This window comes from Neofelis nebulosa, chromosome 16 (assembly GCF_028018385.1).
Source record: "Neofelis nebulosa isolate mNeoNeb1 chromosome 16, mNeoNeb1.pri, whole genome shotgun sequence".
NCBI classification, from domain to species: domain Eukaryota; kingdom Metazoa; phylum Chordata; class Mammalia; order Carnivora; family Felidae; genus Neofelis; species Neofelis nebulosa.
The window spans coordinates 39,710,286-39,779,764 of NC_080797.1; the positions used below are offsets into that span (position 1 = coordinate 39,710,286).

The window sequence follows — 69,479 nt, forward strand, 5'->3', positions numbered from 1 at the left end:
GGCTGAGTTGGGTCCCTGATAAGACTCTTATCTTCTGTGGGCTTCCTCTTCCTCCTCTGTCACGGGAGGGGCGGGTTTGGGTGATGGGGGCTGACCTGGGTCATCCCTGAAGCTGGGTCCAGGGCAGACAACCCCGGATGCAGCCCTCTGTCCCCGGAGGATGGAAGAGAGGGGCCGGGCTCTGGGGTCACCAAGTCTTTTCTCAGGTCTGACCAGGTGGGCTGGAGGGGTGGGAGGGGGCGCGTCTGGGAGCGTCCAATGCCCTCGTGCCATGCAAATGCAATGCAAATGCAATGCAAAATGCCATGCAAATGACCGGGCGTGCCCGCTGCCTTCCCCCCTCTTCCCCCCCCCCCCCGCGGCTTCCACGACGTGAGGGTCTTAGCGGTCTAAGACAGTGGGTCTCTGGGGAGGAGGAGGCCCGTCCGGAGGGAGGAAGGACCCCCGCCCTCCCGACCAGGACCCCACTTGGGTGGGTGGGGGGAGGGGCGAGCCGGTCCGACTAATGGGCTCATGATTCATCGCTGGGCTCTTGTCTGCACTAATTGGCTCTGCCGGCCGCCTGATTCATGGCAGGGAGCCGCAGGGAGCCGGGCTCTAGGGGACCCCGGTGTCCCTCCCCCGCCTCCCGCACAGGATGGCTGCGTGAGGCTTTTAGACCCAGGATCCGTTCCAAGGGACTGCTGCCCAGCCATCCATCACCGCTGGCAGACTGGGGCTCCAAGGTGGGGGGCGGGGGCGCCGGCACCGAGCTGCCATCTGATGTTTCCGACCCCCTCCCCACCCACCTCCCAGCCACCGAGGGGCATCGGAGGGCAGCAGGCCCTTGGCCTTGGGTCTTAGGGAGCCACGCGGGGTATTCAGGCAGGTGTGAGCGGTGAGGGGGGTGGTTGTTTCTAGAGGAGGGGAGAGAGGATGCGGTGGGAGGTGGGAAGGACTTTGGGGGCAGGAGAAAAGGCGCGGAGGCAGGTGAGGGAGGGCCGGGCTCCAAGAGCAGAGACTCGCGACACAGGAGTCTGGTGACTGCGAGCAGAGATCTGTGGCAACAGTACTGACTCCGAAGCTTCCTCTGAGGCTGCCCGGAAGAAGACTAAAGATACCTGAGGCTTTGAGACCTTCTGGATGACCTATGGCAAGTCGCTTAACCAGTCTGAGCCTCCACGTCTTAGGACCTTTAGAAGAGAATCATGCCCAGGCGTGGGCACTCATAGGAAGTAACCTCTGGCAGGGTCTTCGTCTAGGCGTCCAAGATCCCCAGGAGTAGTGTCCCTATGTGTACAAAAAGTACACATTGGTCCCTGCCCTCCCAGGTACAGGGATTGGTGGGGGCTGTGCTCCCTGAACAGGGACATCTCCCCCCACCCCCCGCCCCCACCCTACGATCTCCGCCAGAGCGTGTCACTGCACAGAGTTTTTTCAAGCTCTCCAAGGCCCCCCATGTCTACGCCGCCGCATCTGGGCTGAGGCAGTAGAAAAGGCCACACCCACCAGGCTGAGGGGGAAGCAGCTGTCAGCCCTGACTGTCAGAAAAGGGGGCGGGGGTAGTTCAGGGTCAGGGACTGGGGGCTGGCAGGAGCCTAGCCGAAGCTGAAGGAATACCTCCTGCGGGAATGAATCCATGAATGAACAACCGTCCCGCAGCCTCCGCAGAGGGAGGCCTGGCCTTGCAGCAGGAGATGAATGGAAAACGGTCCGCAGGGAGGCGCCACCAGCCTCGTGTCTCCACTCCTCCTTTTGACCCGCAGCCACATCCAGGTGTCGGCAGGGCCTGTTGGCTCTACTTCTCAGCCAAACCCCGATCGGGCTCTTCTGTCTGTCCGGGCTGTGGGCCGGACGCTGCCGCCAGCGGTGGGTCCCGTCTCCCCTCCCAGCCTCCGTGCTGGCACCTGTAATCCATTCTCCATTCAGCAGCCGGATCTTGTAAAGACATAAATCAGATCTCATCGCTCCCCTACGCAAAACTCTCTCGTGGTTTTCTCTCACATTCAGCAGAAAATTCAGCCTCCTTGCTTTACCTCACGAGGCCCTACGTGATCTGGCCCCCGGCTACTTCTCTGACCACACGCGTTCTGGCCTGCTTGCTCTGGCTCAAAACCATTCCCATTTCAGCGCCGTGGCACTGGGGTTCCTTCCGCCCAGAAGGCTTTCCCCCCACCCCCACCCCCAGTTCTGCACGTGGCTGACTCCTTCTTGGCCTTCAGATGTCAGCGGAAATGCCACCGCCTCAAAGAGGTCCTCCCTGACCATCCCATCTGTCGCAGCCCCCAGGAACTCCCTACTTACCACGACAATCCATTTGTCTTCAAACCCTTAGAACTACCTGATGAATTCTCATTTATCTGCTTGAAAATCTGTCCTCCTCGGGGTGCCGAGGTGGCACAGGTCATGATTAGTGAGTTTGAGCCCCGCATCATCGGGCTCGCAGCTGTGGGATCCTCTGTCCCCTCTTTGCCCTTCCCCCGCTTGCGGGCTCTCTGTCTCAAAAATAAATAAACATTAAAAAAAAAAAATCTGTCCTCCCCCAGAGAGTCCTGTCTCCTGAGGCTTCCCTGCTCTGGCTGCTGTGTCTCCGGGATGTCCGGGTCTCTCCCAGCATTCCAAGGGTTGAAGGAAGGACTCACAGGGCAGGCCTTGCCACCAGCTTTTCCTAATGGAATATTTTTCTTTTTCTGTGTGGAAATATTGTCTGCCCGATGTCCTCCCCCGGTAGTTGGACGGCTGCCCCTCTCCACCATCCTGCTCACGGCCACCTTCTCTCTCCCCACTCATCTCACCCCACTGCCTCCCCTTGGCAGGAAGTCTGGGGTCAGAGCTGCGGTGGGGGGGGGCGGGGGGGAGGGGCGATCGCGGGAGGGTGGGGTTGCCCCTCCCCCCCGCCCCAAGGGCTCCGTGGCTTTGTAACGGCACAGGTGGCTTGTGGGTTTGTGAAGGTAGTGAGGAGAGATATCCCAGCAGCGTCTGGGAGTCTAGCACCTTCCACCACACCACAGCCTCCCCTGCCCCCAGGGAGGAGGAACAAAAAGAGGCTATGTCTCCCGAGAGAGGATCCCCATCGCAGCCTGGGGGCTGGGGGGGGTGGCTATGCCCAGCAGGGTCACTGCTGCTGGGCCAGGAAGTCCCTCTAACCTAGTATCCATCCACTCTGCAATTTGAGCTCTGGAGTGACCCTCTACTCCTCACGTAGGATTTATTACCCTCCCCCCCACCCCCGCTGCAGAGGAAACTGGAGGTCAGGGGTCAGGAGAGAGGAGGCCAAGTTCATGTCCTCAGTGCTTAGAAGCCGGTGTCCACGGGGAAAAGCTCTGATTTACAATTAGCAGTGGGGCCAGACCGGAAAAACACAGCCCCATTTTCCAGATGGAAAAACTGAGGCCTGGAGTGTTCACTCTACCTGTCTAAAGCCAGGGCGCCAGTTTCCTCCTGCTGCCCCTCCCTCCCCCTTCCTCTGGGGACTCCACCTTCTTCAGGCTTCCACCACAGACCCCGCTGGGGACCCCGCCCTGACAAGGGGAGCCCCTGAGATTTCTGTGCTCCCTCTTCCCTTCCTCCTCCCTCTCTCCTCCTTCCTGAAGGAGTGTGGTGACTCTTAACCCCGATGATGGCCACTGCTGCCTCTGCCTAGTGCTGGCACCTAGGGAGGGCTCCTTGCCTCTGTAGCTGACTCCGTGGCACCCCGAGGCGAGTGTTGTTCCTTCTCTGAGCCTCAGTTTCTCCATTTGCGCAGTGAGTCCAGGGGTCCTTTCTAGTTCTGTGAGTTTGCCTTTTGTGAAGTCCGTGTGACTGAGGTTTGGGAGAGGGAGGTCGATGCGCTTGACGAGGGGGTGGGGAGTAGTCATAAAGGGGAGCGGGGTGGAGACTGTCCTACCGTTCTGAGACCTGTCACCGTGGCCACTCTCTGCCCTACCTTGCTGCATTTCTTCACTGAACCCCCTCCTCTCCAGGCCCTCCCTGCTAAGCGGGAGAGGAAACCAGGCAGAGGGCTTATGGAGGAAAGCGGCAGAAGGACCCTAAATCACCCCCATCTTGCTCTAGCTGCTAGCCAGTGACCTTCTCTCCCTCACCACCGTCAGCTGGAGTGGAGGAAGGAGGTGCGGCCCCATACTGGGGGCTTCCACTTATTGGGACGCCTGGTCCCTGTCCCTTTGCTTTGGGATCCATAGGCACAACCCCTGCCCTCGGGTCCTTTTGAAATGAGAGGTGTCCCCGATCTCAGACAGCTCTTGCCCAAAGTCTACGGATATCAAGACATGAAGGCTGATGTTGCCCCAACATCAGGAGGGACTTGGCACCCGCCCTGGCTCCCGGGGGGGGGGGGGGGGGCTCAGACAGGGTGAGTCAGGGGTCTGAGACCACCCTGCGAGTGAGCCACTAAGGCTGTGGAGGGTAGGATAAGCCCACTCTCGGGGGGCACCAGGAAAGGGGCAAGAAACCCAACAGGTTGAATTTCCGAAAAACGCACCAGGATCACGCGTATTTTCCCCAGCCATCCTAAGTGTGGTTTTAAATGGAAAACACAGCCCATCAGGGCAGAAGCATGTTTAGATGAAGCGAGCCCTCTCCCTCCCCCACCCGGCTGGAAGCTTTATTTCTGCTGAGGCAAACATGTGATAATATTTATTTCACAGGCCTGGGAGGCCTGACTGTCACCCCTCCCCTCCACCCAGCTGGGGGCATGAAGATTTAGGTTTCCCTGTCCGTGGTTTCTTCTTCAGGAGCTTGAGGGTGGTAGAAAGTTGTTGGGGGGGAGGGGGGGAAGGGTATCAGGGGTCAAGCTTCCTCGCTTCTCAGCCTTTTGGCTAAGATCAAGTGTAGGGGTCAAGCCTCTGCTCTGGGTGAGCCTTGTGTTTCTCCATCCATGAAATGGGGGTGATCAGCTCTCCTGTGGCAGCCAGCCTCCAGTGTGGTCCCCATGAACCTGTCCTCCTGGTTTTTGTGTTCGGAGTCCCCTCCCACATTGAATAGGGCCGAGGGGTGTAACCAATGGAATATCCTAGAAATGGCAGAGTGTGATTTCATGTAACTTCCTCCTTATTCTCTCCTAGATCACTTAGTTGGGGGCGGGGGGGGGGGGGGGCATTCGCTGCCATGTTGGGAGAACACTCAAGCAGCCCAAAGGAGAGGCCCAGGTGTCGAGCGGCTGAGGCCTCCAACCAACAGCCGGCGTCAGGTGAGTGCGCCATCTTGGAAGCAGGCCCTTCAGCGCCAGTCACGCCTTGGGATGACTGCCGCTACCAGAGGACATCTGACTGGGACCTTTCAAGAGACCTTGAGCCAGAACTACCCAGCTAAACGTCTCCCAACTTCCTGACCCGCAGAAACGATGTGAAATAATACGTGGCTGGACTTGTTTTAGGCCTCTAAGTTGTGGGGTACTTTGTGACGCAGCAATAGATAACTAACATAGCCTGACAGTCCCTTTTCTTTCTGGTTTGGGCCGCCCCAGCAGCTGCCTTCCTCATCTGTAAGCCTTGGGTGTCCCTCTCCCAGTCTTGCCACTGGGAGGCGTGGATCTCCCAGCGTTAGAACGGGCCTTCTTTTGGCTTTCGTCCCGTTAGTGTTTCCCGAACTTGCGTGAGCTTAACAATCAGCTGGGACCCTTGTTATTTTTTTTTTAATTTTTTAAACGTTTATTTATTATTGAGAGACAGAGAGAGACAGAGCGTGAGCAGGGGAGGGGCAGAGAGAGAGGGAGAGCCATCAGCACGGAGACCGACGCGGGGCTCAAACGCGCGAACCGCAAGATCGTGACCCGAGCCGAAGTCGGACCCTAATCGACTGAGCCACCCAGGCGCGCCCCTGGGACCCTTGTTAAAAACATTTTGTCCCCCTAGCGGATCTGGGTCACCCCCAGAGAGTCCTCAGGACCCAGCAACTCTGGAAAACTCTAAGCTGTGTAGAAGCTTCTTATACAGCTCCTAGCCCGTAGCAATGGTTCAATAAGTATCTTCTCAAAAGTTCTGTTTCTACTGTTCTCATGTTCTCCATCGTGAACACACGTGCCGGGGGGACACGCTACGTGTTAACCTGCTTACTTCTCACTGCTCTGAGGTGGGGAGGTCGGGGGGGGCCAGAGAGCTGGAAACCCGGCTCCTTCCCTCTCTGAAGCCGACCCTAACCACTCTCCCGGCTGAAGCCCAAAGTGTCTGGTGTCCCTCAGGAGTGCTGGCGGACCCTTCCCTTGCTGTCATACCAGGTCACCCCACTCCGGCTCCGTTCCAGCCAATACGCAGCGCGGCCACCGCCCCTGTGCCGGGTGAGCTCAGCCTGTCGGCGACTGCCCCCGCTATTTCCCACCGGTACTCCTTGCCTCCACCCCTCCTCTGCATCCCAATCAAACTCGTGGCTCCCTCCGCCAGGAAGTCTGCCTGGGCTGCCCCTGCCTTCTTGCCCACCGCCTCTCTGTTGCTGCCACGCCCACCTGGTGCCTCAGTCTGGATGCCCCACCCCACCCCTGTCTTTCACAGGGGCCAGGGACTCCTCACTGGACTCACTCAGTTCAGACGCAGTCGGCTAATCTGACCCCTAGCAGCAGATGAACTCGGGGTCAATCGCTTGACTTCTCCGAGCTTCCGGTTCCCCGTTCGTATACTGGACATCTTGCCCCCCTGCCCCCCCCCTGCTTGGGGTGAAGGTTTGATGAGATTGTGACTTTGGAGAGCACCCTGCAGATTATAAAGTGCTGTGTAAACGCGAAGGGTTGGTAAGTATGAGCTTTTTCCAACACCTCCTCTGCCCACCCCACCCTGCACACGTTATCACAGCCTTTGCTACAGTCCAGGGGTTACATTGGTCCCACCCCCACCCCCACCCCCAAATCTGTGCTTGTGTTGCTTTGTTGCCTGGAAGGTTCTGGAAGGCTCTTCCCCCTTTCTCTCTGCCCGGCTTGCTCATAGTCACCCTTCGCAGCCCAGCTCAAGTGTTTCCGCCTCCATGAAGCCCTCTGCTTCTCTCCCTGGTGGAATTAACGCCTTCCATCCACGGCATTCGTGGGTGCCTTTACTGTCCTTGTCACCATGCTTATGTCTGCTTGTATGTCTGCCTCCCCCACTGGACCATCTCATTCACCTTGGTATATATGCATGCCGCAGGCGCTCAATAAGTGCACGTTAGCTTTGCATTCCCCGCTCTCTGTTCCAGTCCTACTTAATAGCAGTTTGCTGCCCTTCCTAGCTCTCCACAGACACTTCCTCTTCCAGATGAGTCTTTAGCATTCACTCCCTGCCTCCCCCGCCCTCCAAAATCTTGATCAATTACCTGCCCTCCGCGAAAAGAACCAAAATGAGGCATGACTGTGGTCTGGCGCTGAGCCTCTCTCCTAGGGCCTGGGACAGACAAGAAAGGCATGGGGAGGGGTGCGGGTGGGTAGGAGGCTCCAGCACCCCACCCCCCACTCATGGGGAATTGGCTTTGGCTCCACTGCTGTGGGGAGGGGGGTGGGGGTGGGGTCAGGGTTTGGTTTTCTGGCATTTCATTTATGCCTTGGAAGTTGGTTTGGGCTGTCAGGGGATCTGGGGAGGGGAGCCAGGCTGGTGGCAGGGGGTGGCTCCATAAGCGGTCTCTGCCATCTCATTGGCTTCTTCCCTGCACTGAAGGCAAGATCAAACATCAAACGCAGCCGGCTGGTGCCTGGGCTAATGGAGGGAGCTGGGCAAGCATCTTCCAGATGTGTGCAGCTGTTTTCTCCCACTCCCCGTCCGGGTCTTGGATTGGAGACCCATGTCAGCTGCTCCGTGGGTCCCGGGGCCCCGGGTTTGGGGCTGAGGGGGCTGGCCTCCTCCTCTCCCACCCATGACCACAGTTTTCCACTGACGGAGTCTCTCTCACCTTCCTCCACTCCTCTCCTTCTTTCTAAGGAGTCTTTTCATGCCCTACCCACCCGGAAGTCCTTCTTGCTGTATAGCCCCCATCTTTCCTGCTCTCAGGGACTATCTTCTGGGACTGGACAAAGGTGGGGGGGGGGGAACTCTCTCAAGCAGAGAGGAAGGAAAGAGAGATGCTCCGGATGATTCGACAGGGGGAAATGTGGAGAGATAATGAAATATGTGAAGCCCAAGTTAATTTGAAAATGGGAGCACTCCACTCCCAGGCACTCAAGCAGTCAGGGAGGATATCAGCCTCTTAGCCGCCCGAGTCCCTCTTCCCAAATGCTATAAGCTTCTAATAAGGATGTAATACAATTGAATCTATTACAAACTGAATTGTTTACAGAAATTTACCCAGCTGCAGACATGGTCAGGGAAGACTGGCCCAGTGGGAAGGCAGGAGGGCTGGAGAAACAGATGAGGAGCAGGGAAAGGAACGGCGGACGATGATGGAGAGATGGGAAGGGAAGGGGTAGAGAAGAACAGAGGAGAGGGATGCAAGGAGGAGAAGGAAGGAGGGACGGTGTCTGGAGGCGGAGTGAGGCAGTCCTCATCACTCCGGGCGGCCCCGGGGCCATGTTGGTGAGAGAGAGCTGTGCGCAAGATGGGCCAATGAGCCTCAGAGGGACAGGCTGCAGTGACACCTCGCACAGGTCCAGGTAGTGGCCGGTGGGGGCGGGGGGGGGGGACACCATGGGCGGGGCTTGCGGCAGGGCAGAGTTTCCGGGATTCGTACAGAGACAGGGATGCCTGTGGTTCGACTGTGTGGAATGCTTCTGCAGGAAGGCTCATGGGACTGAGCGGGGCAGTGGGCTGGCTTTTCTGGATCTAGGACTCCCCAGGTCCCTCTGCTCTACATTCTGTTGTACCTTTCCTTGGCTGCCTGCTGCCTCAACGCTGGTAAACACCGGAGAGATAAGCACTCGCTTATTCATTCAAAACGAATGCAAGCAAGAAGCAGGTGTCGGGCGCTGCCCTAGGTACTGGGGATTCACCAGCATGGCGCCCATCGTCAGAGAGCTCACGGTTTAAGAGGCAGAGGTAGGGACAGCTGTAGACATAGCCCAGGACATTAGGACGGTAGGAAGAACCACAGAGCCCCGTATGTAATAGGTGGCCACGGAATATGAGCATACCTCCGGGAGCGGAGGGGAGAAGGGGACTCACTGTCTGTGGAAGCTGGCCATAGCACAGAGGGGCAGCATTTGGAAGATCTCAGGTGACTCTGAGCCCCTTGAAGGCAGGGGGCTGCGCCTCAGTCCCCCCCTGCCCCTTGGATTCCACCACCCAGCTCCTGGCACAGAGCAGGAGCGCAGTGACAAATTAATGGTGCGTTAGTCCGGAGCTCTTGGGTTGTAAGTGACAGAAAGTCATCGTAAACTTTTTAAGGGAAAAAAAAAAAAAAAGGGAGAGAGAATATTGTTCAACATCATGGAAATTTGCCGGAGGAGGCAAAGTCCGGCAAAGCCAGGCGCAGGTGCTACCTGTTGTCACTGAGCACCACTTGCCTCTGTCTTCTTCTTGCGTGAGCTTCTCTCAGACCATCTCAGTCAGGCTTTCGTTCTTAGTCAGGGTCTCCCCAAGGGATGGTAAGAAGGCTTATAATAGTCTAGGTCAACATCCCCAGCACCAAGAAATCACTTCTTTCCCTGTAGTCCCAGAGGAAGCCCAGGACTGGCTGTCACTGGGTGGATTCAGTGATATGCTCACCCTTGAGCCAATCGCATGACAGGGGCATTGTATACACTAATTTACCAGGTTCGGGTCATAGGACCCCTCCCAGAGTGGCCAGGGGGGTAAAAGCAGAAGGAAAGTAACCCTCTCCCTACAAGAGAGTTGGGGAGAGGAGGTTTCCCATAAGCTAAAAAGAGCAAAGTGGTGCTAGGCAACAGGTGTCCGTGACGAATGAATACATGAATGACTGGATAAATGAATTGGGCCTTGAAGGGTGAATAGGAGTTCACCAAGCAGTGAGAAGAGAGAGGGTCACCTTATATGTGTGTGTATACGCACAGAGCCTGCTTTAACATTCTCTTTTATTTTTGTTCCTGGCTGCCCATCCATGTCTGTTCCCATCTGTGTGTTTGGAACATTCTGGAAGCCCCAGAGGGCAGGCATGCTGTCCGCCACACTCCATCTGGGCACTGCCCAGGCCTGTCCGTTGAGACACTTAATCAGGGCTGTTTAGGCTCTGTGGCCACCCTCCCCTGCTCTCCTCCTCCTCCAGCAGATATGGGCTAGGCCAGGCCACCACCCAGTCCTGGACGAGCAGGTGGGAACAGTGAGGAACCAGAGACACAAGACGGGGAATGATGGGGAACCCCCTGCCCACAATCTCTCCTGTGCATCTGGGGGTTTCTCCCTGTCCCTGATGGCATCAGAAAGTCCTTAAACAGCCATCTGTGAATTGTAAACACGAGAATCTGACATGAAAGGAGGATTCTTAAAAAAAGGAAAAAACACACAATACAATTGCTCCCTTCTGGCCCTTGGGCGCGTGGCATATTGGGTCGCGTGAGTCGCAATTCTGCTTTTTCCCACTTACCCCTCTCCCTGGGCTGCCCCTTGCTTGCCAATCACGACGTTTGACAGTCGCTTGAAGTTCATAGAGGGGCGTGTCTTTGACCTCCCCGGCCCACTGCTAGCTGGTGTTTAGGCTGTCAGTACGTCTGCTCCTTCCTTCATTCATTCCTTTGTGTGTGCATTCGTTCATCGGCAGTGATTGCATACTTGTTACCCAGGCCAGGAGGACACCAGATGGATAACAGACACAATCACTGCCGTCCCCAAGGGACTCAGCGCCCAGATGGAGGGACAAGGCAATCCCCAACTCCCCCTCCGCGGCACATTGTGCTGGTGGCCGGGAGGGAAGCAGGGTGCCTGGGATCCACGCAGGGGTCACTCAGACTGGAATAAAAGGGAGGGCTTCCCAGAAGAGGTGATTTCCTGTGCTGACGAGTAGGAGAGAGGGAGATAGTTCCGGAAGGGGACGTGGTGGGGTGATGAGGCTGGAGAAATACCCAGGGGTGATGAACTGAACGTCATTGGCGTCAGGTTTTTTCTTTGGCTGAGTTCTTTCCCCTCCCCTGCTGCCCCGTCTCGGTTCATTTGTTAGCTTGACCATTCGTGCCGCTTACGTATTCCTGCCTGCCTCCCTCAGTGCCAGGCACAGGGCTTAGGCTGCAGCAACCCCTTCACCCTGGCCGGGACTCTGGGGTGTATCCCGCAAGAGGGGGAGGGAAGGACAGGGGGCCCAAGCAGAAGGAAGGGGTGAGAAGGGAGTTATTTTTTTTTTTAAGTTTATTTATTTATTTTGAGAGAGACAGAGAATGCACACGAGTGGGGGAGGGGCAGAGAGAGAGAGAGGGAGACGGAGAGTCCCAAGCAGGCTCTGCGAGAGCAGTGTGCAGCTGGACCCGGGGCTCGAACCCACGAACTGTGAGATCATGGCCTGAGCTGAAACCGAAAGTCAGATGCTCAACCGACTGAGTCATCCAGGCACCCCCAGGGTTATTTTTGAAATTGATTTCTTATTATTTTATTTAAATGTTTTTAAGTTTGTTTATTTACTTTGAGAGCGAGTGAGCGGGGGAGAGGCAGAGAGGGAGCGCAAGCGGGCCCTGCCCTGTCAGCGCGGAGCCCCATGTGGGGCTCGAACCCACCGACACAAGAACGTAACCTGAGCCGAAACCAAGAGTGAGATGCCTAACAGACCGAGCCACCCCCCGCCCCCCAGAGTTATTTTTTATTTAGGAAGAAAGGCAGCATTCTGCTCCTTGAGGGTCCAGAGCTGGGCTGAGATTGAAGGTCACATCGTAATCCCCTCCCCATAGTGCTTCGGTGACTCTGTGCTCCCAATGCCTGTCCACTAGAGGAGAGGTCTCCAGAGAAGACTGGGGTGGCGGGGGCACCTGGGTGGCTCAGTCGGTTGAGGGTCCGACTTCGGCTCAGGTCATGATCTCGCCGTCTGTGAGTTCGAGCCCTGCGTCGGGCTCTGTGCCGACCGCTCAGAGCCTGGAGCCTGCTTCGGATTCTGTGTGTGTGTGTCTCTCTCTGCCCCTCCCCCGCTCATGCTCACGCGCGCTCTGTCTCTCTCTCTCTGTCATAAATAAACATTAAAAAAATTAAAAAAAAAAAAAAAAAAAGAAGACTGGGGTGGTAGAGGGACCTCAAAAGGCAGAGGCAAGAGAGAAAAGCCGCCGGGAAATTACACGTTTCCGAAGCCTCCGGGGCTGCAGTAATGAGAACCAGAGAAGGGTCTAATGGAGATCAGATTGCCCGGGGGCTGGCTCCCAGCAGCCCCCTCCCCAGCCTGCGGAAAGGAGAGGCCCGGGGACAGGATGTAGGTGGGAAAGGGGCCACTCTCCCCACCTGGTCCCTCCCTTAATCTCCCTCCCTTAATCTCAGCTGGAGTGGAGGGGGTCGAAGCTGGAGGAGTAGGACCAGGTGGGGAGAGCGGCTGCATCCGACGGGGGAGGCCACGGCGGTGGGGAAAGAGGCCGGCCAAAGGCAACCCCCCTAGGGCCAAAGGCAACCCAGGCCACTCGGTCAACCACCTGCCCCACACGTGGAGCCCTCTGGCCGGGAAGGACCAGGGCAGGGCACTCAGAGGGAGAAGAAAGCCCGGGCTGCCCCACCCCCCGGAGGCATTCCCAGTCTGAGGGAAGAGACACAGTCCAGCAAAGCCCCCGGCCTGGGAGGCAGGCCACAGCCCTGCTCTCTGGACCCCAGTCTGGTGGCTGGGCCAAAGCTCCACTGCGGGGGGGAAGGGGGAGAGAAGACTATGCGTCCATGGGGGGGGGGGGGGCGGCGCTCACAACCAGGGGCGAGACAAGGAAGGTGACATCAGCCCTACTGCAGGAACCCTCTCTCCTCGTACCACTAGGAGTAATGACATAGCCTAATGAGGGTAGTAACAGCAGCCATCTTGAGGTGAGCACTCCTTTCCCACCAGGCCCCTGGGTGAGAGTTTCGTGCATATTAAATTTTTTTTAACGTTTATTTATTTTTGAGAGAGAGAGGGACAGAGCACGAGCAGGGGAGAGGCGGGGGAGGGAGGGGCAGAGAGAGAGGGGGAGACACAGAATCTGAAGCAGGTTCCAGGCTCTGAGCTGTCAGCACAGAGCCCGACGCGGGGCTCGAACTCACGAACCACAAGATCATGACCTGAGCCGAAGTCCGGCGCCCAACCGACGGAGCCACCCAGGTGCCCTGAGTTTCATACATATTTACTCTCGTTCAATCTTCACAACCACCTTGCGGGGAGGAAAGGGCTGACCTTAAGGCCATTTTGCGGGGAGGGAAGCCGGAGCTCAAGAGGAGCGGAATCCAGTGCTCCCAGCCCTGGCCTCCCAGGCCTCAGCACCCCCTCTCCTTCCACCTCTGTCCCTCTCTCTGTCTGTCTCTCAGTCCTGCTTTTTACTCCTTCCTCTTGTCTCTTCACTGACTTAGCGCCTCTTTCCCCTTCCCTCTCTGAGTCCCTCCTCCTCTGACTCAGTTCTGTCCCCTACCCCCCCCCCCCCGCCCTGTCCAGCGGGGCATTTGGTCCTGGAAGGTCATGAGCAGCCTGCCCCTTCCCCTACAGCAGGGAGCCAGGCTGCTGGGGGGCTGCTGGGGGACCTGGGTGGGGCACACAGACCACAAAGGTCACCGACACCCAGGGAGAAGAGGCGCAGACGATCTTGACAGGAGGCAGCTGGACACAAGGCTGGAGCGGGTCGGTGGGTCTCCGGCGAGGGTCTCTTGCAAGGTGGCGATGAAAATGCCTCTCCCCCCACCCCACCCCGCCCCCACCTTCTCCTCCCTGACACTTCCCCTAGACTTGCATTTTCTCTCTTTCTCTCTCTCTCCCCCCCCTTCCCCACCCCTCCTCCTCTATCGATCAGTCTCCCCGGCCCTAGCCAACACGGAGGCCTTGGATGGTGCTCACGGTCTTGCTTTAAATTTATTGCCCAGTAAAGGAGGCAGCAGGTTGGAAGCCTCCATCACCCGGCCCCCACCCTCTGCGTCTCCTCATCCCAACAAAAGCCAATCGAGACGCGAACGTCGTCCATCAAATGCACCAATATGGGGTTATTTATAGGCTACCCCCTTCCAAGAAAGCAGAGTGTTTTTCCTCCTCTCTTTTCTCTTTGAGCTTTCACGGCTCAGGAGCGAGGGGACGGTTGGGTTCGTTATTTGAAAAGCTGCACAATGAGATTCCCATGCCTCAGATTCTAGGGTAGGGGGGCCTAGAAGTGTCTTGATTGGAAATGAATTAATTAGAAGCGAGGCTCTTCAAGTCTCTGAGTTGGGTTATTTATAGTGTTCGGTTAATTTTGATAATTAACACCGGGGAGGAAAAGCGAGTTCCGGGCAAAGCGGGGCCCGCCAACAGAGACATGCTTCCCGCCCCGTCTGCTCCCCTCCCCACGCTGCTCCATTTGGGCTCTGTCTAAATAGGCTACTCCCTGCCGTGGAGTCCCTGGGTTTTCTAAAAGTAGAAGGAAGGAGACAAAGCCCAAAGCTGGGGGGCTGCTTGGGTGAATAGCTCTCTCTGAGAAGTGGGGGACTCAGGCTGTTGGGGATCCAGGCGTCCCGTCCACCTGGCATCAGGCCAGCACTGCCCCCCCCCCCCATCGTCTCCCGACCACGTGTCCTTCCTGGAGGAGCAGGTGCCAGGCTGAGGGTCTGGGTGGCATTCGGCAGGGTAGCCCGTGGAACTGAGAGAGCGGGGAGGGCTGTGCCCAAGAGCTGGGCAAAGGCGCCCATTCTACCAAAGCAGGCAGGGAGGGAGAAGCTGGGGGACAAGGGCGAAACAGAGACAGCCATTCTCCAGCCGCCTGGTTTGGAAGGAGAGAAAGGGTGGATTAGGAAGATTTTTGGAGAAGCAGGAGGTTTGGACTATGATCCTTCCAACTGCCACCCCCCCCACCCCCCCGCCAGGAGCAGGACGGGCATTTCAACAAGGAAGGGTGATCTATCACTAACAATGGAAATGGGACTTCTGAGTGCCCCCAACCGGTGTGGCCAGCTCCATCTGGGCCCACTTGCTCCCCCATCCCTCGCACAACCCCCACACTGATCGCTCCCTGTCACTCCCGTATACCCCCTGTTCAGAATGTCCTCCCCTCCCTGCCCTGGGAAGGTCCTTTCCTTGGGCATGGTTCATGGTGCACGGGACCTCCCTGGGGCACCTTCGCCGAGTTGGTGGTTCTCGCTGCACCTGCTCCCCTGACTTCGTCAGGTGCATCCTCAGTGGTGGCAGGGGGCTGGGGCCAAAAGACGGGGTGGGGGGGGGCGACTCTGAAGCGCCCAGCTGGGACCCTCTCACCAGAGCTGAGCAGCAGGTTGAGGGTTCTGGGCTGCCCCCAGACACCCAGGGGGTTCACCAGGAAGAGAGCGCTTTTCTTCCCCGGGATGAGGACCAAGGGCTGTCCCCTGAGTGGAGGGCAGGTGGGACCACCCAGCACAGGTACCGGAAGCGGTGGGAGGCCTTCCTCCCCGGGCCTGGCGGCTACTTCGGCAGCCTGGCCTCTTTAGCGCAGAGGCGGTCTGGAACACGAGAGGAACTTCAAGGCAACCGTCCTCTCAGAGGGGAGCTCTGCTCCAGGGCTTGCCAGGGGCTGGGGCCAGACCGGAAATGGGATCGGTGACCGAGGGCTGTGGGCTCCTGTTGTTCCCGAAGCCTGTGCCAGCTCCCCCCGCCCCCACCCGCCTTCCTCCTCCCCTGCGGATGTTCTCAGGTGTCTCTACCAAATCCCTTCCTCTGCCACTCCTTCCCTTCTCTCCAGCTCCTGATCTCTGATAGGAGGAGAGAGAGAGAGAGAGAGAGAGAGAGAGAGAGAGAGAGAGAGAGAAGGGTTGAGTTCTTCTGCTGGCTTCTCCCTGCTCTCTATCTCCCCATCTTCTTAACAAAATGCACCATGTCCTGGTCTGGCTCCCCTTCCCGAAGCCTTCCCAGCCTTCCCACCGCTGTAGGCTCCCCTCCCACGCGAGCACCCTGTTGTTCTTTTCCCTATGCTGGGCCCCTGCTGCGTTTGCCTCTGGGTTGTTTGGAAGCTACTAACCCGTCTCTCTCTCTCTCTTTTCTTTTTTTTATTAAAAAAAATTTTTTAATGTTTATTTTTGAGAGAGACAGAGACAGAATGAGAGTGGGGTAGAGGCAGAGAGAGAGGGAGACACAGAAGCAGCCGCAGGCTCCAGGCTCTGAGCTGTCGGCACAGAGCCCGACGGGGGGGCTCGAACTGACAAGCTGTGAGATCATGACCTGAGCCGAAGTCGGACGCTCAACCGACTGAGCCACCCAGGTGCCCCTAACCCATTTCTTATTTTCTATCCTGTGTTCCCTGGGTCAGACTCTACCCCTTCTTGAAGGCATGTTCCCACCCCAGACCAGGGCGGGGGGGGGGGGGTGGGGGTGGGGGAATCGTGAGGGTTTGTGGGAATGGAGTCCCTTCTGCTTCCCAGCCCATCCCCACCCTAGATATGGGGAGCTCAGCTCCCCTGCTTGTTCACCCACCTGCCTGTGTCCCTGCTCTGTTCCTGGGCCTAGGGGACTCCAGGCCCCCTCTGTCCTCTGCGGGCAGGGCCTGTGGGCGGGTGGTGGCTGTGCAGGCCAGGCCCCTGACCCCAGGCCACCGCAGGCCAACCTTCAGACATCTCTTGAGTGTTTTTCCCTCACTTTTTCAGCCCAGGGGCCTTCGGGGAGCTGCTGTTCTGTCTCCAGCTTCCTCTGAACAGAGAGCCCATTTTTAATTAAAGTGGAAAAAGAGCTGAAAATCTGTTCGCATTTAATCATCTTGACGACCTTTTTGCTTAAGAGTTTCCAGCTGAGGGGGGACGTTGGGGGGTGGGCAAAGGCTTTCCTGGAGACTGGGCCTGGGTCAGAAAGGAGGCGGGAGAGCCTCTTACACGGATGAATAATGGAACAGGAGCGGAGGTGGCTGAGGCTCTGAGTGCCGACTCAGCACTTTCCTCCGCCCCGCTGGCTCCTCCAGGAGATCCCCCCTCCTCGTCCCCCCTGCACCTCCCGCACCTGCCTCCCCTCCTCCAGGCACCGTGGGCTGGACAAGGCTGGGGCTGGACAGGAACCTGGCTTCAGACTCCCTAGAGAGGGGGAGCAGGGGTGGTCTGGGAAGGACCACTTTCCTCTCATGGCAGGTGGGGAAACAGGCCTGGAGAGGCCCTGGGAGTGGTCTCAGGTCACGGAAGTAGGGGCAAGCTGAGGGGACAACCCTCACCTCCTGCCTCCTTCAGCTGAAACTGCCGAAACGGGTTCGTAATCCCCTTCTTTGCAATGGACCCACTGAGCGACTTGGAATACATCGTGCGCTTCTCGGGGCCTCAGTTTCCCCAATTGTAGACGGCCTGGGGGGTTGGTGGTGGCTTCCACTCCTGAGATCTGAGTCCTGGCCTAGAGTGTGTAACGCTCTAGGAGCGCTCTTGTGCTCCTGCCCCAGGTGTGAATCACTGTTTGGGAGCCCCTTAGACTGGGAGATCCCTAAGGCCATGAGTTGCCCCCGCCCGCCGCACCCCTGTCCAAGCCCAGCATAGGAGTGGAAAGTGGCGTTGAAGTTCCTCTCCATGTTCCAGACCCACCTCTCCGCTCCCTTGGGCCAGCAGATTGCAGCCTAGAGACCACATGTCTCTCTCTCTCTCTCTCTCTTTAGAGCAGGGGGACTTCCAGGGTGAGGGCTCGGTCTCCCGCCTCAGCAGGAGCTGTCCCCAGGGCAGGGTGGTCTCTTCCCTTTCCTCCGAGGGAGGGGGCGCTCATGTCCAGTGGATATGATAGGACCGAGAGAGGAGGCGGGTGTAGGGAGAGCTGGCTGCCCGGGGCCCTCTGTTCTTACACGTTCAGCCTCGTCTCAGGGCCCCCCCCACCCAGCCTTGGAAGGGTGGGACAGAGAAGGGATACTCCTGCTTCAGCTCCTCCCCCTTCCTGGGCCCTCTTGGGGGTCTTCCCTTGACTGAGAGACTTGCCAGACTGTGCATTCCTCCCCTTTACCCTCCCCTGCTAGGAACCAACCCAGACAATTGCACTTGACCCTACTTCCCAGACGCGCCAGGGAGAAGATAAGCTCGAGCCTGGGATAGCTCCACCCCGCAGTGATTCCCGTGGGAATTGTGTGGAGCCCAAGGCCCTGTCACAGGTCTGGCTCTTCTCCGCAGCAGGAAGGCCCCGGAGCCTGGGTCTCCAGTGCTGACATGTCATCTCACCCCTCATCCGGTCCCCAGCCTGCAGGCCAGAAGCCAGCAGCAGCAGCAGCAGCAAATAGAATGAGAGTAATTGACATCTCACAAGCCCCCTTGACTTTCGGGGCACCCTCACTCAATACTGCTTTGACTCCTCGCAGCAGCTCTGGGAGACTGGGATCTCACACCCATTTTTACAGATGAGGAAACTGAGGCTGAGGGGAGGGGATGTGGGAGGGGACTGGGCCCAGGGCACTGGCAAATAATGGTAGACTGGTACCTGGGTCTTCTGATGCCCCATCCTCTTACCTTCTTACCCACCTGCTGGCTTTGCCCGGCTCCAGCCATGGTGTAAGCCTGCTTAATTTTTCTTTGAAATGTCTTGACTGTCTTTGGATGCAGGATAAAAAATGAGACGGATGACTGAGTCCTTCAGAACTGCGGGACAGGGGCGCCTGGGTGGCTCGGTCGGTTAAGTGTCTGACTTCGGCTCAGGTCATGATCTCGCGGTCTGTGAGTTCGAGCCCCGCGTCGGGCTCTGTGCTGACAGCTCAGAGCCTGGAGCCTGTTTCGGATTCTCTGTCTCCCTCTCTCTCTGCCCCTCCCCTGTTCACGCGCTGTCTCTCTCTGTCTCAAAAATAAATAAACGTTAAAAAAAAAATTAAAAAAAAAAACAAAAACAGAACTGCGGGACAGCGCTGCGATCCTTGAGGGCTGGCAAGGAGGAACTTTCTGGAGGATAGCCACCCACAGAGACGAGGGCAGAGGCTCGAACAAAAGGCCAGGGAGGCTTGGGCCCTGGAGTCAGCAAAAAAGACCGCCTCCCTGGGACTTGGGCTACCTGAATCTCTCCCCCGCGCCCTTACCACAAGGCCTGGAACACTCCACCAAGCACTCAGGTAGAGCATTGCCCTCTCGGGGCACCCCTTCTCCCAGTCCCAAAGTCTGGGGGAATTAAGTCCCTACTGCGGATGATGTCTGATGAATGGATCGGATCTGTGATTCCTTGATGAGAGATATGGATGCGAAACAGGGCACAGGAGAGAGGGTGGTTTCTGAAGGAAAAGACTACAGATGGGAAGGTAGAAGCCTTGACCAATTTCACTGTTATGTCAAAGGAAGAGAGAAGACCATTCTGAAGGAAGCGGAACCCAGGCAAGGGCTTGCGGTGGGGGGTGGGGGGGCGGCTGATGAATGTGGGTCAGGCAGGGCCCTTGCGGGGGGCGAGTGGAGGCCTCTGAGGCTGGGGCAGGAGGTGAGGGAGGGCGCTGTGAACTGGCCCGCTTTGACACTCCAGTTAACCCAACTGGACTCGGAAACTGGCTAATTTCTCCCACCCCCTCGCATTTACTGACGCTGCTCCAGAATCAAACTGCACTGACCCAAACCAGTCCCAGGGCCCCCACCCTCCCCCTTTGTGGGTCAGGGTCCCCCTTGCAGCCCAGAAGGAGTCAGCTCAGAGGTAATCACTGCATCACGCTTCAAAGCCACCACTGAGCCAGCTCCTAATGGGGGGCAGCGGGTTTCACTTACCTTGCCTGGCCGCCTGCCCAGGGCAGATGGGCTGCAGCTGGGGGGTGGGGGGGGGGTGGGGGGGGGGAGGCCCCGCACCTCCTCTCCCCTCCCCTCCCTCGCAGAAATTGTTGTCTTCTTGCCCATCTCCCTTCACCCCTTCTCTGGCTGGATTTTGGAACCCGGGGTGGTGGTGGTGGGGGCACAGGTAGGGGAGGCGATTCCCCCAAAGCAGGAAAAGTGAGCGCTCACTGAGAGAGCTTGAACATCATGCCTTGGAGCAAAAGACAAAGATCGTCCCCGGGCTTACCTCCATTCCTCCCACCTGGGCCCCCAAGCCCAGATTCCATGAACGGGTGTCAGGAGGGGGCCCCTGAGTGGTAGCATGGAAGGACAGAGTACAGTCTCTCTGACATGGCAGGTTCTATCCCCCCAACTCAGGGTGAGGGCTGGAGGGGCAGGGATGGAGGGAAAGAGTGACAGGGAGAAGTGTGGCTGTGGGGGCCTTGTGTATTACACTGGCCACTTACCCACTGCTTCCTGCCTGGGGTGGGGGCAGGGGTGGTTCCTTGGGCCAGTGGCTTACCCTCTTCGAGCCTCAATCTCTTATCTGTAGAATGTCAATCCCAGCACCTCCTTCAGGGGGACCCAGTGAGGATTCGAGGAGGTAATGTGTGGATCTCCCTGCCCATAGGACGTCTCCACAGATGCGAGTTCTCATGGTCTGGCTGGGGCTTCAGGCTGGTTCCCCAGGGACTGCTGGGGACGGGCACAGGGAGCTGTGAGTGGTGTCTTTCAGGGGGCCTGAGGTGAGGGGTCCCCACGGGACGGGAGGACAGGGGGTGTGTATTAGGAGCTTGCCTCCCGGTGGGGGAGGGCCGGGTGACGGAGGGGTGGCCAGGTGCATGCGGGGGGTCCACACATGTTGCCTTCTGAAGATGTCGCTTGACCCCCGATGCTACTCCCAGCTCCACGTAGGAGTGCACTGATATCCTCACCTTCTCACCTCAGGGTCACTTTCAGGTCCGGGAAGCCTCGGAGAGTGTGTGGTGGGGGTGGGGGCGCAGAAGCAGGAAGGCGGTTGGCCCAGCAGTCATGGCGATGATGGTGACGGTGGTGGCGATTGTCCCACTGTCATGGTAGTGATGGGGGTGATTGTGGGTGTGGCCGCGATGGCCGTGCTGGTTCTGGTAGTGGTGCTGGTGTCACGGGGATGGTGGTCATAGTACGGGGATGGTTTTGGCACAGGAGGCCGTGATGGTGACAGTCGCGGTGACGGTAATGGTCCCAGCGAAGGAACGTCCCGATCACAGCCACGCTATCTACAGGATGGTCGAGTCAAGGTGCCACCTCATAGAATAGTACTTCACATCAAATACCTAGAACCTGGAAGCCTCCATGAGGGCAGCTGCTATTCACCGCTGTGTCCCCAGGGCCTCCAACAAGCGTGTGGCACGTAGTAGGTGCTCAATAAATATGTGCTGAGTGAGTAAAATGAGATCAAGTCTTTCCTTGTGGTGGACACTGTATTACCTCATTTATTCTTCACCAAGCCCATTTCAGACTTTTTTAAGTGTTTATTCATTTTGAGAGAGAGAGAGAGAGAGAGAGAGAACCTGAGCAAAGCAGGAGCAGAGAGAGATGGAGAGAGAGCATCCCAAGCAGGCTCTGGGCCTTCAGCTCAGAGCCCCATGCAGGGCTCGATCTCATGAGCCACACACAAGATCATGACCTGAGGCGAAATCAAGAGTCAGATGTTTAACTGACTGAGCCACCCCAGCCCCCTCACCCACGGAGCTTTTTATTTTTTTATTTTTACTAAAAAAATTTTTTTAAAAAATGTTTATTTATTTTTGAGAGAGAGAGAGAGAGCGAGTGGGGAAGGGGCAGAGAGAGAGGGAGACACAGAATCCGAAGCGGGCTCCAGGCTCTGAGCTGTCAACACAGAGCCCAAGGTGGGGCTCGAACTCACCTACCGCGAGATCATGACCTGAGCCGAAGTCCCACGCTCAACAGACTGAACCACCCAGGTGCCCCCCACGGAGCTTTTAAAAAAATTCCCACTTGAGGGGTGCCTGGGTGGCTCAGTCGGTTAAGCATCCGGCTCTTGAGCTCAGCTCAGTTCTTGATCTCAGGGTCATGAGTTCAAGCCCCGCATTGGGTTCCGCACTGGGCATGAAGCCTACTTACAAAAAAAAAAAAAAAGAAAAAAAAAAATCCCACTTGATAGGTGAGGAAACTGAGGCCGAGAGAGATGACATAATCCACCTAAGACACCCGGGAGTGCGTGGTGGGGATGGGGTAGGGTGCGTAGACGCGTACAGCCAGGCCTACCTGACTCTCAGTTCAGTGCCCTTCCACCTACATACTTTGCGGCCCCTCCCCCCGCGGGTTCTCAGCACTACATTGTGGTCTTGCGCTCAGGCTTAATCATAGAAATGCCGCTAATAATAGTAACAATTGCTGTGTGTAATTGTTGAAGTAAGGCTTAAATGATCAAGACCATGGAAATTATTAATAAGCCAGGGCCCAGCCATGGTAGTGTGGGTCATATTAAATCGTGTTGAGACGGATAACCTTAGCAATAATAGTAACCGGGATCATAAATTAATAACAGGAGTATTTAAATTAATGCCACATTGTCGATACCCTTGGTAGTAAGCAGCTCGATGCCCCTTCCTGCATCGAGGCCCCTTCCTGCCTTCCATGAACTCGGAAAGGAGAGGCAGGGCTGTGAAAAGCTGCCAGAGGAGGAGACAGTTTGGAGGTGGTCCCTGCTGGGGAGGAGGGATTCCTCAGGGATCTCTGGAGATGGGCTGCCTGGCCTCTCCTGCCCAGCCGTGGAGGTGGTGGCTTATCCACACTCGTGCTCAAGGACCCAGGGATGCCCACCTGTTCTTTCTGAGGCTGTCCCCTGGACTTTGTTGGATACACGGGAAAGATGCTCCCAGGGCAGATGCCCCCCCCCCTCAGCCCCCCAATGAAGAAATTAGCTTCAGCTGATCTAGGGAGTCACCTACCAACTGCTGAGATACTCTCTTCCCAAGTGTACTTGATCTTCCCCCCTCTTCCTGTCATGTGGGAGGGCAGTACTATTTTTTTTTTTTTTTTCTGAGTCAAAACTGAGGTCGACACATGGCCAAGATCAGGGTGTGGGGATGGGCTTTGTAGATTTGCTCCTTACAGGCTCTCTGTTCGGTGGCCTCCTTGTCTGGGAATCAGGAATGTGTGGGGACAAGCAAGGAGTAGGCATTGAGGTGGGGTGCTTCCCCTCAAAAGACTGGTGGCACCCTCCCTGGGTTGCTGGGGGTGGGGGGGCCTGCGATTGGGACCCGCTATGGTTTGTAGGGCACGGTGAGTGTGGTCCTGGGGTTGCTTACGTAGTCTGTGGTATGTAGGTGTGAGCGTATCCAACCCCCCTTTCCTCATAAACCCTTCTACAGACCTTTCCTGAACCAGGCATTCAGATAAGAAACCGAAGTCCCCGCCGGCAGGCAGCTCATAAGCTAATGGAAACACTCGCAGTCTAGTGAGGATACACGTGTGCTTGCGTATGGGTGTGCATGTGTGTTCATGAATGTGTGAGCACCTTGCTGGAAGACTGCACCTGCGAGGGCTTGTGTGGTGACTTGCATGGAAGTGTGAGTGTGCAGGTGAGTATGTGTGTTTGCACGTTATGACCACAAGTGCAATGAGTGTGCACCGCGCACAAGTGTGTAGGTGCACATGCATGTGTAGAATGCACAGGTTTACACGAGTGCAGGAGGGTGGTGTGGACACGTGCGTAAGCACATGTATACGTGAGCTTGAGGGTGTGTGTATTCCTGTGATCTTGTGTGCACACCTGATACCCGCCCCCCCTCCAAACCCATCTTTTGCGAATTCAGAAACATCAGGATGGACTCCACCTTGAATGCCCCTGCTGCACGCTGTTGGGCTCAGACCACCTTGCTACCCCTCCCCTCCCCTTCCCCTACGCCTTTGCCCGGGGAAGGGGCAGAAGTAGGGATCGGGTGTGGACCAGGAGGTGAAGAGCCGGGCGGGCCTTCCTGCTGAGAACGGCTGAGAAGGGAGCAGAGCCCCGGGGAAAGAAGCCGAAGCTGGAGGCAGAGGAAGACGGGTTAGAGAGTGAACCCGGCGGGGTCTGCAGCCCAGAGGGAATGGGAGCCGCGGTGGGGACGCCCTGGTCCCAGAGCCCACAGCATCCGGGAGCGACACGCCTTAGCGCGGACCCGGCACTGGGTACCGGGGCGGAGTCGGGAGAGGTTCCGAGGGCCCGGGCGCGGAAAAGCGGCCGCGGGGCGCGCGGGCGCGCAGCTCCCCGCAAGCCCTCCCTTCCCCTCCTCTCCCCTCCCGGAGGCGGCGGGGCGGGCGGGCGCGGTTCCGGGGGTGGGCGGGCTGGGCGGGGAGGAGGCGGGGCCGCCGCACTGGCTTCTCCCGGCCCCTCCCGCCCGCAGCCAGAGCGAGCGGAGCCGCGGCCAGCTCTGGGGGGCGGGCGCTGGAGCGCAGCGCAGCGCAGCCCTATCCGTCCGCGGAGCGGACTCAACTGGAAGCCGAGCGCTGCCGCGGGAGGCGGGCGATGGGGGCAGGTGCCGCGGGCTGCGCCATGGACGGGCCGCGCCCGCTGCTGCTGCTGTTGCCGCTGCTCCTGGGGGTGAGTGCTAGCCGGAGGGGAGCCCGCGCTCTCTCCCCGGACGGGAACCCCAATGGGCTCAGGTTCCGCCAAGGGAAAACAGAACAGAGCGAGGGGGTCCCAGATGCTGGGGGTGGATGGCGGGCGGGGAGTTCCGATGCCAGGATCCACGGAGGAGCGTCTAGGGTTCTCAGAGCGCAGAGGCGACCCTGAGACCGAGGATAGAGATGCGCGAGACAGGGGCGCGGGGATGCGGGTCCTCGGGTACCGCGGAGGGTGTGTACGGCAGAGCCGAGAGGGGCTCTCTCGGATGCCTGGGTTCTTCTGAAGAGGACGCTTGGATGCCGGGATCTCGAGGCGACTTTCCCCCTGAGCATCTTGATCTCTGGAGGGTCGTGGGACGGAAGGAAGAGGAATGGGACGGGGATTGGAGATATGAGGGACAAGCGGGGCTGGGGCGGGGAACCGGAGACGAGGAGATAGAACAATGGGGGAGGAGGTTGGAGGGACTGGAGGCAGAGGGGACCGGGCATCGGACAATGAGGGCCAGGCAGACAATGGGGGGGAGGGGCGTGGGAGGGAGAGCTTCGGGGAGCGGGGGGTCGGTTGCAGAGAGAGAAGTGGGTTAGGGAGGGCAGAAAAAGGACGACGGCGAGGGAGATAGATGCAAGCAAATTGAAAGAGGACGGAGAAGGGAGAGCGGACCCTGAAGTGGTCAGGGCCCCGCCTTCTCGCCGAGGGACAGTGGGACCAGCAGACAGAGCGGAGGGACGGACGTTTCCCGCGCCTGTCGCGTGCTCTTTCTCGCGGCCTCGCCCAGTCTGGGAAATGAGGCTGGGGATCCGAGGCTGGGAAGGGAGCGCCCACTTCGCTGGGGCGAACCCGTTCCCTGGTTCCCCCGCGACCCGCGGGCTCCTCCGACGCGCTGATGTTCGCGGTTTGAAGCAGCGCCTAGGACCGACAGGGATGGAGCAGACACCGCGCGACCCGGTCTGGCCACAGCCAAGTCTCAGGGCGCAGAGCGCTGGGACTCGCAAAGCGGGGAAGGTCCCGGCGGCGCGCAGCCCCGGGTCGCGCTGGCCGAGGTGGCCGGCAGGGGGCGCTGAGATGCGACGGCTGTGCCACCCGCAGCTTCGGGCGCGCCTAGGGCTGCGCGCCGCGCCCGCATTCCGACCCCGTCAAGTTAAGCAACCCGAGCGCCGCGCCCGCGGTTCGCTGGGCTCCAGCGCCCAAGCGGCTCTGGATACCGCCCGTGCCCCGCCCAGCTTTCGGTGGAAGACGCCGGGCACCGAACCAGACGGAGGCGCTCAGGTGCCTCGGATCCTGCCTCCGCCTAGGACTGCGGGTCCTCTTGAGCATCTAAGTCCGTCTGGTAGTCCCAAGATACTCAGGAGATGTGACCTGTGCGGGCCCCTGAACGGCGCCGAAGAGGTGTCATCACTCTCCCTGCCATTTTCATCTCTCATCTGAGCATTGCATCCCCAACCCCCATCTTACAGGAAGGGAGACTGAGAGGCTCTGGGAGTGTAAACGACTTGGCCAAGATCTCGCAAGCAAGTTAACTCCCCAGTGCTTGCTAGGCCGTCCCTCACCTGATTCCCAGCTCGGTACTCCCCATGCCTCGGAAGGAGGCAGCGCGGCGTCCCAGCTCGTTTCTCCGCGGGGGCGGGCTTGAGGCCATCCCCAGAGTGGGCGGGCGGTGGAATGTGGGGGCGAGGGTGGGCAGAGGCCCTCTCCGGGCACTGGCCCCATCCCCGAAGCCCAGCCCCTTGGAGCTGTCAGCACCTGTGGCTTCGCCGGAGATCTGGGAGTGACCGCGGGCATGGTTGCTGACTAACGCGGCGGCTCAGAGAGGCATCTTGACTTGGGGGGTGGGACTGGGGTGGCCAGGAGTGCAGAGCTCAGAGGGGCGAGGGCGTGGGCTCCAGACCAAGGCTGGAGAGAGTCCTCCCCCCACCACCCCAGTAGAGAAGGGGTGAGGAAGGAGGGGAGCTGGGCGCGGAGCGCCTGGGAGCTCGGGAAGGTGGACCCCGCGCAGAACGCGGCCCCCAAGCGCCTGCGGCTCTGGCCTCCGCCTCGCCGCGGGACTGCTGTCTACGCGCTCGCTCTGCGCGCCGCGGCGGTCCGAGGTTCTTCCTGGGCCGCGGCGAGAGAGTGCTGAAACCAGAGCGCGTCCCGGCGGCTCGGCTGGCCGGCCGCGCCGGTAATGGAGGCACTTTGTCATTCAGACGTCTGTAACCGGAGCCGCCGGGCTGGCTAATGCGCCTAATAGGGATGCAACGAGCGCAGCAAATGAGAGGACAGGGCGGGGGAGGCGGCTCGGGGATGGAAGGGGTCCCCGCTCCCCTGTACCCGCCGGGGTCCATTCACACGCCTAGATTCTGCCCTGGGGGTGGGGATGGGGGGTGGGGAGGTGGGAATAATAAAATCGGGCGAGTGCCTGCTATGTGCCACGCACTGCCCTGGTTAATTTCTACTGTGTCATTTAATCCTTATAAGATCCCCGCAGAGTAAATCTAGTTATTCCCCTCATACAGTTGAGGGAGTTGAACCTCCCAGACTTTCAGGCATGAAACCAGGCTCCCCCAGTTCGGAAGGGGTGGAGCCCCTGTTGGAACCCGGGATGCTTGGCTTCGAGTTTATTCTGTCCTCCGTGTGCCATCACCACCCCACTCCCCGCCCCCCCCCCCCCGCCCCCGCCAGCCTTCTAGATCACGGAGGGACACGAGGTCCTTGACCATCACTAGCCCTCAATATTAGATCTATGTCCTATGTCCTTGGCGCCACAAATTTGGAACTGAGCCCCTGCCCCCCACCCATGTTCTCCCCCGCCCCGCCCCCTCCCATAGCCTCCATGCAGCATCATCCTCAGTAATTAGCTCTTGTCTCCTACCCTAAATTCAATCTCTCTCTAAAGGAGTGGCACGCATGTGGCAGTGTCTCTCCTGGGTTTGCATCGACCTCAAAAGACCCTCCACGTATTTGAAAACTCTTCAGCCCCCTGGCGGTGGTTAATGGCTCCATTCACCTAAGGACCCCTTTGCCGAGACTGTTGTGAATGGTTAGGGCTCATCCCACTGAAGCAGTCATATAGTTTCAAATTCTTTCACCTATTTAGTGTGTTTTCTAGTTTGTCCAATTTAAAAAAAAAGTTTTAAAAAGTCCGTTCATCAGAGGATGGGTCCACCTTAGTTTTTTGAAAGCCTTGAGATGGCGACAAGATTGCAAAACATTCTCAAAAAATGGGATGAAATCACTCCATTAAGTTGGAAGTGAATAAGTGTAATAGATGTACATTTCAGGCCAATGTGGCTATCATTTTGGTAAATTGATCATTTTGGAGCAAGAAGCCTGAATCCTGGTCATCCCTCCTTGCTTCCCGATATTGCCCCACTTTGGACCGAGCAAAGGTGTGACACAGGCCATGAGTCAAGCCACTTGGCAGAACGGCCTCTGTGAGCCTCAGTTTCCCCATCTGTCAGAGAGGAGATGAAGGCAGTCCCTCAAGTCTTTCCCCTTCAGCATCTTGGCTTCTGATGTCACTGTTTGGAGTGGTATTTTCTCTCCCTCAAGGGACTGTGACTTCCCCCAGGGGTCAGTGACCATGTCGCATTGGAAACTCTTAGTTCAGCGCTCAGTAAATAGTTGTTGACTAGCGAATAGTTGTTAATTAATCAGTTATCTGTAAGGAGAACAATTCCCATCCTCCTTTGGTCCCTGTGCCCTCTTCAGACTCTTCCTGGTGGGTAAGTTTATCTTCGTGCCTATCCCGCCCCCTCCTCTTAGGTAGTTTCCTCTCTCTGGGGCTGACTACAACTCTCCCCTCCTACTTGGGCTCAGCAGCTCAGCCTCAGACAAGACACTTCTCTGACGACCAACATCTATTGAACTCCTTCTACACACCGGACGGACTCGCATAAATTATTTCCTGTAATTTTCATGGCGACCCTGAGCCGTAAATATTACGAAGCCAGACTTTTAGGTGGGAAAATGGAGGGCTCAGAGAGACTGCGACTTGTTCCCAGAGTAGCACACTGTTAAGTAGCAGATCTGGGGTGTTTTGAAATAGGACACATAACACAAGCACAGGAAACGCCTGGGTACTAATTATGTGGCCTGGTGTCCAAATGCAAGACTTGGGAGAAGAGAGAGGATCGCAGGGAGGGCAGGCCTCGAGGAAGAGGGGGCTTGTACGGGATGCGCAACTGCCATCGACAGACCCCCTCAGCGGGTCCAGCTCTCTGCTGACCTCAACCAACTGGAACCCAGCCAAAAACCACAAAAGCAGCAGGAAAGACCTTGGGGGTGGGGCGGTGGGGGTGGGGTGGGGAAGAGGGATCTTGAAGTGTATAAACACCTTTTTCGCTTAATGCCTACAGCAATGTTCTGAGACAGGTATTGTCACCATCACCTTAAGATGAAGGAACTGAGGCCCAGAGACACTTCAGCCTGGCCCAGGTCACCCAGCTCTAAGTGATGAGCCAGGATTCAGAGCAATGGAGACCCCTGAGGAGGAAGGCAGTGTAGCTTGCCCCTTTTCCCCGGAGAATGGCCCCCTCCTGGTTCAGAGCCTACCTACACTCCTGGTTTTATCCCTCCCTACCCAGGCTAGTTACATGCTTTCTACAGATTCAATTAGGTCTCATAAGTTAGGGTGGTGGGGGAGGGGCTGCTCAGGTCACACTCTGGTAGCAGCGAAATTGACAACTGATATCTTGACAGGAAGGAGGGAGGCAGAAACACTTTAAAAAAAAAAAAAAGGGCTGACAGAAGAACTCAGACACAAGAGTGTGATAGTTTGGGGTAAAGACACAAGGACTTCACTGCACGGCAGCCCAGAATAATCACTGGGGTTAAGCACTGAGTCCCTGAGTCCTGGGGAAACTGGGCAGGTATGTTCGGGAGTCAGAAGGGCGCAACCATGATGCTTTACAACGAAAAGCATTAGAGCGGCAAATCCTCTAGTTCATATTGTATTTTCATGTTCTTAAATTCCATAAACATACATGTTTTGAGTCCCTACTATGTACCAGGTGCAGGGGCAACCACAGCGCTGCCCCCGGGTAGCTGACGGTCCAGTAGGGGACTCTGCGGACAAGAGCAGTGACCAGGGAGAACTGTAACAGGTCACCTCCACCTGATCTGAGAGGGGTGGGGGCCACAGGACCACTTCCTTGAGGAAGTGACATTTAAGCGGAGCCCTAGAGGATGAAAAGAAATCCAAACAGAACTTTCTGGAATCTCGCTCTCCTCCTGGGGGAAAGCCTGCATCTGGGACACCACCCACTCCCACCCCTCATGGCTTCCGGTCTGCAGATGTTCCCAGGTCGGTGTTCCTACCACCTGGGAGGGGATGGTGGCAATACCCAAGGCCCCCCTCCTGTGCTGCCTGCACCCTCCCTGCTGGTCACTTGAGGACCCCAAGGGGATGCATCCCCCTAGGGGATGCAGAAGGATGGCAGGCCTGGGGTCTGAATTCTGGGTGCTTTTGACCCAGGAGTCTCTGTCCCTGCGGGATGCCCCCGGCCTCCCCCTCCTAGACTGATCCCACCTGTCCATCCCCCTCCATCCACCAAACCCTAGGGAGACCTCAGAGTATTTTATTTATTTATGTTTGAGAGAGAGCGAGTGGGGTGGGGCCGAGAGAAGGGGAGACAGAATTCAGGCACTGTCAGCACCGAGCCCGATGAAGGACTCGAACTCACGAACCGGGAGATCATGACCTGAGCGGAAATCAAGAGTTGGCCGCTCAGCCGCCCGAGCCACCCAGGCACCCCTAAACCTCAGAATATTTTAAAGGACTGGAAGGAAAGGGAGTATTCTTGGCTCTGATCTGGCCAGTGTGGAAGCAGAGGGATATCCAAAATGACCTTTAACACTCCCCTCTGGTCCCATGACCCCAGAGCCCATACTTCCTCTTGGCATCAAAGGAGGGCTGCATGGTCTGAAGCCAGGGAAACAGGCTTTGGAGTTTTATTAGACATGAAGATTTTTTTTTTTTTTTTTTTGGTAAGGAATAGAAACATAAAGCAAGAGGCCAGCACTCCCCCCCTCCCCCCACCCCAGGGAATCTGGTGCTAAATCGTTCCATCCATGAGCAAAGAGCAAAGATGCCTCCGTGGCAGGAATCTGACTCCCCTTTCCCCCGGTTCCAGCGCCCGTTCCCACTGGCTGCATGGGGGGCAGGGAGAGGGGAGGGCTGGTGGCTGGAAATCAAACCCTGGTGGAGCAGGGTGGCCGGATGGTGAGAGCAGCCCCGTTTTCATCATTGATAACAGGCGTCCCTTTCTCCCTTCTTGGCTCCAGACTCTTGCTAATTGGCCCGTTCTCTGCTCTGGCCCGGAGTGGTCTCTGTTGCCATCCACGAGGAGAGGCAGACTCAGAGAGGGAAGGCAGAGATGGTCAGAACTCCAGTGCAGAGTCAGGATTCGAACCCAAGACCCTACCCCCTCTGCCTTCTGTTCTTGGGTACAGACACCTCCCATCTAATATTCAGGATGTGGAAAGGTAGAATTAAGGCCCTGGAGGAGGGCCCTGCTAGCCTTTGTTAGAAAAGGGCTCCCCTGTGGGTAGATGGGGTGCAGGTGCACAGCTTTAGCAAGTGGCATGTGGGCTAGATTTTAGCTTCCAGTTGCCCCGTTGGCTGGGAGCCCTGTGCCAGCTGCAACCTGTACCTGCCCAAAGGCCCGCTGCTGGGTCTCAGGCCGCCTTCCCCAGGTGGCGCATCCTTGGGATTCCAGAAGCTGCCGTAACCCCAAGATGAACTCTGCACAAAGTCAGCCTCCGGGGCTCTGACCTCACACCCCCAGCAGCCGGCAGGGGCGCACTGTCCCCCCACCGCCTTGCTTCCCCGCCAGCTTTGATGTGCCTGATGCCTCCGTGGTGAGCTCATCCCCAGCCCAGGTGGTTCCAATAGAAGGCTCTAGGAGGGGGGTGTTGGATCCCCCGGAAGACCCCCTCTCTCCCTTCTCTTGCCAGTCTGACCTTCTGATCTCCCCCCCACCCAGGTGTCCCTTGGAGGTGCCAAGGAGGCATGTCCCACGGGCCTGTTCACCCACAGCGGCGAGTGCTGTAAAGCCTGCAACCTGGGAGAGGGCGTAGCCCAGCCTTGCGGAGCCAACCAGACCGTGTGTGAGCCCTGCCTGGACAGTGAGTACAGGGTGGCGGGTGGGGGGAGGGGCGGAAGGGCACATCGGCCGGGAGGAACATGCCCGCTAGAAGCCTTATGCGCGTTTCTGCCTCCAGGCAGGATCTCCGGCCCACTTCCGTATGGACACTGGCATGGGTCTGACACCATAGAGGAAGCCAGGGGGGAAGCGGAGAAGGGATGCGGGGAAGTATGTGGAGGACCTGATGAGGGATCCCCAGGGGGTGCCCCTTCCCAGCCCCCAGGCAGAGAGGCCTGGTAGAAGAATGTGGCCAGGTGGGAGGAGTAGCTGATGCTAAGACCAGCTAAAAATATCATCCGCACTGCAAAATCAATGGCTGCCACTTACCCTCACCGGGTTTGGGGGGGAGTGGGGGAGGATCACATCCTGGCTGCCCTGGAAACTGACCTTGGGGGATCCTGGGAAGGTGTGGCTACCCTTCCCCCCCAGGCCAACTGTTCTCCAGCTCTGACCAAGGAAGCAGAGCTTTCCAGAGGGGGCGGGAATGGGGGCTGAATCAACGTCAGGATGTCCTCCTCGCTGTGGGCTGGTGTCAGAGGGGAGAGGGCTGCTGTGGCCTGTCCTACCTGGGATTTCCTTGGGGAGGGGGGAGAACCCCAAGGGGATGCATCCCCCTAGGGGATGCAGAAGGATGGCAGGCCTGGGGTCTGAATTCTGGGTGCTTTTGACCCAGGAGTCTCTGTCCCTGCGGGATGCCCCCGGCCTCAGTTGCTGCCTTCAGGCCATGGGCTCAGTGCTCTCTCCCTGCCCAGAAACCTTTCCTCTCTGCCTAGATTCACATCCTGCCTTCTACCTAGCACTCACTGCCCGCCTGGAGGGCCGCTGGGAACCATACTAGATTAGGCTTTTTAATTTTTTTTTTTTTCAACGTTTTTTATTTATTTTTGGGACAGAGAGAGACAGAGCATGAACGGGGGAGGGGCAGAGAGAGAGGGAGACACAGAATCGGAAACAGGCTCCAGGCTCCGAGCCATCAGCCCAGAGCCTGACGCGGGGCTCGAACTCACGGACCGCGAGATCGTGACCTGGCTGAAGTCGGACGCTTAACCGACTGCGCCACCCAGGCGCCCCAAGATTAGGCTTTTTAAAAAAAAAGTGTATTTATTTTGAGAGAGAGAGAGCAAGCGAGCAGAGGAAGGCAGAGAGAGGGAGAGAGAGTCCCAACAGGCTCTGCACTGTCAGCGTGGAGTCCAACAACGGGGCTCGATCTCACGAACTGTGAGACCATGACCTGAGCCGAAATCCAGAGTTGGCTTAACCAACTGAGCCACCGAGGTGCCCTCAGATTATTCTTCAATCGTGATGGAAACAAGAGTACAGGAACCGGGAACCCTGAACCCACCCGCCTAATCTGACCTCTGGATGCCTCTCCACCACCACCACGCACGTGCACACACACACACACACACACACACACACACGCACGCACACAGCCGATCGGCAACACCAACTCCTTGGTGTCCCAAAATACAGTTTTCCTCTCTCTGTGCCTGTGGATCCTATAATTCTATCCTGCAGCAGAGAGATGCCTGGACCTCAGGTGGAGAGGCTACACACGCTGTAATGCCTTTTGCCACCTTGCCTTCTGGCCACTGGCCCTGGCCTAACGGGGTTTCCATCCCAGGGTGGGGGTGGGGGTGGGGGTTGGCCAACCATTGGTTTACCTGGAACCTCCCGAGTTTGCCTCTCTCGTTTCCTAGACCCCTGCCTAGTGCCTCTCCTCCCTGGACCCTAAGTCTCCCAGGATGGGACCCTACCCCCTTCTGTCAGAACAGGAGGTAGGGGAGAGGAGCCTGGGAGAGAGGGAGGCTCTGGCATCTACAGGGAAGGGGAGACAGGAGCAGAGCCCAGCAAGGAGGTGGTGGCAGGAGGAGTCCCTCCCTCGAGTCTGCTTCCTCTGTTCCCCCCCCCCCCCCCACCGCTCCAGCTGTGTTAACAGGCCGCCTTTATAAGCTCACTTTATGGGATGGAGACCCCAGCGGACTTTCCCTCTGTCCTCAAAACGTTTCCACAAGGAAACCCATTAAGCTCCCGCCTTCATTCTCTGCCAAAAAAGGCCACATTTTCCCCACCCCTTAAAACCCCCTCCCAAGAGTTTTCTACTACTCGTTTTTCTGCATTTTCCCATGGGCAGGGCCCCCCTTCCCCTCCCCCCTCCAGTGTGATTGAAACCCACACCCCCTGCCACATGCCAACCAGACAGCATCCTCCTGTTTGCATAAACTGGACATCCTGCTCGACTGTGTATGTTTGCAAGTCCCTTCTGCTGACTGTATCCTTGCTACTGAAGTTCACGGGGCTTACCACTGCCCACCCCAGGGGGCTCAACCTTTGTAGGGTCCCTGCTGTGTGGCTAGTGCTTTATGGTAGAATTTCATGTATTCCTCACCACAACCCTGTGAGCGGAGACATTATTCTCCATTTGACAGAGAAAGAAAAAAGCTCAGAGAGGTTAAGTAAAACACCCGGAGTCACACAGCTAATAAGTGACAGACGCAGGTTTTGGGTCGAGGTCTGCCTGATCCCCGGGAAGAGAAACACAGGAGTTCCTCTGCCAGAACAGACTTGACACTGGTCTCCTTTCAGGCTTGTCTTGTCTTCTGTGTTGTCTTCCCCCCTCAGTTTCTTTCCCTTTCATTCGGCTCTGCTTTTCTTTCTTTGCTTCTGCCAAAGATCATGACCCTGTGCTCCATCTGGACTCTGGATTCCTTTAGACAAGGTTAAGCTCAGAATTGCAGGCCTCGATTTCCCCCCAGTGGGGAAACCCTAGTTTACTTCCGCCTCCACATTCTGAACACCCCCTCCTTCCCTGGTTCGCGGTTCCTAAATTCTCTTTCTGCCCTTGAAGCCAGGATGAATCCTCTTGGACTCGGACTGGCACAGAGTTCTGCACCTGGGCGAGCAGGGGTGAAGGATCTGTGCCTTCCCCGCTCCTTGCACACGGAGGAGAGGACCCTGGCATCCCCTGGCGTCCCTCCCCTTATTAGATCAGAGCTCACATCCATTAGGAGAGGACTCTACGGGCAAGTCCTTCTTGCTGTCTAGCGTCAATCCCTCCTATTGTTGCCTTGTCAGGGAGACCATCCCCACCCTCAAGAGCCCAGCCCTTAAGCAGCGTGGGGTAGCGCCACGGGTGGACATTCTGCGGTCTCACCCTAGTCAGGCCACACCTGGGCCCCCACCTGCGCGCAGACGAATGGAAGGGCAGCGGGGGCGGGAGGCTCCCTAAGCGAAGGCCCGCCCGTGCCTGGGTTGGGTTCGCAGTCCAGCTCTGGCCCGCGGGGAGGGTTGGATGGGAACCACGCTCAGATTATTCCTTAATCATGCTGGGAACAAGGGTACTGGGCCGGGAACTCTCTAAGAGAATTTAACAAGAAATTTACCGGCTCCAGGCGGGTTACCCCGCCTAGCATCAGGGGTCCGTGCTTCTGGCCCTGGGGCACTGGGCTGGGGTGGTGGGGTGGGGAGGGGCCCTTCCCAGACCGCCTGGGACCCCCGAGGAGGAGGGTGGGGCTCAGGGAGGGGCCCCTGCGGAAGATACGGGAGGGAGGGAGCGCCTCCAGCCCCCCACGTCCCGGATGCCCGGAGGGCAGGTGCCGAACTTCCGTGCCCACCCCCAACCCGCCCCCACCCGGCCCTTCCATCTGCCCTCAGGCGTGACCTTCTCGGACGTGGTGAGCGCCACGGAGCCGTGCAAGCCGTGCACCGAGTGCGTGGGCCTGCAGAGCATGTCGGCGCCGTGCGTGGAGGCCGACGACGCCGTGTGTCGCTGCGCCTACGGCTACTACCAGGACGAGACGACGGGCCGCTGCGAGGCGTGCCGCGTGTGCGAGGCGGGCTCCGGCCTGGTGTTCTCGTGCCAGGACCGGCAGAACACCGTGTGCGAGGAGTGTCCCGACGGCACGTACTCGGACGAGGCCAACCACGTGGACCCGTGCCTGCCCTGCACCGTCTGCGAGGACACCGAGCGCCAGCTGCGCGAGTGCACGCGCTGGGCCGACGCCGAGTGCGAGGGTGAGCGCGCCGCGGGCAAGGGCGCCCCCTGGGGGTCGAGACGGGCCGGGCCTGCTCGGTGGCCTTGAGCCCGCCGCCACCCTCCCTGAAACCCCCAGGCCCAAAGGACCCCCTCCCACTATTTCCTTCCTTGGGCTGAGTGCTTAGAAAGCCCTCGTCTGGCCCCCAGGCCGCAGCTACTACCCTTGAACTCAGTTCCCGCGGCTTATTCGTCTGTGGGACTGGATGGGCAACAGACAAGCAACTCAAAGGTAGCCTGTGGGTCAGAGCCCAGTGCGGGACATGTTTGGTCTTTGAGCAGCCTCTCTGGCCTGGACGAGGGGCTTGAGGACCCTCAGGAGTTGGGGCCCTTTGGCTCTGAGGCCTGGTCTCAGTCCAGAGTGGTTTATAGCCTTGGGGGATGGAATCTTCGCTGTCGCTCTTGGAGTGACGGTTGGGAGGTCACCCTTGTCTCTGGACCTCAGTTTCCTCATTGGTCATGCAGCTTCCAGGGATGCTGTGGGTTAGGGAAGGTGGCTGGCCCTCTTTAACTTGCGGTGTCTGGGGGAGGGGTCAACAGTCATTGTTACCGTTAGCCGAGGAGGACACTGGACTCAGGGGACACTAAGGAGGTGGTGGGGGCAGAGGAAGCAGGCCTGGGGCTCAGGAGCCCAGGGATAAGACAGAGTGCTCCTGGAGGGCTGTGGGTCTCCAGGGTGGCTGGAAACTGGGTGCACCCACCTTGGTCAGGCATGGCGCCCCGTGGAGATGAGACAGTTCCCGGGATGGGAGGAGGAAGCGCTGTGGCAGCCAGGGCAGACCCATTTTGGTTTCTGGTTGGTGACATCCATCTCCGGGGAGAGGTTGTCAGTGCCTTTCCTTTCTGCCCATTGCCCTGTGGCTGGGTACCTTGTTAGCTACTTGCCTTTGGCTGCTCTCCCCTGAACAGCCTCCTTCGGGGAGCCCCAGGTCTCACGGGGGAGAGACAGCCTTTGCCCCATTCCGATGAGACAGATAGGGTCCCAGGATTTAGTTCCCAGGAAGCCCCTCCCCCATTCTGGGGGGAGGCAGCACAGCCCCTGCCTTCAGTCAGCCCCCAGTCATTTGGGGGGGGATAGATCCCCTGCTCGTGGGGAGCACGCCTGCCTGCCACATCCTGTCATCCCTGGCTCGGGGAGCACACGGTGGGGAGGGTGGTTAAACATGGGCTGAGGCCAGGTATGTGTGTGAAACTTCACACACTGGGGTTGGGAGGGGGTGTTGGGGGGGGAGGAGTGGGGCGCAGAACAGAACGATTCCGGTGGCAATTGCCCTCGGCCAGGAGACAGGCAAGTGGCGTCAGGCACAGGGCAGAGCAGCGGGCAGCAGGCAGGCGGGCAGCACGATTCAGGGGCAAGTCTGGACCAGCCGGTGGGGGGACTTACTCAGGGGTGCGGTGACAGCAAAGAGAGGTAGTGGCTGTGGGAGGGGTAGGCTCTCCCTTCCGAGGCATTCACGCATTCCTCCCAGATACCACCCTACTTTCCCAGCCAGCCTGAAGGAAGAGGGTGCCCCTGAGGGCTGTGTTTATCCCTGCCCCTCTTCCCTTCTCTGAGTTTCTGAAGGGTTAAGTGTCAGCTTGGAACAGAAGGAACATTTCAGGAAATGGAATCGGATTGTGGTTTGGTCACCCGCCCCCCCCTCCAGTGCATTGTACTTTCTTGCATATACATTTCAGGTGTCAACATGGTGACTCACTCAGCCTTGGGGCAGAAGGACACCCCCCACTTCACCCCCTTGTTCCAGTGAAATTTGGATTTAGGAGTAACCTGCTCCCTCTTTCCACCCCCAAGTCTGACAGCTCCCATTCCGGAAATGGCTGTCAGGACTTGCCAGGGGCTTAGCGGGTTGGAATGCTGGTGGACATGGCCACATCTGGATTTCATCCTGCTGTCCGCCCCCCACCCCCGCTAGAGGGGATCAGAGAGATGAGGAGAAAGTGCCCTGGACAGCCCCGTCTTAGCCCGGTCTGTCCCCTTAATGCCACTATCAACCGGTCCCATTTGAGATTTCTCGAATCTCTGTGATGGCCTGATTCACCAACACCCCGCCACACCCCCCGCCAAAACCTTCAGCCTCTGGGGTGGGGTCGGTCCTAGCCAAGTTGTATCTCAGCCTCAGGGATCAGGCTGCCTCGCCAGTTTGCCCAGTCTCCTCGCAGGGCAAGAGAAGACCCTCCCCAGTCCCAACACCCTGTCTGGGGCTGCCAAAGGACAGGGCCGTGTCTCTTCCACTTCCCGCCCTCTCCACTCCTCGGACCGAGCTAGGGGAGGGGGACGATGGGGCAACAGATGGCAACCCCCTCCCTAATGCCAGCCAGATGGATTCCAGATTCACATCTGGGGGCCTTACCCCTCAGAAGGTGCTGAAAATGGGGGCCTTTGAACCGTCCACATCTTGAGCCAAGGAGGCCCAAGGGACCAGTGGGCAGCCTCAGCTCCAACTTGGGTGGGCAAACTGGGGGCTGGGGGGGGCAGAGCCAGGGAGCGAAGTGCCTCTCCTTCACCCCACTGGCATGTTCCGTCTGCTTTCCCTCCGTGCCCCAGGCGTAGGAAGCGAGGACGGATAGGGTAGGCAACTCTGCCCAGACAGGTACCCCCCGGGCGGTCTGGAGCCCACAGCCCCCGGTCCTGGCCCTGGCTGGGTGGCAGAATGGAAAATCCCACCCACTAGTGCCCGGAGGTGCCAAGTCCCCTGTCAGGGAGGCTGGCAGTGCCCTGCTGGCATGTTCAGGCCAGGTGGGGGGCAAGGCGCACCGCCCCCCCCCCCCCCCCCAGGCAGCGGGCAGTATCTTCTTTGTAGGTCTTTTCTCCACCAACAGTCTGCTTCTGCCCAGGGAAGGGGTGGGCTACCCAACACCATCTCCTCTGGGTGGCGAGATCAGAAGGTTTGGTTTGGGGGCCGCACAGGGCAGGAAACGGAGGCTAGCCACTGGGCGGTTTAAGGACTGGCTGGAGGGGAGCAAACCAGCTGGGCACCCCCTCCCCTGCCCAAGCTGAGAACTAGGACATCAGAGACCGGGAGGGAGGCTGAGTGCCAGCTCCTGGGGAGGTGGTTTGCAGGGAGGTATCTCTCCGTCCAGGCCTGGGTATCTTCATCCTTCCCAAGGACCGGGATGACTGGGGCACTGGGACCAACTGGGACCAGAGACGTTCCAACATTTCCCCAGCGGGCTTCCCGCTAGAAGCTTCCTGGCGCTCGATCTCTCTTCTTTGTGTGTTTACCTCCCTGCCAGGCTTTTGGGTACCCAGGGAAGGCAAAATAGATTCCTAGGACCGCGGCGACAGCTCAGATGGACGGGCGCCTAGACCATCTCTCTTAATATCCCCCTTCTAGATATGGGGGAATTGAGGTCCCGAGAGGTGTGTGCAGAGTCCCATAGTAAGTCAGTGACAGAGCTGAAGGGGACCCCGGTCCGTCTTCTCCACTGTCATGACTCATACGCACGATGTCAGCTCTCACCCCTGTGTGCAGCTGGGCACCCTAGCACCTGGAGCCCGGCCGGGGCTGGGGAAGAAGTGGAGGGGAGGGGTGTGGGTGGGGGGTGTGGGTGGGGGGGGCGGGCCCTCACTCCTGTAGTTCCTTCTCCCAGAGATCCCTGGCCGTTGGATTACTCGGTCTACACCTTCGGAGGGCTCGGACAGCACCTCCCCCAGCACGGAGGAGCCAGAGGTACCTCCAGAGCAAGACCTCATAGCCAGCACGGTGGCAGATGTGGTAACCACAGTGATGGGCAGCTCTCAGCCTGTAGTGACCCGAGGCACCGCCGACAACCTCATTCCTGTCTATTGTTCCATCCTGGCCGCTGTGGTTGTGGGCCTGGTGGCCTACATTGCCTTCAAGAGGTGAGAGAGGGGATGGGGGACAAAGCTGGGTCTTTGCTCTCAAGTAGGGCTTAACCGTGACCTTGACCTGAAAATTCATCCCCTTTTTATTTTTTTATTTATTTTTTAATTTTTTTAATGTCTATTTATTTTTGAGAGAGACAGAGACAGAATGCGAATGGGTTGGGACAGAGAGAGAGGGAGACGAATCTGAAACAGGCTCCAGGCTCTGAGCTGTCAGCACAGAGCCCGACGTGGGGCTCGAACTCACGAGCTGCGAGATCATGACCTGAGCTGAAGTCGCACGCTCAACCGACTGAGCCACCCAGGCGCCCCTTCATCCCCTTTTTAAACTCAACCCCAAACCATGGTCATTGTCACCAGCAGCTGCCCCATGCCAGGGTGTGGCAGGTCAGCAGGACGCAGGAAAGGGACGGTCTCTGACCTGTTCTGCCACCGGCCCCACCCCCCCTCCCATGCCACTCCCCTCCCTGACTCCCCAGGCCCCCGCTGCACACACAGTTTTCTTTACCAGCCACCTGTGCCTCATCCCTCAAACCCCATTTACCCACAGTCACCTGTGTGTGCCTGTGTCTCTTCCTTCCCATGGCACACCTGGGAAGTTGTGGCACCCACACCCAGAAATTCAGGATGTGCCAGCACTTCTGGAAAGTGCTTGAAATGTTTAAGTGCATTTTCCATTCGTGGAAAAAAAAAAAATCATCCAAGGAATACATGCTTGTTTGGGTAAATGCAATACAAGGCCAAGGTCTTGTAAAGGAAAAAAGTAAAAGCTTTCTTTTATCTCCTCAAGTCCCACCTCTCTCCTCATTGGAATCTGTTTGGAATGGATCCTTTCCAACCGTTTTGTGTGCCTTTGTAAACACACGTACGGGAAACTTTTTATAGTTATGTGTAAACACGCAGAGGATTTTTTGGGGGTTTTTTTGTTTTGTTTTTTTAGGGATCAGCGGGATCACACTATACATGCACCACAACTTACGTTTTCACTTAATCTCCCTTGGGAGAGCTTTTCGCGGGACATAGGGATTATCTGATTGCTGGTAACCACTCATTCAGTGTATGCGTGGATCATAATTTAGTGGAACAGTCTTCTATTTATCCACCATCCATTCCATGAACGTTCTTTAATTTTTTTTTAACGTTTATTTATTTTTGAGAGAGAGAGAAAGAGAGAGAGAGAGACAGAGCGCAAGTGGGGGAGGGGCAGAGAGAGAGGGAGACACAGAATCCGAAGCAGGCTCCAGGCTCCGAGCTGCCAGCCCAGAGCCTGAGGCAGGGCTCGAAGCCACGAACTGAGAGCCCATGACCTGAGCCGAAGTCGGACATTCGACCGACTGAGCCGCCCAGGTGCCCCTCCATGAACGTGCATTGGACGTTGGCGCTTTCAGTGCGAGGCCGGTGGGGGCGGGGAGGTGGGTGGGGGCGAACATGGAGAGAAAGGAGAACCTTAGGTACCATGGTGGGTTGGGGGTGTAGCTGGGTACCTACCGTGGCCCCGGCCCCACGCATCAGAGCACAGATCCCTTAGCCGCCCGGCCAGTGTGGCCCCTCACCCGCTGACACTGGGCCCGTCCTCTGGCTCCAGGTGGAACAGCTGCAAACAGGACAAGCAAGGCGCCAACAGCCGGCCCGTGAACCAGACGCCCCCGCCCGAGGGAGAAAAGCTCCACAGTGACAGTGGCATCTCTGTGGACAGCCAGAGCCTGCATGACCAGCAGGCCCACACGCAGACGGCCGCCGGCCAGGGTGAGCAGTGAGGCTGGGCGGGGTGAGGCCGGGAGGAAGGTTAGACCGCAGGAAGGACCGCCTGAGGGGCTGGTTCCCAGGGAGCAGGGCCTCTGCGGAGGACGGGAGACGCGGGTAAGAGAGGTCTTTCCAGTGGAGAGTTGTGGGAGATGGGAGCTTTGACAGACCGGAGCAGCCAGACTCATCAAGCTAATTGTCCCTCCTAGGGCTAATTACTCCCCAAAGTGGCTGCAATTAGCCTCCTGCTCCGGACTTCTGGGGAACACGTAGTTAATTACGGACCCTAATTAGTGGCCCAGAGCCCAGCTCCAAGATATTTGCTGCAGTTGAGTCTGGGGCTAAGCCCTGTCCCGGCTCATCGTTGAGGGGCAGGGACGGGGTTACACGGTGGGGTTGGTGCCGAAGCTGTGGGGCGACAGGGGATGTGAGTCCGCACCCCTGGGCCCCTCCGCAGCCCTGCCCCACCCCCTCCATCCAGGACCTCATCTTGGACTCCTCTGCCTCTAGGCCCCTGGGGCTTCCCTGCATTGGGAGGAGAAATGCCTCAGCCCTTCTTGGGTCTTACTCCAAGCCCCCCATGCCCACTGGGGAAAAGGGAGTCTGGAGGGTAGCCCCTGACTCCCCCACCCCCACCCCGGGTTCTTGGCAGCCCTCAAGGGGGACGGAGGTCTCTACAGCAGCCTGCCATCAGCCAAGCGGGAGGAGGTAGAGAAACTGCTCAACGGCTCTGCGGGGGACACGTGGCGGCACCTGGCGGGTGAGCTGGGCTACCAGCCTGAGCACATAGACTCCTTCACCCGCGAGGCCTGCCCAGCCCGGGCTCTGCTCGCCAGCTGGGCCGCCCAGGACAGCGCGACGCTCGACGCCCTCCTGGCCGCCCTGCGCCGCATCCAGCGGGCCGACATCGTCGAGAGCCTGTGCAGCGAGTCCACAGCCACGTCCCCGGTGTGAGCCGACCCGGAGCCCCCCCGCCCTGCCCCCACATTCCGACGACTGATGCTCCAGCCAACCCCCACGGGCCAGCGTCAGAGCTGAGCTCCTCTGGGCAGGGCCTCGGAGCCCGGACCCCTCCACCACAGCCCTGTCCTTGCTCCCGTGGGGCCCCCCTCGCTTCTGCTCACTCTCTCCAGTGCCAGAAGTGCCCCTGCCGCCTCTCCCGCCCTGCCCCTGCTCATCACCTCTCAAACCTTCTGCTCCTTTCTTCTCCCGGCACTTCTATAGGTGGGCCAGTCCCCCCCCCTCCCCGCCCCGCCTCCCCCGACCTCGACCTCAGCAGGTGTCGGGCCTGGGGGGCTGACACCAAGGACGGTGTTGGGGGTGATGACAAAGCCCCAGAGACTCAAAGGGAGAGACTGAGGAACCAGAGCCATGGGCTCTACACTGTGAACTTGGGGAATGAGGGACCATCATTGTGGCCTACATCCTCCCTCAGCCCCCTCACTCCCCTCTCTGGCCCAAGAGGAAGATGGTCAGAGGCTTGTTAGAGCTGGAAGGGGGATTTTGAAATCTGGTCCGCCCCCACCCCTTGTTTTTTATACAGGACAGTCGGGCCCAGAGAGGGAGTGGCTTGTCCAAAGTGCCCCAGCAATGGAGAGGCCAAATGTGGGCTGCCCCCCCCCACCCCACTCTCTGAATTAGGGGGTGTGGCCCTCAGGTTTACGTGAGCCTGAGAGCCGGGGGCAGGCGACCCTCTGGGAAGTGTCTCAAAGCCAAATCCAGCCTGCCCTCCACCATCTCCAGGCCCGTCCAACCCCCGTGGAGATGGGATGCTGTGCCCAAGGCCTGGCCCGTTGATCCGTCTCGATCAGTGATGGATTTGATCGAGCGTGCTTTGGGGTTTGTGCTTCCCTCCCCTGATCCCCCGCTCAGGCACGTCCGTGTGGCACCCGTGGTGCGGCCCAGCCTGCCGGGTGCCCTCCATGCGCGCACAGACCGAAGCCAACGGAGGCAGTGTCTTCTAGAGCCGGCCCCGGGGGGCCAGGGACTAAGGACCCCCCCGCCTGCAACAAACAGATACAGAGACACAGAGAGGATGAGAAATCCCGCTTTTCTCCACAAGTTCTTTCCCTTGGGCCGGGGCCGGCTCCTGCCCAGGGCAGCTGCCAGAGAAGCACGGGGCGGGGGGGGGGGGGGGGGGGGGGAATTGGGAGTCAGCTTGCTCCGTTCCCTCACCCCTGGTCTGGTGGGCCAAAGACGGCTGAGGCCCGAGCTGGCGTCTGCCTTCCGAGGGCCTGCACGCGGAGGAATGCACCCCCATCCTCCCCTTTCCTGCAAGTGTGGGTTTGGCTGAGCTCCGAAGGTTGCAGTGGAGAGGAGTGGACCCGGGTGGGAATGCAGCAAGAAGGAACAGAGGTCGACTGCGGCCCGCACAGGGCCTCTCCCGAGTTCAAAGGACCCCGCAAAGGACTGTTCCCTAGCTTGGTGCCAGAAAGGGGCCGTGAGGTCTCCTGAGGTCCCTCCTGGCCTGTTCTGTTTTGCTTGATGTTGAAATGAGTGTGGCACCCCCTCTATTTAGCATGAACGAGCCCCCCCCCACACCCATCCCCGAGCCCCAGGCAGGGTGCGCGCTGACAGGCACCCCTCCACCGCCCAGGGTTCTCCCGACTCCGTGTAAGGGACTGGGGGCATTGTAAGTCGATGGCATTTCTCCGACCTCAACCTGATGGGAGGAGGAAACTCGCCTGCTGGCCCCTCACCTGTGCACCTGGAGAGCGGGACAGAATCTGAGTGTATTTATTTTCCTCCCCAGCAGCTGGGGAGGGGGTTGGGGTACCGCAAGTATGTTTTAGCAGGTGTTTGGTTCTGGGGCCCCTCCTGCCTCCCTTTGGGCTGAGATGAAACCCTTTTGCCCTTCTCCGCGCCCCCCATCCCGCCCCCCCCCCGCCAACCTCCGCCACCATCTGGGGGCTGTGAGCTCCAGACTCCCTGTCATGTCCCCCTTTGCATCCTGTGTAATCATTTCTTGGGCCTTCCTAAACCTACACATAAAACATAAATGATGAGCATTAAATAGCAAAGAAAGAAAAACCGCGCCAAGAGATTTTTCTGGAAACGCACGTGATTTGAGCCAGTGGGGGCTGCATGTGCAGCGGGGCCCCGGGTATCCTTTCTAATTGCGTGAGTTCCTGTCCTATTGTTCCCGCCACCCCACCCCCTCCCCCCCTCCTGAAACGGGGAGTTTTCGCAGAAATCAAGCAAATTCACATGGGTAGCCACGGAGTAAATTTAAGTGGGACAGGGAAGGAGTGGGGGCCCTTTGCCCCCAGATTTGGGAGAGGAAAAGTGAAAACAGCCACGTAGGAAGCTCGGCCGCTGTGAACTTGACCAGATGTCAGAAGTGAAAGTGACCACAAGGGAGCCAGAGGCTTGCGGGGGGGGGGGGGGGGGGGGCGGGCAAGGTCACCACCCCGCAGCTCCCAGCCACCCACGTGGCTTGGGAGACACACACTCACACCCACACACATGCACATACACAGGGTCTGGCTCCAGATGGCCTGGCAGGAGCCGGGGCTGTTTGGCCCGCAGTTAGGCAGACCCCTCCCTTGGCGGCTCTCCGCGGCAGGTCCTAACCTCGGCTCCTGGCAGCCTGGCTCCGAGCTGTGCCTGGCCCAGGAGCTGCAGGGCCTGCGCTCCTCGCCGAGGCTGGCCCGGGAGCAGGTCAGAGCTGCTCGGCCTCTGCTGGTCACTTGGCCAGGTCTTCCGGCGGGGCTGGCTTGTGGTTGCTGGGGAGGGCCACGGGAGGCTTGCTCTTCCCAGAAAGGACAGCAAACAAGCCTTCCTGGTCTCGAGATCCTGGCTGGGGCAGCCGAGTAGAGGGGTGATGGGGGGGAGGCCGTCTTCCATTCCCACCCCCAGCCTGTGAGGGCCGTGGGGAGGGCACGTGGAAAGGGGTGGCTCGGAGTAGGTAAGAGGGATGGTCGTGGTGCTTGGATAACCCCCAGGGTGATGGGGGAGACCGTCTCTGTCTCAAGGGAGCCTCTTCTCGTCTGCTGGAGAGAACACAGTCCAGGACTTTGGGTGCCTCTAATCTGATGAGGGAGGCACAATTCCTGTCCTAACAGAGCCCCATTCTGATGGTGGCGGGGGTGGGGGGGAGGGTGGGGAATGCCTCTAATTTGGTAGGGGGAGAGCCAGTTGCTGCCCGTGGGAACAAGGGAGACGGCAGACAGGCCTTGCGTGATGTGCAGAGCCGTGAGTGGGGCACCCCAGCCCAGACCCACCCCTACCAGGGGTTAGGGAAGACTTGCCAGAAAAGGGACATTGAAGCGACCTTGCGTGGAGTCAACAAGCTGGGGGCGGAGAGTATTCCTGGCAGAGGGACTCAAGCAGCTCAGCCAAGGCCCAGAGCACATAGGATTGGGGAGTGGGGAGGAAGCTGGCCTAGGCTCCCTGGGTGTCAAGGAGCAGGGAGCGTTACAGACATCATCCCAGACATTTGCACCCTCTCCCTCAGCAATTGTGGAGAAACCCTCTCTGCCCTCAGCTTAATCTCCATCCCTCCTTCTCTAATCCCCCCGCCCCCCCGCAAGGGTAAAAATGCTTCATCAGCTTCCCATCTTTAATGTCGCCCTCAGAGGGCTGTGTGAAGCCTCTGCCGACTCCCCCAGATTCACTGCCTTCTGTGTTCTCCCAAACCAGCCTTTTTACAATTCTTCAAGCTTCAATGTTCCCCTTAGCCACAGGGCCTTTGCACATGCTGTCCTTTCTGTCTGGAACCCTTTCTCCTTTCCTAAGTTACTTCGCAGTCCAGTGCTTCCCTGGGGAAGCTCTCACGTACTCTGGACACAAATGAGGTTTCTTGATTCCACGTCCAGAGGACATCGTCTTCCACTCCTTTTCTTCAGAATTCTTTGCGATCGGGCACCATCTGAGTGATTTTTTGATTATTGTAAATGCCAGGAATCCAGAGACAGGGTCTGGTTTTGCTCACCTTCTAATCTTCAGCACCTCGCCTGGCATATAGCTGGCACCCAATAAAAATGTGTTGCATAAATGAATGAATGAATGTGCTCTAAAACAGCCCTGTCCAATAGAAATATTGGAACATGCGTGATTTTTAAAAATTTTCTAGTAGCCACATTACAAGTGTGAAGAGGACCGGGTGAAATGAACTTTAGCCCAATATAACCAAAGCGTTATTTCACCATATAATCAATATTTTAAAATTATTAATGAAACAGGATACATTTTTTTTTCCCCTATGTGGTTTTCAAAATTCGGTGTGTATTTTCTTCTTACAGCATACCTCAGTTTGGACTAGCCCCATTTCCAGTGCTCGTAGCTATATGTTATTATGTTGGGCAGCTCAGCTTTAGACAGTCATACCCCCCAGAGTAGGGATGCGTTTGGAACCCCCAGTGGGCTCAGGGGACAGATAGATGCTTTTTCTTGCATCATCAGTATCCTTAGGCCTGAAGCCTAGGGCTCCCCCCTCCCACCCCCGCTGCCCATCCCCATGGCCTCTCTGTTCTCTGCTCAGGCTGGGAAACCTCCCTTTATGTCTTTCATTCTCTGGGCTGGAGGATGAGACCCTTCATCTTTGCCCACCCATCGGGGCCCCTTGTCTTCCCCCAGTGGCTCCTTCCTCTCTTTTCCACGAAGCTGAGATCAGATTAGAACCATGTGAAAGGCCTCTTCATCCAGTGGGGAGGGGTGTGGTGGGGCCACAGAGCCCATAGCCCAGTGCTCCAGGGGGCTGGGCCAGAGCTGGGGTCAGGAGAAGACATTTCCCATGATGCTCCAGGCTGGGGGGGGGGGGTCTGCTGACCATATGCCTGGGGGAGGCGGCTCCTCTGATAATGCAAAGCAGATTCCTCTCCAGCTTGGTGGCAGCTGGTGGGCAGAAGGCCAGGGGACAAGACTGAGCCCCCCCGGGCTTCTGGGGCATAGAAGAACAGAGGCAAGAGGGGGAACTTCCCCCTCTTTTCTGACTCCCTGCAACACCCCTGCCCTCCTGCCGACCCTCCCAGCTACACCAGGCTCCCTGCAGCAATCTGCCTGCCCGGCCCTGCCCCAGCCTCCAGAGCCCTCTCCAGACCCAGCAAAGCCCCCTAGCTGTCAGCACATGCCCAGGCCAGTCTCTGGAGCAGCACCTTCATCATATAGGCACCCGGTTGTCCCCCTGGGGGAGACGCTGAGAGGCTCTCTGCGTCCCTACGGGCAGGGGGATCCCTCCCAGGCCCCACTGAAAGTTAGGGCTTTGCACAGGACTCCCCATTTCCACACCCCAATTCTACCTACTCTAGTCCCCCAACCGTGTTAGAGGATGCCAGGAACGTTTTCCTAGGGCTCTTTCATGGAAGAATACTCAGGAACAGTCCAACCCTCACCCCCCAGCCCTCCCAGGGCACTGCGTGCGTCCAGCCCTCTTCCCACAGCATCCGGGCACATCCCAATCCCCGTGCTTCCTTCCCGGCAATCCCTGCTCCCGGCTGCTTCCAGCAACATTCCCAAAGGGCTCCTGGGAAAGGTAGAATCGGGTCTCCTCCCTGCTCTGATGCTCTCTTTGGAAAAGTCTGGGAATACTCCCACCCCCCTCCCATATTTTAGTGACTCATAGAAGCCGGTCATCCTTCTGCCTGACGCCCCCCTGAGAAGTCCGCAACGTTCTCTGGCCTGGGCTTGGGGCTCAGTGTCCACATTCCAGGGGCCCAGCCCTACCCCGAGGCCTAAGGCTTCCATCAACAGTCCAGATGGTTCTCATTCTACTCCTACGGACCTTGGGATGGCAGCAGTCCGCACCGGATGTGCGGGCCAGGGGCACGGAGCAGCCACGCTTCCATTGGTCAACCTCGGAGCCGAAGGAGGTCACACGATGACCTCCTGGAAGGTGGTGCTGACGGCCGGGAAGCCAGCCACCTGGGATCTCCCCTCTCCTCACCCCGAGTACCAGTTCAGATTCTCTGTGTTGCAAGAGGGAGAAAACCCAGCCCCAGGTGGTTTAAGGGAATGCACTGTCCATCCGAGTCAAAGGTCCTGGGGTAGGGCCGGCTCTAGGCACAGCTTGATTCAGAGGCTCCAATGGCATCCCAGGGCCTAGCTTCTCTGTCTCTATCTCTTGCCTTCACTTCCTTCCCCAGACGATTCCCTGATGGTGAGACGATGGCTGCACAGCTTCAGGTCTGTGGCAATGAGAACATGCCTCCGTTCTAGAAGCTCTGTGAAAGTCTCCAGGCATCCTTGGTTCTAACTGGCCTATCCCTGTGGCCGTGGAATGGCCACCGCTGACGGGCTACGGTGGAGGTTCACACACTCCACCCCCCGAGGCAGGAGGGTCGCCCCACTTGAAGCATGGGGACCGAGAGTGAGGGACATTGAGGTACAGTTACCCAAAGGGGGCCCAGAAAGGACAAACGTAGCCCCCTTCCTAGACCAACATTTGAGTTCCTTCCTCCTCACCAGGCAACCTGAGTGAGACCGCACCCCCAGACCCGAGTGGTTCTTTCTAGCAAGAATCGCCATGAAACACCACGGGCGTCAAGATTCGAGGGCAACCAAGAGGCGCTGGGGTTCTGAAGATGGAGGAAGTCCTCGTGGCTGCAGGAACCCGAGGAGGATCCCCTGCAGGGACCCGAGCCTTGAACCATGGTCAGGATTTGGATCGTGGGGGATGGGGAAAAAAGGTGGGAAGAATGTTCCAGGCAGAGGAACCGGGTGGAACAAAGACAAAAGAATGAAGGACAGGGAGGAGTCCCCTTTGACCGGCATGAATAACAATTGCAATAAGGTGAAAATCGGGGCCGGGTCTAGCGGGGACCCCAATGCTGGGCTGAGGAATTTGGACTGAACGGGGAGCTACCGGAGTTATCTAAGCAAGAGAGTGTTCTGGAAGGAGAGGCAGGAAGCCCAGCTGGGAGGCTGGTGCTTCAGGCAAGAAAACTAGCAGTGGGGAGGAAGAGAGGGAAGCAACTCAGGAAATATTAAGGAGGGGGGAATGAGCCGGCTCTGGCACCGGATCAGATGGGAAACGGCACAGCGGAGAGGAGTCTACACGACTCCCGGTCTCCGGCTGTGACAGCCAAGGGCATGATGGTGCTGTTCGTAGAGTCGGGAGCCCTGGAGGAGGAGCGGGCTTTCACTCACTCTTAAGTGTGCAAGAGGAACAGGTGATCCCCGATGCCAATACTGCGGGGACGCCTGGGAGGGAGGGGGCTGGGATGAGCCTCTGGGATGGAGGAGGGGGTGCAGGAGACAGATGGCAGTGGCCCAAGGGAAAGGTGGCAGGTGAGACGAGGGGGCCCGCGTATAAGTCTCCTAGAAGCTTTGCTGGGAGGGGAAGGAGATGGGGTTTGCCTGGAGGAAGGAGGGGATCTCCATGGTCAAGGAGGGCTGACCTTGAGCCATCCCTCTCCTCTCGGACTCCCTCTTGGGCCCGGCTCCATCAGCCCAGCCCCTCTGTGTGATATTCCACACCCTCGACAGTCCAGGCCAGCAAAGGGGACTGCGCTTTGGTCCTCGGGGCCCTCCCCGTCTCGTCCCCCACCCGCGCCAGGATCACGTCAGATTCATGCAGAAGCCACCTGGACAGCTCTGGGCACCAAGTCCCGCCTCTTCCTGGGGCCACACACGGGCTGAGCACGTGCCCACAGAGTGCCACACGCCTATCAGGCTGAGACCTGCCTCACGCCTCCCCAAGGAGGCTGCCAGAAACCCCGGGGCAAGACAAACCCCCGAACAGTGACTCAGGCGAGGGGGGGGGGCCTGGGGCGGGAAGGCTGCCTCCAGGCCAGATTGTGGCACGCCCCCCCCACCCCGCCAACAATACCAGGTGGAGGCTGCTCAAGGGACGAGGGGGGCAGGGAGGGTGCCAGGGGTGGGGGCTTAGCTCCCAATCTGGGAGCATGCTTCCCTTAACAGCAGGCAAGCCGGCATGGCAGACTGGCATCGAAGCCGTTTCAGACGGACCCGCACTCGGAGCGGGTGCCCCGATGCCCGGCAACCCTCCGTCAGCAGAGTCTCCGTCGAGGAAGGGCTGGGGCAAGGGGCAGGGCTGGGGAGGCAGGGAGCCTGGAGCGGGGACTGGAATTCAGACAAAAGGATGGAGGGTGAAAATAAGCAGCCCCATTCAAATGCTTCCGAAGTCTCGTTCCCCTTCTAGAATCCCCTGCCCCCCTCCCGCAGAGTGGCAGGGACAGCTGGAACCCACCAGGGGAAGAAGAAAGGGGATCCCAGTTCAGAGCCTGGTGTCTTAACCCCGATGCCGCCACCGCCACCCCCTCCCCTCTGCTCCCAGCCCCCCACCCAGGCGGCAGGAGGCTGGCGCCACGGGGAGCCTGGCACAGAGCCACATAGGCCAGGCCTGGTGGAGGGGGCAAGAAGACCACCATGGCCAGCCTGCAACCCTGTGCCCGGACCCCTCTGCGCGTCCTCAGCTGCCCACCACTCTGCCCGTCCGAGACCTCAATCTGGGGTTCAGCTAAGTCTGCCGTTTCAAGACACCCCAGTCCTCCGTCTACCCTGGGCTCTTGCTGGATCCCCCTGGGGAGCCCCACAGGGACCGTCCCTGGACCCCTAAAATGAAGGCTCCACGGCCCTGCCAGAACACTCCTCCCACCCTTCCTGCTGGGTATTTCGCCTCCATCCCCCAAGGGACGCAAGTAGAAAGAGCGTAAGGTTTAGAGTCACGCAGTGCTCGGTTCAAACCCCAGCCTTGCTGCTTCCTAGCTCTGGGGTCTCAGGCCCGGCGAGCCTTTGTTTCTCAGCTGTAAAATGGGAATCGACAAAGCTCCCTGGAAGGTGTGCTGTGAAACGTAAAGTTAATATATGGGAGGCTGGAGCTGGCACACCCCGGGGTCACGGTGGATATCTGAGTCGTCGTCACCCCCACCCTGGCCTCGGAGGTCCCATAGGAACCCCGCCCTGCCTTTCCAGCCTCTCCCCCTGCAGCCAGACGATGTGGCTTGCGTTTCCTGAGGACAGGCCAGACTCCGCATTTGAGGTCTTTCCGGCTGCACCTGCAGCCTGTGGGGCCCCGTCTGTAGCCTCGTCCTTTTTCCAGCTCCTCCAGGAAGCCCTCCCAGACCGGCCTCTCACGTTGCATAGAAAGGGCTCTACTCCGCTTGGGGGGGTCCTCACTTCACATCTTTTATTAGATTTTTATCTTGATAGCTTTGAAGAACTCTTCGATGAGGTTATAAGCTGATTCCTCTCTGCAACCCTTTCCCGTCCTTACCATGTTCCCATTTCTCCAGCCCCTGGGCGACCACTAGGTTCTCGAAAGCCCGTGGGAGGCTGATCGCCTCCCTTTTCCCTGGAGGGAGCCCAGCCCACCTCCCTCCGGTCTGCTCGTACCCACTTCCACACGGAGACTTCTCACCACCCAGCGAGGACACTGCCACTCCAGGGAAAACCCGAATGGCGCTTGGGGGTGGGGGGGTGGGGGAAGAGAAACGGATTAACGCAGGCCAGCCCTGTGATTTAATCCAGCTTGACACGGTTTGGCAAAAGCCATTCACCGTCGTCCCTCTGGCTCCAGCCAGGCCGGCAGCTCTCGCCTTCCCCCGTTCTTGGCTGACGATGTGGAGAAGGAGAAGCCACCCACAGACACCAGCCTGCAAGACAGACATAGCCTGGCCCTCCGGACGGGAGCTGGAAGGAAGGCTGTGGGTGGGGGAAGTAAAGTCAGGGGGACGATGGCTGAGTTTGGCTGCAGCTGACACGGGACCGGAGACTAATGCATCAGACACCTGTCTGCTTTCTGGGCTGCTGTCCTCCATCTATCCCCCCACACAACCCCTCTTAGACTTCTGGTAAAGTCCCTTCTGCCTTTCACCAGAACCGTAAGCTCAGGAACAAGGGTCTGGCTCTTACTGATTAATCCCCCACACCTAGCGCTGTGCCTGATGGACAGCCATTAGCACAACCGCCCCACTGTACAGATGAGGAAACTGAGGCTCCAGGAGGCAGAGCGACTCTCGCAAGGTCACACCATGGAGATACAGCAGAGGTGGGAACCCGTTTCGAGACCTCGTGACTCTTGTCACAATCCCCTTGGGGCAGGGATCTCCAGGGCAAGATGTTTCTACCCACAGACCCCCGAAGCTCAACACGTTCTGGAGGATTCTGGGGGCAGAAGCCGGCTCCTTCTGCATGCGTCTGCCCTCTCCAGCATGCACCCCAGGGCTCAACTGACCTCCTAGCTTAGAAGGCCCCGAGCGAGGTCACTCACCACCGACCGGGGGAGCCTGTCTCTTGGTTTTACAGCAAACCTCAACCTCTCCCCCTTCGCTTGCTGCCCTGGTTCTGTGGAGAGGACCCAGATGCCCGGGGAAGGCTGCCCAGGGATCTGGGCCCAAGGTTCCAGTCTGTCCCACACTCTGAGCCATCCCCGTGGAAACAGCACAGCAAAGCTCTGCACGCTCCCTGCTGCCTTAGACCCAACCTCAGTGTCTTCTGTCCTTTAGAGAAGATTTTCCAACCGTGTAGAACAACCGCTAAGAAGCCACCAGACTGATGGGAAAGGCATGATTCTGGTCTCTGGTCACCTCCCCTTCTGATGGCAGAAGCAGGCCCCACATGGAGGACAGCACGGAGACAAAGAGCGCTGGGCATCCTCCCAGGGGTGGCGGGGGAGGCGGGGGGAGGCCGAGGGGAGGCCACGCGGATGGACTGGTCAGCGGCAAAGAAGGGCTGCGTTGCGGGGGAGCGTTTTTGGCCAGGGGAGAGCCCTGGGGGAGAAGGGGAAGCTTGCGTGGGTGGGGGACGGAGGCTGCCTGCCAGGACCAGCAGAGGGAGCTGAGGTTGGGGGGGGGGGGCGGACCCTGGCCCTGGGGGCCCCAGATCCTGGACTGGGCCCCCGCTGAGAAACCTAAGCCTGGGGGCCCTCCCCCTTCCCCAGGCTCCGGTGCTAAAAAGCCCACGACATTTACGACTTCAGGAGGGTAAAGAGCCTGAGAAAAGAATCGCAGACCATATGGATTTGTTTCCTGGGTTTAAAAAAAAAATCCCTCTAATTAGGCCGGGAAAAGCCATTGGCCTCTGTCTGGAGGCCCCTGGATTCAATTACGGCCGGCTTCCCCCACTCGTGCCACGACCCTCCCCACGTCCTCCACGCGCGGGGGGTCAAGACTGGGCGTGTTGAGCAGGGCGGCCACAAGGACGTCAGGAAGGACACAAGGTTTGGAGTCATTTCTGATGATTCTGTATTAAATCCCAGCCTGGCACCCCCGGTCCCCTGCTCCCCCCCACCCCACAGCCCCCTTGTGTCCCCCCAGTTCCCTCCCCTGTTCCAGGCTTCTCCTCTCCCCATCCAGCCCCCGCATCCACTAGGCTCTGGGAAGGCCAAGGTCTTGGGACAGGACCTCCTTGGATTCCCTTCCCTTCTGCCAGGAAAAACTTCTTCACATTAGAAGAAAAGGAATCTTTGAGCGAGTCGAGGGGTGTGATTATGGGAGTTTTCCCAAAAAAATGTTTTAAGAGTTGGTGTAGTACCTTTTCCACAATAAATCGAAATAAGCCATGAAAGTCCCTTACTCCTCCACCTGTGCTCTGGATTCTCTCAGAGTCTGTCCCCTTAGTCTATAAACACGCTCCCACTTCCCTCACCCTATAAACACCTTCTCTGAGCCCTGCCGCCCTCCCAGGCCTCTGCCCTCTCACCCTCCCCGGCAAGTTCCAGATTCGGGGAGAAAGCCTTTCACTCCCTTCTCCCACCCCCACCCACTCCCACCCCGGTTGGCCCCCTCCTTGTGGGACCCAGTGGGGCCCCCTGAGACTCACCCTCCGGTCGTCTGACGGCCTCAGCTTGCCTGAGCCACTGTCTCCCCTGTATTGCCTGAACATGGCTACCTGGGCCACCGCCCCAAGGCCAGAGCTTCCAGGTCCCCTTCTGGGCCTGTTCCTCCCTCCCTGTCTTCCCGGCTCATGTGACTTACTGCCACGGTGGCCCCCACGGCTCTCTCACCCCCTCTCTCCTATGCCCGATTTTCTGGTTACCTAAAAATGCCAACATCTCAGACTTGACATGCTCAAAATGCAACAAGAACTCATTCTTCATCGGCGATACCCCTCCATAACCCAAACGGCGAGGACAAAAGTTCTTCCCTTAGTGCTCTCTTCTCTTCTTGTCAATTAATAAGCTTTGTTTTTTTTTAGAGCAGTTTTAGGTCCGCAGCAAAATTAAGGGGGAAATACCAGGTTCCCCCATATCCTCTGTGCTGGTCACACGCATCCTTCCCCACCAACTCCACCCCACACTACACCTGCGCTATAGTGGATAAAACTACACGGACACATCGTGTCCCCTAAAGTCCGTTATCTACCCTAGAGTTCACCTTCAGTGGGTTTGGACGAACGTGTGATGACACGAAGCCACCGCCGTAAGTATCAAGAAACCGCCAAATTATCTTCCAGAGTGGCTGTACCGTTTGTGCATCCCACCAGCAGTGACTGAGAGTCCCCGCCACCCCACGTCCTCGCCAGCATTTGGTGCTGGCAGTGCTTTGGATTGGGGCCGTTCCAATAGGTGGGTAGCAGTATGTCACTATTGTTTTGATTCGCGATTTCCTGATGACATAGGCTGTTGAACATCTTTTCGTATGCTTCCTTGCCATCTGGATAGCTTCTCTGAAGAGGTGTCTGTTCAGGTCTTTTGCCCATTTTTGGATCAGGTTGTTCATTTTCTTATTGTTGACCTTTTTTTAAAATTTTTTTTAACATTTATTTATTTTTGAGACAGAGAGAGAGAGCATGAACAGGGGAGGGGCAGAGAGAGAGGGAGACACAGAATCCGAAGCAGGCTCCAGGCTCTGAGCTGTCAGCACAGAGCCCGACGCAGGGCTCGAAACCACGGACCGCGAGATCATGACCTGAGCCGAAGTCGGACGCTCCACCGACTGAGCCACCCAGGCGCCCCTTCTTATCGTTGACTTTTAAGAGTTCTTGGTATATTCTGGGCCACAGTTCTTTGTCAGATGTGTCCTTTGCAAGTATTTTCTCCCAGTCTGTGGCTGGTCTCCTTGTTCTCCTGACATCGCCTTTCACAGAGCAGAAGTTTTAAATTTATTTAGTTATTTTTTATTTAAAAAATTTTCTTTTAATGTTTTTATTTATTTTGAGAGAGAGAGAGAGAGACAGAGTGCAAGCAGGGGCAGAGAGAGAGGGAGACACAGAATCCGAAGCAGGCTCCAGGCTTTGAACTGTCAGCCCAGAGCCCGACGTGGGACTCAAACCAACAAACCGTGAGATCATGTGCCCCTCCCAAACCCGAAGCCAAAGCAAAGGCTTTGAAGGCCAAGAAAGCGGTGCTGGGGCGCCTGGGTGGCGCAGTCGGTTAAGCGTCCGACTTCAGCCAGGTCACGATCTCGCGGTCCGTGAGTTCGAGCCCCGCGTCAGGCTCTGGGCTGATGGCTCGGAGCCTGGAGCCTGTTTCCGATTCTGTGTCTCCCTCTCTCTCTGCCCCTCCCCCGTTCATGCTCTGTCTCTCTCTGTCCCAAAAATAAAATAAAAAATGTTGAAAAAAAAAAATTAAAAAAAAGAAAGCGGTGCTGAAAGGCATCCACAGTCATAGAAAAAAGATCTGCACGTCACCTACATTCTGATGGCCCAAGACACCGCATCTCCAAAGGCAGCCCAAATATCCTGGAAAGACCACCCACAAGAGAAACAAGCTTGGCCACTATGCCATCATCAAGTTCCCCATGACTACCAAGTCACCCATGAAAAAAATGGAAGACAGCAACACACTTGTGTTCATTGTAGATGTCAAGGCCAATAAGCACCAGATCAAACAGGCTGTGAAGAAGCTCCATGACATTGATGTGGCCAAGGTCAACACTCTGATGAGGCCCGATGGAGAAGAGAAGGCCTATATCCGACTGGCTCCTGACTATGATGCTTTGGATGTGGCCGACAAAATTGGGATCGCTAAGCTGAGTCCAGCTGGCTAAACCTACATACGCATTTTTTCACTATAAAAAAAAAAAAAAAAAAAGGATAATAAAAAATAAAAAGTCATCAGCGGGGTGCCTGTCTGGCTCAGTTGGTGGAGCGTGCAACTCCTGATCTTGGGGTTGTAGGTTCGAGCCCTATGTTGGGTGGAGACATTACTCAAATCTTAGAAAAAGCTGAGAAATAAATAAATAAAAAGTCATCACCATACTCAAGGTCAACTAGATTTTCTCCTGTGTTATCTTCTAGGAGTTTTACAGTTTTGCGCTTTACATTTAGATCTTTGATCCACTTTGGGTCAATTTTTGCGAAGCACATAGATTCTGTCTGGATGCAGGTGGATGTCTACGTTGTTCCAGTACTATCTTTGTTGAAAAGACTATCTTTCCGCCATTGTATTGCATCGGTTCCTTTGTCAAAGATCAATCGACTGTATTCATTTGGCTCCGTTTCCGGGCTCTCTATTCTTTCCCTTCATTTGTTTGTCTATTCCTTTGCCAATACCACACTTGCTTTGATTACTGTGGCTTTATGGTAAGTCTTGAAGACAAGTAGCATTAGTCGTCTGACTTTGTCTTTCTCCTTCAGTACCAAGTTGGCTACCTCTGGGGCTTTTGCTTTCCATATTACATTCTAGAATCATTTTGTTGATAGCCACAAAATAACTCGCTGGTATTTTGATTTCGGATGACGCTGGATCTGTAGATCAAGTTGGGAAGAATTGAGATCTTGACAAAACTGAGCTCTTTAATCCGTGAGCATGGAATGTCTCTCCATTTATTTAGTGCTGCTTTGATATCTTTCATCAGAGTTCTGTAGCTTTCCTCACAGAGATCTTACACATATGTTGTTAGATTTATATCTAAGTATTTCCTTTGGGGGGATTCTAATATAGATGACAATGTGTTTTTAATTTCATTCATTGCCGGTATATAGGAAAGTGATTGCCTTTTGTATATTAACCTTGTATTCTGCGATTCCTTATTAGCTCCGGGAGTTTTTATTGTCAAGTCTTGCGGATTTTCTGTATAGACGATCATGTCATCTGTGAACAAAGACAGTTTGATTTCTTCCTTTTTTTTTTTTAATTTCTTCCTTCTCAATGCCTTCCCTTTCCTTCTCTTGTCTTACTGCAGTAGCTAGGACTTTCAGGGCAATGTTGAAACACAGTGGCGAGAGAAGCATCCTTGCCTTATTTCTTTTCTTTTTTCTTTTTAAAAAATGCTTATTTGGGGGCGCCTGGGTGGCTCAGTCGGTTGAGCGTCCGACTTCAGCTCAGGTCACGATCTCACGGTCCGTGAGTTCGAGCCCCGCGTCGGGCTCAGGGCTGATGGCTCAGAGCCTGGAGCCTGCTTCGGATTCTGTGTCTCCCTCTCTCTCTGCCCCTCCCCCCATTCGCACTCTGTCTCTCTCTCTTTCTCTCTCAAAAACAAATAAACATTAAATACATAAATACATAAATAAACAAACAAACTTTAAAAAGTTAGAGATAAGAAGACAATCACCAGAGTATCTAAATAAAAATGGTTCACAAGTTTCCCTGGGGATCGGGACTCCAGATAGGACAAGGAGAAGTTGTTTTTCACTTGAATCCCTTCTGTGCTCTTTAACTTTTCAACTATGTGTATATTACTTGGTGAAAAATGTTTACATAAGTTGTCTCAATTAAAAATTTCAACTGAAGGGTATTTTTAGTCTTCCTTTAGGATTTTTCGTTGATTTATTGACGTGTAACTGACATACAAGAAGCTGCACAGACTCGAGGTGTGCAATCTGGTCGTTCTGACATATGTATACAACCGTACGACCCTCACACTAATATTAATTAAGGCCCACTTTATTCAGATCTCCTTAGTTTTTACCTGATGTTCTTTTTTTTTTTTTTTTTTTTCAAATTCCCATACAGGTCACCCTATGTAGGAGCCACATCTCCTTAGGCTGTAGCATTTTCTCAGACCTTCCTTACATTGATGACCTTGACATTTTTGAGGAGTGCTGGTCAAGTATTTTGTAGAACGTCCCTCCATTGGGATTTCCCTGATTTTTTTTTTTTTTTTTATGATTAGACTAGGGCTATGGATTTGGAGGAAGAAGGGTCAGTTTTATCATATCATATCAAGGGTACATACTAATGACATTACTTATCACTGTTTATGTGAGCCTCGATCACTCAGCTGAGATCATATCGGTCAGATACTTCCCCTGTAGAAGTGCCTCTTTCCCTTCACCCCCACTTTCCACACCGGACTCTTTGGAAAGAGCCCACACTTAGAGAATGAGAAACAATTCTCCATCTTGAGTGGGCCATGTATATAAAGTATCTGGATTTCTTCTGCCTGGGATATTTGTCTCTTTTCCCCCATTTGTGTACTTACTCAGTAATTTATTTCTCTCCGCGTGGACTCACGGACGTTTACTTTATGCTTTGAGTTACAATTCAACCCCACTTTACTTACTTTGTTGCTCAAATTCTTCCACCCTTGGCCAGCAAATTCTTCCACCCTTGGCCACCGTAAGCGCTTTCAGTTAGGTGCTGATTTTCCTTTGACATACCGTGACCGTGAGGGTTTTTTTGTGTCTCTGTTTCTGTCCGTCTTGTTTGAGCGCGTTCTTACCTGTGGCGGTACAAGATTCTCTAGGCCCATCTTGTGTCTTTCTTGCCCGGGTGCGAAACTCAGCTGTTGCCCCGGCCCCAGGAACCGCTGGTTCCTTTTGTTGGGAGAATGGGGTTAGAAATTAACCTCTGGGGGCGCCTGGGTGGCTCAGTCGGTTGAGCGTCCGACTTCGGCTCAGGTCACGATCTCGCGGTCGGTGAGTTCGCGCCCCGCGTCGGGCTCTGGGCTGACGGCTCAGAGCCTGGAGCCTGCTTCCGATTCTGTGTCTCCCTCTCTCTCTGCCCCTCCCCCGTTCATGCTCTGTCTCTCACTGTCCCAAAAATAAATAAACGTTAAAAAAAAATTTTGTTAAAAAAAAAGAAAAAAGAAATTAACCTCTGGGCACCAAGTGTGCTCATTTCTAAGTTGGTGTGGTTACTTCCGGGGGGTTCCCCGTGGACAGAGCAGGCAAGTATATATGCACACTAACCCTTGTGGATAGATATGTCTATAAATAGTTCTAGATGTGACCATTCTGTATCTCTGTGAACCTAAACGGAGAGCAATGTCTCCAACTCTAATGCATAAATTATTCTATCATTCTAACTTCCTCCCCTTGCTTACTGACACCACTACACAGGGGGAACCCTGGATCTTGCAATCTGCCACCCATTGACCTTGTTCAATTCCAACACACCGGCATCAGAATTGTTAACCTGTACCTCTGCAAGAAAGAAGCATCCACTAGAGTGCGGTGCTCACGTACGGTTTCTGTTGACTTTAGTCTCGCAGACGCTACTCGTTTCCAGAACCACTCAGAACAGCACCTTTCCTTCCCGTCTCCTTTTGGGGCGTTGCTTCCCACGTTTGTAACAGATTGTTTTGTTACATGCTGCGCTCTTTCCTGAGATCTCACAGCCTCCTAAATGATTTTTCTTTTTTTTTTTTAAATTTTTTCTTTTAACGTTTATTTATTTTTGAGACAGAGAGAGACAGAGCATGAACAGGGGAGGGGCAGAGAGAGAGGGAGACACAGAATCTGAAACAGGCTCCAGGCTCTGAGCTGTCAGCACAGAGCCCCACGCGGGGCTCGAACTCACGGACCACAAGATCGTGACCTGAGCCGAAGTTGACTGCTTAACTGACTGAGCCACCCAGGCGCCCCTCCTAAATGATTTTTGAAGCCTGCCACACGACGGTTCCCTCTCCGCGCTGTAAAGTTCTAGGCGGTTGATAAAATGCACACTGTCCTGGGTCCGCCCTCGCAGTGTCATACAGAATAGTTTCACCATCCTGAAACAAAATTCCCTGAGCGTCAACCATTCAACCCTTCCTTCTTCCCCCAAACTCCTTGCAAACATTGACATTTTTCCCGTCACTGTAATTTTGCCTTTTCCAGAAACATATCATTGGCATCACATGTAGCCTTTTTAGACTGGTCTGTTCGACTTAGAAATATACATTTTTTTTCCAACTTTTTTTTTTTTTTTTTTTTTTTGAGACAGAGAGAGACAGAGCATGAACAGGGGAGGGGCAGAGAGAGAGGGAGACACAGAATCGGAAACAGGCTCCAGGCTCCGAGCCGTCAGCCCAGAGCCCGACGTGGGGCTCGAACTCACGGACCGCGCGATCGTGACCTGAGCCGAAGTCGGACGCTCAACCGACTGCGCCACCCAGGCGCCCCTAGAAATATACATTTGAGACTCATCCATATCTTTTCTTTTCTCGCTGAATAATATTCCTCCAGATAGATATATCCCGCTCATTTACCCATTCACCCTTTGAAACATCTTGATCGTTTTCCAGTTCGGGGCAGTTATAAAGCTGCCAAAACATGTGTGTGGACATAAAGTTTTCAAGTCAGTTGGGTGAATGCTTCGGAGTGCGACTGCCGGAGCATATATTTAGCTTTGTAGGAAACCGCCAAATTGCCTTCCGAAGTGGCTGAACCATTTTCATTCCCACCAGCCACGAGTGAGAGTTCCTGTTGCTTCCCGTCCTCCCCAGCAATTGCTGTTGTCGGTTTTTTAAGCTGGAGCCGTTCTAATAGGCTGCCTTGTTTTTGCTTTAATTTGAAATTCCCTGATGACATATGAGGTCGAGTATCTTTTCGTATGTTTATTTGCCATCTGTGTATTTTCTTTGGGGCGGGGGGGGGGAGGCGTCTGTCCAGATTTTTCTGCCCATTTTTTAATTGGTTTGTTTGCTTTCTTATTGCTGAGCTTTAAGACTTCGTTTGTATACTTTGGATACAAGTCGTTTTTCAGAAACGTGTTTTGCAAATATTCTCTCCCAGTCTGTGGCCTGTCTTTTCATTCTCTTAACGGTGTCTTCAAAAAGAAGATTTTTATTTTGATGAAGCCCAATTTAGCCACTTGCTTTTTCGTGGATCCTGGGTTTGGGGTCATAGCTGAGAAATCTTTGCCTAACCCAAGGTTATGAAATAAATAAGATTTCAGGGCTCCTGGGTGGCTCAGTCGGTTAAGCGTCTGACTTCAGCTCGGGTCGTGATCTCGCAGTCTGTGAGTTTGAGTCCCGCATCGGGCTCTCTGGTGTCAGAACAGAGCCCGCTTCAGATCCTCTGTCTCCCTCTCTCGCTGTCCCTCCGCTACTCGCGCACACTCCCTCTCTCAAAAATAAATAAACATTACAAAAATAAAATAAACAATATGCTATTGATATTAACCCTTCACATTTTGTTAATAAAATTAAAAACACTTTCTCTTCTGTTTTCTCCTAGAAGTTGTGTCATTTTAAGTTTTACCTTAGACCTATGACAAATTTGACTTTATTTTTGCATATGAGGTGACACATGGGTCAAAGTCTTTTTTTATTTTTCCTTTTTGTTTTTGTTTTTGTTTTACATACGATGTCTGCTTGTTCTGGAACCGTTTGTTGAAAAGACTGTCCTTTCCCCACTCAGTCACCTGGGTACCTTTGTCAAGAATCAGTGGCCCATGCGTGTGTGGGTTATTTCTGGACTCTATTCTTTTTTTTTTTTTTTACTATTTAAAAAAATTTTTTTTAATGTTTTATTTATTTTTGAGACAGAGAGAGACAGAGCATGAACAGGGGAGGGGCAGAGAGAGAGGGAAACACAGAATCCGAAGCAGGCTCCAGGCTCTGAGCTGTCAGCACAGAGCCCGACGCGGGGCTCAAACTCACGGACTGTGAGATCATGACTTGAGCCGAAGTCCCGCTCAACCGACTGAGCCACCCAGGCGCCCCTCTGGACTCTATTCTGTTCCATTGGTCTATTTGTCTATCTTTACACCAATACCATATTGCTTGGATTATGGTTTCCTCGCCCATGCGCGCTGATCGGTACTCAGCCTAACACTCAAGGGGTCCCCTCTGCAGGTCTGGGGGCGCCCTCTGTGCAGACCTCTCCTCCTGTCAACTCTAGACGCCATGGACCTTCATTTCTGCCCCCAACTCTCACCTTTACCCCTCCTCTCTGGGAGAACCCCCCCCCCCCCACACACACACACATACACACACATACACAATGCTGGGGTCCTGCCTCAGTCTCTCTCCCTGGGCCACAGTCCAGAAACCCTCTCTGGGCAGGAAGCTGGGAGTCTTAGGGCCCGGCTCCTTGTTGCCTATCCCTCGGGGATCACTGTCCTTCCTTGCCTGACCTTGTTTCACACATTCTGTCTGGCCGTTTTGGTTGTTTTGAGAGGAAGGGCTAACACAGTCCCTGCGACTCCAACCCGGGCAGAAGCCAAGGGATTTTAAAGTCTCTCCCAGCTTTAAATCTTGCAGTTAACTAAGACTCCCGGCTGATCTCCCTGTGCCACATAGGTCTCCTTGCTAAGTCTAAGGCGACCCTCCCAGGGCGCAGGAGGGCAAGGTGGCTCGGACAGGGTGTTTGCGGGGACAGCAAGTAGGAAGTAGGAGAGGAGAGAACTCAGGGGAGAGAAAGTCATGTGCCTGGAGAAAGAAAAGAACAGATGATTGGGAGGTGGGACCCAGGGAGGGGCTGAGGCATGAGACCCGGGGTGGGGGGCGTCAGGGAGTCAGCCGGAGGCACAAGCAGGTGCAGGGTGAGGTCACGGCCGAACCTGCTTCTGTCTGACCCAGGAATTCAAACTCTGAACTGCTCGCAACCCTGCCTGCTCTGAGAGCCTGCAAGAAAGATAGAGAAGGAAGAGAGGGTCTTTTATGGTGCCCAGGCCAAGCGACCCGGCCTGAGGCTCGCAGCCCTCCCGGAAGGAGCAGAAAGGGAGGGTGGAACCAGGTTTTCCTGAGCCCAGAGATGCTGCTTCCCTCCAGGAGGCTGAGGGGAGCCCCCCGTTGTCTGAGATCTCACAGGAGTCCAGAGCGCCCACCCAGTGCCCCACGTGGTGCCGAGGGCTGGGGGGCAGGGGGTGGCCCATGGTAGATACTTCTTTGTGCCCCTGAAGATTCTGAGGGTGGGGAGTGGTGTGGCCCCATAGCGTCAGCCTGGCAACTGGCCGACTGTGCACCCCACGGAGATTCGGATTCAGTGGGGCCGGGCCTCTGAGCCCCAGGTGATTCCATTGCAGCCGGTGGTCAGGGGTTCCATCTGGGGAAGCGCTGTTCCATGCAGCGGGTATCTTCCACCCAAAAAAGTTGCGGAAAAGATGGCAGTCCTCATAATCTCAGTCCTCTGGGAGTCTCCCAGGCAGGGGCCCAACGGGGAGTTGAGGTCTGGGGAGAGGTCTGGCAGATGTGGAGGGAAGGAGCCCAGGCGGGCAGAGGTAAGCCTGCCCGCATCCCTTTCAAGTCCCTTGAACCCTGGACTCCCTCCCATCCCAGATCTTATCTCTGGGTGCCTGTCCCTGGGTAGAGCTTTCTCTGGGGCACCTCGGGATCCCCCGGGGCAGGAGAAGAAGGCAGATCAAAGGGCAGGCGCCCTGACAAGGGAATCTGAGAGGCTTTCTTTGTCTGTATCCTGGAGAGGCCCGGCAAGAGACAGGATGGGTGGGAGTCCCGGGCCAGGGGCTGGGGAGGGGGCTGCGAGCGGAGAAACCAAATCCTGGTGTATTCACTGTGGACAAAAGGAAGGGCTTGGAGAGGGGGTCAGGCTCCTCTCACCAGCTGCTCTGGCTGGAGGCTTCCGGCAACGTCTTGGGACATGTGGGTCGGGTTCTCCTCAGGGGCAGAAAAGACCCAAAGTGGGTGGCGTTTGCATCCCTACTGGTTGGGGACCCAGGTTACTCACGGCCCGGAGGAGACCTGGGAGCAGAGCTGGGGAGGGGGCCGTGAAGTAGGGAAGAGACCCCTCCCAAACTCTCCAATCCCAGACGCCCCCCGACACCCCTGTCCCTCCTGGGAGAGCAGAACAGCCACTTGGGTGTAACCCTATCCCCGGGCTCTGGTCTCCCCCACATCTGGAGCCCCAGCTGCTGACCCACCATGGAGGCTGTGAACTCTCCCCCCTGCCCCCCCCGAAGCCTGCCTGGTCCCAACGACGGCAGAATTGCTGAGGGGCGCAGCAGCTGTCTGGGCTGGGCTGTCTGGGTCACAGGCGGGCGCCGAGGCTCTGTGGGGGGGGAGGGGGTGCTGGGGGGGGACGATCCGTGTTTCACCTGCCTCTATGGGAATTCGGGGCCTTCAGTTGGTGTTAGGGTGGGGGGCTGTGTTTGGGAACAGTCAACCTTACCCCAACTTTGAATTTATTCAAGGAAACCCAGAGACGAGGACCCCTAAACCACGTACCCCTCCCCCCCAAATCCTCCACTGAGAACTATTGGACTCCACGCAGGCTCACTGGACCACGTCCCGATAGTGCCAGGCTAGGTCTGGAGGTGGAAATGGGTGGGGGTGGGGTCATGGGTTCCCTCATACCCCATGAGCCCCCACCCTCACCCCTCCCTGGGCATCGCTCCCTGAGGTCGGTTATTCTCAAGCGCCCTGGGTTAGCTGCTGAGTAACACGGGACCACGAAATTAGCAGCCTATAAAAAAACACACATTTATCATTTCCTGGTTTCCACGGGTCACGGGTCCAGCTTCACTGGGCGCTCTGCTCAGGGTCTCCCAGTCAGGGTGATGGCCGGGCTGCATTGCTTCCTGAGTTTAGGATCCTCTTTCGAGATCCCGCTTTTCTTGGAAGAACTCAGTCCTGGGGCTCTGGGATTGGCTGCCTTCCGGAGGCTGCCCTCAGCTCCCTGCCACTGGGCCCTCTCTCCCAGGCCCTCTCACTACAGGGCAGGTTGCTTCCTTAAGGCCAACGAGAGGATCTCTCCCACCAACCCCCACTTTTAAGACCTTTCACCTGCTTAAGCCAGACCCACCCAGAACCAGCTCCCTTCTGATAAGGCAGAAGTCATTTAGAACCTTAATTACATCTGCAAAACCCCTTCACCTTTGTCGTATTTCATCGGCTAGGGGCAAGTCACAGGTCTGTCCACACTCAAGGGAGGGGATTATATGGAGGCAGGATTCATTGGGCATCACCTTAGCCTTGCCTCTGCCACACCGTCCACTGAGTGCCTTTTCTTTTTTCCCTGTAGAAGTAGGCCTCACGTCCAGCGCAGAGCCCGTCTTGGGGCTTGAACTCACGCCCCTGAGATCAAGGCCTGATGAGATCACCAGTTGGACGCTTAACCAACTGAGCCACTCAGGTACCTCTTCATCTCCCTCTCCTTCCACAGACCCCTCTGCCATTTCTGGGCCATGGGACGGGGACCGCGCCGGTAGCCTGGGCAGGTGGCCAGGTGTGGACCCTTTCTCTTTTTTTACTTCCATTCGGCAAAGGGCAGTTGAACGTGCACAAGGCATGCGGCTTGGTGAGGCCATGACCCTGACCGCTGAGACCCCCATCCTCCAGGGGGAGGCCAACCCCACATAAAGAAGTCACCTTATACCTTTAGGGAAGTCCAGGAGAGCTTCTGAAAGGACAGATACCCTGGCTGGCTCCGGTGGGATTTTGGAGGCAACTGAGGTTGGGAGTGAGCGAGGGAAGGGCTGTTCTGGCTCAGCGTCGGCTTGACAGAAGGCAATCTGGGGGGTAATGTGGCTGCTGGCCACAGGGCTTCAGATTGAAAGATCAGACTAGAAAGCCGAGAGGGAGGGCTGAGAATGGGCCAGCTGGGGAGGCAGCAGGGAGCCGTGACCGTGAACTTCTGTGAGCAGGGGAAGGACATAATGATATCTTGTCATGCACACCCTCCCTCAGCGGCTGTGCTGCCCCTCCCGCACGGGCACAGAGACCACCCCTGGGCCAGAGGGGAGCACAGCTGTGCGTCCCCAGCTTCTGGGAGCCCCTCTGTGCCGCCACAGCAGCCCCAGGGGCCCTGCCTCACAGCCTCACAGCTCTGCACACACAGCCCCAGATGTTCTCACGCCCCGTCGTCCCAGACACGGGCCCCAGACAGTTGCACAGCTGGCCGGCCGGCCTGGGGGACAGCGGGCCTGCCAATCGCCCTCGGGAAGGAGGGCAAAGAGGGGACACCTCAGACAAACAGAGCCGACTCCCTGAGCCAAAGCACACACCGGTCAAGGCCTGAGCAAGCAGGCTGGGGAGGGGGGCTAGGGAGGGTTGGGGGGCAGTTAACCCCATCTCTCCCAGCACGGCCCCCAAGGAGTCCCCCACAAACTCATTTCCGCCATTCCCCTGTCCCCACTCCTTAACCATCCCAGCCAGCTCGTCTGACTTCTCCAGCAAACAAATTCATTCATTCCCTCCTTTTTACAGAAGCAAGACACAGGTCTTGGCCTCAAGGAGGCCAGGGTCTGGAAGTTCCTTCCGTTGTCTGACCTTGCTCCCACGCTCTGACTTGGTCACAGCTGTCCCGGACTGCCTCCCCTCTGCCTCCAAGTGGAGAATCAGGAACCGGGGCTAGGAACAGAAGGAGACGGAGAGCCGGCAGTGTGGCGAGGGCCGGAGGAGGCCTCCGCAACCCGAGGGCGTTGCCTTGCTCTGGAGGCAGCTCAGCACGGGACCGCGAGGCCTGGGCCCCCGTTACAGCCCTCCTGACCCGCTAGCAGCACGTCCCCAGACGGGTTGCTGAGGTCTCTGCTAAGGTGCCTCTCAGGTGACATCCGCGCAGAGCCCCTAGACCCACGTCGCGCACGGTAACTGCTCAGGCAGCGTCACCGGCTGCCATTCCGACCGCAGCAGGGCCCGCGGAGACAAAGTCGGAACCGTCTCGAATTCACGCTCTAGTGGCGGAGGCAGACGCTGACCATGGAAGCAATCAGGCAGCGAGATCATCCCAGACTGTGACAGGTGAAAGGAAGGCATGAAGAGGACGGTGAGCAGAGCCCTGGATGGGGGACAGGGGGGCACGGGGGGAGGGCTGGGCGTTTCCAGGGAGGCCATTCCCCTATCTCTCCAACTCTGTGGTGTGGCGTGTGGACAGAGAGTCACAGGGGACCAGGCACCGGGCCCTGTGCCCAAGACTTCCGGGTCCCGAAGCGTGCACTGCTCAACGAGCACCTGCAGGGGGGCCAGGTGCTGTGCTGTGCCAGAGACAGCCGTGAACGTGAACGAGCTGAGGGGGGATCTCTCAAAGAGCCCAGCCGGGGGGGGGGGGGGGGGGAGACAGACGTTAAACAAACCGCACCGGGAAGGATGACGGAATAATTATTAAAGAAAAGTGGGGCGGGCCGTCTGCTCTCGACCTGGGCTCCCTGAGGGCAGGGGCTGTGTTTCCCCCTCACACTAGAGATGCCTGAGGTCAGGACAGTGATTTCCCCATGAGACCCACCTACCTCAGGCACACCTCAGGGGTGTGGCCGGTCCTAGGGCCAGTCAGCTCCCCACAGTCCCCACTGGGGCTCAGCCCTGCGGCTCCCTGCCCTCCCCGCCGCTGTAAGGTCCCTCAGCTGCTCACGGCAGGGGTGAGTGCCAAACAGGGCACTGGGCTGACGCCATGGGTCCACAGTCACCTTTAGGAGGGGCCTGAGGGCAGGACCGGGCCTGGAAGAAGACCCAGGAGAAGTTGCTAGAACAAGGAGGGCCTAGGAACAACCTCTGGGAGACACGGCCTCCAGCCCCTGCCCTGAGTTCCTGTGGGCCCTGGGCAAGCCCTTTCTGTCCTGCTGGCCTGTTTTCCCATGAGGTGATGGGCCTAGGATGGTCCTTGCGGGCCCTTCCGGTCTTCGCTTCTCCCCCTTTTTATGACAAAATGGACAATACATCTTGGGAAACCGCGAGGGCCGGGGACTTCACGTGAGCCCTCCATGAGGGGACATGCTACGGCATGAGAGGCTTGAGGCGGAGACTAAAAAGAACTTCCTGGAAGTGAGTCCCTGGATAGGTCCTGTGTCACCGCTTCCTAGGGCCCCACCTGGCTGACTAGCAGGAGGGACCTTGGCCAAGGCAGCATCGGGGCGATACCTCCTGCCCTTCGCAGCCAGGATGGCAGGGTTTTGTCCTGGTCAGGCTGGGTTGCCCTTCCCGGCACTCTGAGGTTTGACCTTTGGCCTTTGGCTGAGTCACACAGCAAGGCTGTTTGTCCCCTCACCCGCCCCGTTAGGACCGTGCAGAGCCCAGTGCTGTCTCTGGGAGAGGCAGACAAACGCCAAAGCTCCCCACCCCCCCCCCCCCAGCCCAGCTCTGGAGGCAGCTGGACCCCCAACTGTGTAGGAGTCTAAAACCGGATCGGGGAAGCCGAGACGGCAGCGTGCCCAGCAGTGAGTGCTGGGGGGCTGGTGGGGGCCAGGCAACCGTGCGCCCCTCTGCCCCCCGCCCATCTGCAGACATGTGCATGGGCGGAAGGGAAGAGGGTGGGCAGGTGAAGGCCCTGCCTGGAGGCCGTGTGCACGTCTGTGGGCAGCTGTCCTGGGCTCAGGCCTGGGGGCTGGGTGTGCCCAGGCGAAGGGTTCCAGATGCTGGTCAGGACGCCGCACACAGCGCCAGGTGGAGGGTCTGGGGTGCAGGTGCATGGGTCAGGATGTGAGCCCCGGTGACGTGGGGAGCCCGGGCCAGTCTGGGCCCCGTGAAGTCATGCTGGGTGTTCTGCACGCCCTCTCCGGGCCTGGGGCCCCCTGCGCACAGAGGGGGTCAGAGGGCTGTGTGAGGCTTCCCCAGCTCCAACTATCTGTGCTTAAGCTGCAGAGAAAGCCCCAGGGGCCCTGCACGCCTCCCTCTAGGCCCTCTGTCTGCCCTTGATCCCTGTCCTGGCGCCCAGCAACTGCGCCTGACCATCGAATGCAGGCCGGGCCAGCTGTCACTGTGACATCCATTCTCCTCGGAGGTCCCCGGGAGCGCCCACCCAGCTCCCAACCCCCCTCCCTCCCACCTTTCTCCCTTCCCCCTGCACTCCCACAGCTGGGAATTAGGCTGCTGGTACCTGGAGGCCTCCCTTGGCCACGAAGGCTCTTGGGGTTCTGAGCCTTAATCCACGAGTTGGGAGGGACCCAGGTGACAAAGAGCTCTGCTCCCAGCACCCCCAGAGCCTCCCCTTTCCACTGCCCCTGCCCCCGAGGACTCCTGGGGCCTCAGCCCAGCCCGGGGAAGAAGTCCGCTCATTTGCATATCACATACATCTGATTTACATGTGCCTCCCGGTTAGTCATTTCCAAGCGACTCGGAATTCTGATCTCACAGGAAGCTGAGCCTTCTCTAGAGCCTTGCTTCGCTCCACTCCCTCCCCCCATCCAGATGCCTCCTAAGACACGCGAGCGCACGCGCACACACACACACACACACACAGTATACACCTGCCCCTGTACACATGCATCAGAATATACCAGCCCCCACTCACATGCAAATAAGCAGAGTCCTGGGTCCCATACCTGTGCACTCTTATCCACGCCCGGCGGGATTAGTGCTTGAACATTTAAGGCCCGAATTCTCATTTCATCAAACAGTACAGACTAATTTGGCTCCAAGGATTTCTGCTTACCCCTCCGTCTCCCCTAGAAGTTCCTTCAGAGCAAGGGCTATGTCTCTAGCTTTAAAACTGGGGATTATCGGGGTGCCTGGGTGGCTCAGTCAGTTAAGCGGCCGACTTCGGCTCAGGCCATGATCTCACGGTTTGTGGGTTCGAGCCCCGCGTCGGGCTCTGGGCTGCCGGCTCGGAGCCTGGAGCCTGCTTTGGATTC

At 57.2% G+C, this 69,479-nt stretch overlaps 1 protein-coding gene and 1 pseudogene across 1 annotated transcript; both read left to right on the forward strand.

Annotated features, from left to right (window-relative positions):
• Nucleotides 1–23,999: 23,999 nt before the first annotated feature.
• NGFR (nerve growth factor receptor) lies at nucleotides 24,000–44,002 on the forward strand. The gene is made up of 6 exons (XM_058703497.1): nucleotides 24,000–24,201; nucleotides 31,188–31,329; nucleotides 35,004–35,363; nucleotides 38,974–39,226; nucleotides 40,815–40,975; nucleotides 41,625–44,002. The coding sequence occupies exons 1-6, from the start codon at nucleotides 24,127–24,129 to the stop codon at nucleotides 41,924–41,926; spliced, it is 1,293 nt and encodes a 430-aa protein (XP_058559480.1). The 5' UTR covers nucleotides 24,000–24,126; the 3' UTR covers nucleotides 41,927–44,002.
• Nucleotides 44,003–51,903: 7,901 nt separating this feature from the next.
• On the forward strand, nucleotides 51,904–55,860 carry LOC131496973 (large ribosomal subunit protein uL23-like; annotated as a pseudogene).
• The last annotated feature ends 13,619 nt before the right edge of the window (nucleotides 55,861–69,479 follow it).

Coding starts and splice junctions, on each gene's coding strand:
- NGFR (XM_058703497.1), top strand. CDS start 24,127: ATGGGGGCAGGTGCCGCGGGCTGCGCCATGGACGGGCCGCGCCCGCTG. Junction 31,330..35,003: donor GTGTGAGCCCTGCCTGGACA/GTGAGTACAGGG, acceptor ATCTGCCCTCAG/GCGTGACCTTCTCGGACGTG. Junction 40,976..41,624: donor GCAGACGGCCGCCGGCCAGG/GTGAGCAGTGAG, acceptor GGTTCTTGGCAG/CCCTCAAGGGGGACGGAGGT.